Source organism: Anopheles stephensi, unplaced genomic scaffold (genome assembly GCF_013141755.1).
Source record: "Anopheles stephensi strain Indian unplaced genomic scaffold, UCI_ANSTEP_V1.0 ucontig40, whole genome shotgun sequence".
Taxonomy (NCBI): Eukaryota; Metazoa; Arthropoda; class Insecta; order Diptera; family Culicidae; genus Anopheles; species Anopheles stephensi.
The window spans coordinates 1-52,559 of record NW_023405347.1 but is presented as its reverse complement, the minus strand read 5'-3'; the positions used below and the strand labels follow the sequence as shown (position 1 = coordinate 52,559).

Genomic DNA, 52,559 nt, shown 5'->3' with positions numbered 1-52,559 from the left:
CGAAGACGTCTTAGAAGATCCCCCCGCACGAGAGGAAGAAGATCGATTCACGATCGTGGATATCGTTGGGGGTGGACTGTTGAATTTCTTCCTGCTGCTACGGACTTTTGAATGTCGTGCTGTCCGTTGCTAAAACGTTCGGATGATGAGCTAGAGGTTTTTGGACAATGATGGCGGTTCATCCATTTTTAGTCATCGTCGCAGCGTGTGTCTAGGTGTTTGGTAATTTGCAATGTTTTTGCTGTTGTTGTTGTTGCAGAGACACGATCTTTCCATCGTGCTCTTTAGTTCAGTTCCCAGGAAAGCAAAATTGGGTTGTCGCTGATTCATCGTCGCACAGAAGCGATCGCAGCTACATCCGGTGCGATGTTTGACGTCATTTTTTTTGTACGTGCGAAGCATGTTTTGTCTATCGGGATGCGCATCTTTCATCTGCTCAGCTGGGTAAGACTAAGGCTCGGTGGAAATATGACCAACTTTGCACCCTTTTGGCCAGTGTGGTCTCATGGTGTTTTGTAGTGCTATGTTGCATTGGTCAGTTTTTTTTTTACTGTGATGGCGGCGATCCTCGGTAAAAGTCTTATTACTGTCTGTTTTGGTCGTTTGCCTAAACTACGTATAATTTATACAGTAATGAACGATAGAATAAGACCACTTCATATCAGATTTTCTAACTACAGCTTCTGATACTTCTGCTCTTTACAACCATATGAAAAATTGGAAGAAGTTGCACATACAATTTTTTATATAAATATTTTTGCGTTTTAAAATTAACAAATCATCGGGCAAGTATACAGAATATGAATAAAATTTAAAACAATTGTATAAAAAATCCTAAATTTTAATATCAAAGCTAGACTGTTTGAAAGGTGAAAAGTACAGATAATGTTTTTCCAAATTATGGAAAAATAAATAAATTCTGATTAAAATTTGTTATAACTCATTTAAGTTAAGTTATGTTTTGTCCATGCTTTCATGGACAAATGGCAGAATGAATGGCAAAAAAGATACTAAGAATCGATTTTTTTTATCGATCCAATGATAGGATCGTGTTGCCCAAAATCTTCATCTATATTTTTTACAATATAAACTAAGTCTTCTTCTTCTTCTTCTTTCTGGCTTTCTGTGACTTCATTTACCCTTAGCAAAGTAGTCAGCCTTACGTACGGGGAGGCGGTCTGAATGGGATACGAACCCCGGCCCTGCCGTGTGAAGACCGGCGCCGCTGTCGCCTCGGCCACCGGACCGCCCCCTCTAGGTCTATTCGTCCTAAGTAACTAGATCTATTCGTTGAAAATCCGTCATCATAAACTAATTTTGACCATTTTACCAAATTAATAGGCTTATACTATTGTCCATCACTGTAGCTCCATCGGGGGCTTCTTAGCTATTTCTTATTTTTTTATTCTTTTAATTTAATCATAATATTTTCCCCCTTCAACACTTGTTCATTTACTACAAAACTTACACGTAAACGTTTCCCTTTTGTTTTACTGTTAGTTTTTATCAACATGTACACAATTGTACAATTTTGCTACTAAAAAAACGTCTCTGTACCCGCGTTCAACTGACACAGCACTCAAGTGGCAATTGTGACAACAACGCGATTGGCAAAAACAAAAACATGGGTGTTCGAAAACACCGAAACCACAAACCCAGATACTCCTGCTCGAACTCAACCATCGTGTCCGTCGGTACAGACAATCGCTACAAATCGCAAACACTTGAACTCCGTGACGTGTGACGACGGGTGTGCTGCGCGCCTCGCAGACACGATCACGTGTGAGACCTGCACCAGAGAGCAGCAACCGTGTGCCTGCTTGAGTGTGTGTGTGCAGTTTTTTATTTCTGTTTGTACTGCCATTATTGCTGTTTTATTTTTTGTTTGTTTCTTTCTTTTGTTCCCGCGGTCTGGGTGTGTGTGTGTATGCTTTCGTTGTTTGCTTATACCATTTCTTACCACGCTGTCTCTGTGTTTTTTTTAATTGCCATCCAACGACGACGAACGCATAGATAAACGCATTAAACGCACGGGTTTTTTTGTGTCGTCGACCAGCAAGCAAGAAAATGGTGGATCCCTCCGATCTGCGGGGGGGGGGGGGTTTTGACGCCCGCCGAAAGTCGTTACATTTGATGCGTCCTCGGTGTCTGCTGACGGTTGGTGTAGCGATCGCGCGATCGGCTTCCTGGCGTAATATGAGTTTGCCGCGTCGAACTGATTTGAGTCCGTTACAGACATTTGCCCATTTTTGGGGGGGAGGGGGAGGGGAGGGGTGCGTATACCATTCTGACAATGCTGCAATGCAATTCTGTTCTGTGGCGGCTTCCCCGCCTAATGCACTCCATCCAGATCCAGCGATCGTCATCATCGTTTGCATCGTTTTCGCACATCGTTGCGGACGTCGCCATCGCCGTCGATATAGAATGCCAATCGGAGTGAAGAGGAAGAAGGCAAACGAAGCCGAAGAAGCTACATCGGGCGAGTGGTGTAGGTTTTCGCGATCGGTCGGATGTCGGGGCCCAAAACGCAAGACAAAACAATGGGCCCGACTACCAGCCCAACGGATGTTACTCGATCTTCCATCGAACGGCGTGAGTGTGATTGTGTTGGTGTGTGCACAAATTATGCTCGGCGTGGATCTTTTTTTTTTTGTTGGTTTGCATTCCTTTGCTGCACACACACTCTCCGCGCCCCCCCCCCCTCACACGCTTCCACCCGTCTGGTTTGTTCGATCAAGCGTTTGAGCGAAAGAATTTTATCCCCAAACGCGAAAACCGTTGGCACATACCGGCCCAGCCAGTTGTCGCTTGGTAGCCTCTTATCACACCTTGTGCTTGACTTGTGCTGTCTCGCTTGAGGCAGCGACTTACCGTCTGTTTGCGAGATTTTGATTTCATTTGATTTCTCGCGAACGCTTTTCGTATCGAATGCAAATCGCGCGTAACGCCAGACGAAAACGGCGGTCGCGACAGTTACCGAGATCCTAACGGAAATCGATCCGCGTGTGTGTGTCGGGATTGTCGATGAATTTCAATGCTCGTTGCATTGAAATCACAAAGGGGTACAGAACCTGTGTGGGGCGACCCTGACGAGGCGGCGAAATTGCAGAACGGGAATTAAATTTAAATTAATTTTATATTTAAGCCGTACCCATCGTCCCACTATCCTTCTCGCTTCTCGCACTTTAAAATAGCACTTTTCCTGCCAGTGTGCGTTCTTTTCGTTTGGTTTTTCCCATTTTCCGACCGGCTCATTTTCCGCGGGTTTCGCCTTTTGGTGGACGCGGCTCAGCCAATCAACCGACCGGCGACCGGGCGTGTGATGAATTGCACGCCGTTATGCGCTGAGGATGTGCGCGTGGTGGTGTCAAGCTTCCTGATTTATATACGGCATTAGCCGCCGGGGCTTCTGTTTGGAACGAAAAGATACAGGAAGAATGGCACAACGAAAATGGATCTTTGGAGCATAGCAACAGGATCTGTTGCTGCCTCTAGCTCTTGATGTTGCGATCGCTACCGCGTAACTTAGTGTAACTGCTCGTAACGTTTCAGCTGTCACATGCGCTTAGTAGTGATAGTGTCACACCGAGTAGTGTAAGTGTTACACGGCTTTAAATTTTTCTTTAGATTTTTTTTCCCCACAGCCAACGAACGTCCCATTCGAAATCATCCAACCGTAAAACGATCTCGATCTAGCCAGAATACTGTCACCGTATAATTTCGTATTCCATCGAAATCTCTGACGTCGATGGTCTGGCGTAATATCATCTCCCGGGTGGGACGAAAGGGCAAGCCGGACGGGTGGACGACGGTGATCATGATGGGCAAAAGACTATTTTTAGCCACATGTCAACAGCGTTACCGACGACAGGTGATCGTGAAAAAACAACTGGCTGTCTTTTGGGGGGGCCGTTGCTTTCGATTAGTATGCATGGAAAAACACAAACCCGGAACGGGTGGGTTCCCTTGCGCAATAATGCGGTGAGTGATCAAAATAATTTCGAGCTAAACGATCCTGCAACAACCAGGTACGGCACGGTTCAAAAAATAGTTTTAATACCATCCCAAGAGGATCGTATTTTCGAGCAGTTTCTACCTGAATTCGAACAAACAAACAGCTTTCCGTTGTGGCACATATATTTGCCACTAAAATCTGAATTCCCATCCCGTCACCCAAAGGAAAAGGATCCCATTTCGAGAGGTTTTTTTTTCCGTTTCATTCCGCGTCGCAAATAAAAACGTTCCCAATTAACTGCTCGATATCAAGTTTACTAGCTTGTGCCGCTTAAGTCACCGTTTATCACCATTAATTCATTACTGTAACGAGTGCGCAACGAGCTCTCACCGAACTTGAATCATAATTTCACAGCGCACCCCAGCACTTATGATTATGCAGTTTTAACAACCTCACTGGGGGGGAGGACAATATCATGTATCCCGTATCCTGTGCGTGCGCGGATTTTGATGGATTCTTGAAAACATTCCAAATCATGCAAGGTGAATGTGAAAAAATGCCGGCACACTGGGGCCCTCGGTGGCCGCCCTTGCGCGCTCTGTCTGTTTGTCACCAGTAGAGGGTGGTACCGAGATGAGCGGGTGATTAAATTGAGCGTTCTGTTTTTGTTTTTGTGTGTGTGTTTTTTCGTATTCACGATTTTTGTTTTCGGGGAAATGAATTTTTCACGCGAATCATGAAATAGAGCCCCGACCGACCGGTTCTAGGAAGCGCTGGTAGCATTCGGCACTCACTCACGGTGCTCCATAACATTCACTTTTCCTGTTTCGAGGCGGTATAGGCGGCAACAACAACAACCCCCAACATATAATAAAACCACACCTTGTACGACACAGTCCGGATTGTGTGTGTGAATGTGGAGTCGCCAATCTTCTAGAGCAAAATTTGCCAATAAAACCTGAACCTGGGCGCAGTTTTGGCATTTTGCAAGGTATGGAAAACAAAACTCAACGTTGCTCGTTCTGGCCAACCACCACCCTTCTTCATCCCCCTCTCCTTTCCACAACAATAAGGGCGTGCGTGGGTGCCATCGTAGTGTAAAAATGCGCCGAGTAGCGCAATAAAACGAGGGGTTTTGCTGTTGCTGTTCGTGTTGCATTCCGGATGGAAAATGGCTATGAGCAGGAGAGATAACAATTTTCCCAGCAACAGCAACCAACGACAACAACAACAAAAGGCCATTCTTCCCACCGGTTGACACGGCCCAGTGTCGAGTTGTAAATTGCTCGAATTCCGGACATTTTTCTCCACATCCCACACGGCGATGGAATTAAAAGTGTTGGACGGTTTTCCTTTTTTTTTCGCCCCCTATTTTTCCTGTTCCTGAATTTTATTTGCGTTTTTGGCAAGAAAACTTTGGCTTTGAAGACGATCCATCACGCGTCATATCGTCGGTTGGAGGAACACACACACACACACACACGCACATGATTTACACCAACCGCTTCTTGGTGCGGTTTGACCATTTCCTTTCAGCCGGAAGCTGTTGGCCAAAATAAAACGCGGCGCAACAGTTTTATTCTCACCCAAAGACTTCAATGCGGCGGACCGTAAGTGGAATTGAATCGGAACGAATTTATGGAATAATTGAGTGTTGTTTTACTTCGGTGGTTTGACGTGTCCTTAGCACCGTGTTCTGGCGATTATTTACGATCGGTTCGTGGGAATTGCGCGGTGAACTCGACCGGGCGAAAACTGATTAGGGCAAGGGGCGATTAAACAATGGTAGTGACTCTGTTCCGTGAGTGCTTCTGGGAGGAAGAATTACTAAGAACAAAATGAAATCCACAATAGCCTCCAAACCACGACAGATGGTTGCAGTTGCTTCACCAAGATCGGCGATTAGTCGCTGGTAACGTAAACTCACCAGGATTGGGAAAACTGGGGAAAAAACACGGAACATAATTCACTTTTCGCGTGGATGACGCACTTGTGTCAGGTGGTTTGGCCACAAATTACCACGCCACAGCGTTCCTTCAGCTCCGCCAGACAAAAAACCCCCCCGACAAACGATCAATCGATCAATAAGATAACAGCGATGTACAACGATTCTGCCGAACACGGTCGGCCCCAGCGCGATATTTGGGCAAACGTTCGGCAAAAGGTCTTTGGACTGGCAAGTATACCCGTTACGGTGGCCCTGTCCTGTACGGGTTGAACGTTTGAGTGCGATTCGAGAGGTAGCAGCAGCGTGAAGTTGCGCCTGGCCACATCTCATCCCAATCTCAGCAGTGGAAGCTTACCGTGAGTTTTATTTCCCATAGACTCATTTCACGGTACATTCTTGCCATATCCGGTTACACATGTGCTGCCCGGGGGAAGTGCCGAAGGTACGCTAAGCGAGCAGCGCAGAGGGCAGTAATAATCGTTTTGCTGATTCATTGCGCTCCAAAGAACCTTACGCGCTCGTTCTGTGGTTGAAGCAATTTCTTCTTGCTCCTGTCTCGATTTCTTGCTCCTTCACATACACACATCAGGAACTTCACATTCCAACTGAACGTGGCTAAGAAGCAATACTTGAGACACACAGCTTCAACTTGCGGAGCTGTGGTCCACGGTTGGTAAACAGTTGGGAACAGAACTCTCTTTGGCCCTTTTTTTGCTCTATGAGGTACTTCACGATCAACTGCAGCAAACCAAGTTCCACCAGCAATGAGCCTGTAAGTGGTGTTAATTATTCGTGGCTCTGCGAGAAGGCTCTTAGGTAGCCTAAGAAAACAGAGGGACACAAGAACCTTCCCGCAGGTCCTGATGCAGGTCGCCAAAGGGAGGAGAGTAAAGTGGACAAATGTTTGCAGATAGAATGAGTCAAAATGTTGCACACATTGTGCGCTGCATTGCTAACCTAGCAGATGGTGGGGTCCAATGTTTGTCCAGTACTCTGGAATAATCCCATCCCATCCGAAGTCCACTCCACCATCCGGAGACGTCCGACATTGACCACGGGGGTTAATGAGCCGCCTTTAGCAGGCCTTTTAATGAAGGCTTTAATTAAAAATAATTGGCAATGCGCTTCGGAAAATCTTCCCAAACCCAAACTTCAAAGGTGATCCGATTTCGGTGTAACCTCTCCATATTCCCCCGTTCCATGGGGGGATATCGATTCGACCCTTGCATCAACTTGCGCTGCTGATTGATAGCGTTCCAGTGTTCCTCGGTTTGTGGACAGCCAAAAAATGTCCCACATGGTGTAGGTTATGTTTTTCGGGGCAATTGTTGGACGCGAACCAGCTTGGGGAGAACGCTATCAAAGCCGCGTTACCTTGAGAGTGTGGCAAGCCCCGACAAGAAACCCCCCCCCCCCCCTCTCCCATCAAATGCAAGTAAAGTTTATCTTATCAAGGTTGGTGGACAGTACGGGGTTTTTTTCTGTTGTTGTTCTTGTTGATGTGGCGACATTTCTCTTGCGTCCCATACACGGCCATATGATGTTAGGGTTTGCGTGAGGTGCTCTATCAGTGACCGGGAGGGACCGGGATGTTTCCAGTAGGGCGAAACAACATAATAGGGAACGAACGAACAGCGGAAGAAGTAGCACGGTATTACAGCATCTTCTATTTCCGTCAACATGAGGTCACTGCCACGATCACGATACTCGCACACTCGAGCACCCTTTTTCCGCTCTTCCGACAGATACACACACAGACGCACAGACATGGTCTAGGAGATGGGGTGGCGGTTGCCGAGCGTGATAAAACAGACAACCGGAGAGATAGGAAGGAAGTTCCGCCGGAGATCGTCTCTGCAACTTGCCGCCTGCATGCATGTCTTGTCCAAATAGGCGCTTGTGTCAAACGTTCACAGGGAACGCCTCATCCACGCCATCGGTTGGGTGTCGTACTCCACCGGACAGGCAGAGTCCGTTTGTTGGTGCAATGGAGTTAATATTTTTCAATTATGATTATTAGCAGAACCGGGTTGTACCGTTAGCGAGGTTCGGAGCTGGGGTGTAGTGTAGTAGCTTCCAGCCATGCCGCTGCGAAAGCGATGGTCCGCGGGAACGGGCCCGGGATAATAACGCGAACGCGAACAAGGGAGCGAACATGTGCACAAACACATGGTTAAATTGCTTAGAACTTCCTACATGCACGATCGGCCGATCGGTCGCACTGGGCGAGATAGTAATAGCCAACAATCTGTTTTGCATACAGCGCGAGGTGTTCCTACGCCAATTAAGCTTTATTAGAGCGAATGCGTTTTCGCGTCCTTCCTCACCGACCGTAGAATGGTTCTGCTCAGAAGTACTGCTCAGAGTGCCCCACGGTGCTTGGGCTAAATATTTTTAAAGCTGTTTCCTCCCATCTTAACGCTATCCATCAGCGTACAGCAATGCATTAATATTTATAAACACAGCGCTAACTTTGAGGGTGTGTGGCGTTCGACGCCAGCAGACAGAGCGGACCCTCACGAAGCGTAGCGTTATTTAAATGCTAATTAAACTACGCCTCAGCTCGGGTGAGGTTTGACCCTTGACCAACCCATCAATCGAACCCCACATATCGGAGAGTTATCGGAGACCCGGCAATCAAAAGCGGAGCGAGACGGTCCTCGAGAAAACCCCCCGATAAGAGACGGTCAATGGCATCAGTTTTTTTTACGATCTGATTCTGCAACCGAGTGGACCAGCTGCACGTGCCACTTGCTGTGAAGAGTTCTCATGACAACCGCAGAACTCCAGAACGTTGCCATGCACGTGAGCCACCTGCAGGGCACTGTTTAGTCATCAGAACGCTTCCACACTCGCTGCGGAACACGTGAGTGATCGGTGAAGGTCGACGCTAGCAGATTGCATCGAGCTTAGCAAGCAAACATGGAGCTTGTGACATCGGTGGACAAGAAGGTGCTCGCTATATAGTCAAAGCAAGATGGCCAGCGCTACTATCGTTTCACAATGGGTAACCTTCACCAAAAGTTTGGGCCCAAGCCAGCATGCAGACGATCCATACGCTGTTCTGCTTGGCGAATGCTTTTAATTATGTTTCTGCGCACCAACTTTACAAAAAACACAACGATGGTGACGAATGGAGTCTCTAGCATGTCCAACACAGCAGAAGGGTTGCATCGGTTGCCGTTCGATTCGATTTGTGCGCACGCGGTTTCGCTGGAACGATCACACTCGATCGACCGGCACATGGACGTGTGAAAACACTTGCCGACTTGCACCGGTGCGTTTCATGCCTGGGCCATCCGAAATTATGGGCTTTCGTCCTCGCGGCGACTTTGCGCCTTTTCCTTTGAGGAGTTGCGTTCCTTCCTTTTTTTGCGTGACATGGCGCGATTGGAAGAATTGATGATTGCGAAGCGTGTTGTTGGCAACAAAGAATGGATTGAGTTGTCCAGCGTGGTGGAAGTTTGGGAAAGTGTCCGGCAGGTACTTCCCATATGCCCTTCAACCGTTCAGACTGCAGGCTGTGTGTGTCTATAAAAAGTGTGTCCACACTTGACAGTTTGGAGTGCATGGACTGTTGGAAACAAGCGCGGTCCCTTGCCAACTTCCACGTGAGACAAAGCTCAAAACGTTTACAGCACGATTAACGTTTATGTTACCCAATCAAGAGCGTTCTCGAGCTGTCCGTTGGCAGATTACACCGCCGGCTAGCGACGTCAGGTGTCTCTTTATTGCTTTAGAGCACCCCAAAAACCCTCTTGAGGCGTGAGTGTCAAGCTGTTTGTTCCTGTCAATGATCCCTCGAAATTGATCCCTCGATTAAAGGGTGTGTTCAAAGGTCTTGCGGTAACTGCGTATTGCGACTCGGGCAGTGAAGGCACTCTCGGCCAAGACCATTGAGTGCGACCTTCAAGGAAGCCTCCCAACTACGCTACGGTTCGCTACTGTGCGCTTCTACCAGCTGCCGCACTTCTCAGATATTCTTGACCCCGGACAACTGCTCCTCAGGAAGCCGAAGAGAAGAAGCCTTCCAAGTGCCCTATTGCTGCAATCCCCGTCTCGAGCCCCGAGCGGTACTTACTTGATGTAGTAGATGCGTCCGTCCTGTGTTTTGGCCTGCTCCCAGCCGGGCGGCAGTTCGCCAAAGTTGGCGTGCAGGTTCGACACGTCGTACGATCGACCCCGGCTGTGTAGATGCTGTATGGCCGCCTTCGACAGGGCCGCCTGCTGCAGTACGGCCGCCCCCAGGCTGCTGGCATCGTTCTGGGCTGCGGCTACTGCGGCAGCCTGTGCTGCCGCCGCCGCCGACTTACTGCCACCGGCACCGCCAGCGCTGCCAGCACCAGCTCCACCAGTACCACCGCCGCCGCCGCCACCACCACCACCTCCACCACCGCCGGCCCCATTGCCACTGGCAGCGGCAGCTGCAGCTGCTGCGGCCGCGGCCGCCGCCACCACACCACCACCCAGCCCACCCAACCCGACCGGGATTTTCCCGAGCGAGGCAGGGCTGCTGTGTGCCCGGCTATGGTGTATCGGCAAACCGTTCGGACCGGTCGCGACGCCCGTCACACCGCCGAGTATGGTCGTGCCGGAGCCAAACGCCGAGTCGGCCGAGTTTTCGCGCGAGTGGGACACGGACGGCGATTTGGAGCCGGACGACGGTGGCATAAAGAACGATTCCGGCAGCTTGCGCATGCGGTACGGGATCTGTAGCGGGAGCTTATTGCTGAGCGTCTTGTCGAACAGCTCGTTCAGCTTATCGTTCGAATCTTTGTCGACCAGTATGATCAGGTTCTTCTTCTTGTTCGCACCGGTCGGCTCGTTCTCGTCGGTCGCGTTGTTTGCTGCACCGGCGGCCACTGCAGCCGCCGCCGCCGCACTCCCATTCCCCCCAGCTGCACCACCGTTGAACGCCATCTTTTTTCGCGCACACGCACCTACACGATGGGGATGGATGGGGTTCTTTCTAACACACACACACACACACACACACGCGATTTTCTATCTCTCTTGTGTGGCGCGCACACACACACAGATACTTAAACACTTCCACACATTCACTCGCAGCAGCAGCAGTCAAAGCCCAACCCTTTGGCCAGCTTGATCTGAAAGCTTCCAGCGATTCAGGTTTTCACTGGCCCGAGAAGCAGCGGGAACGAATCGAGCGAGAGCGAACGAACGATCGCGCGCGCAGAGATCTTGGCCTGCGCTAGAATCTTGCTTCTCTGGAGCTGCCACACACGGCTGCACCTTTTCTGGGGGTGGAAGGGGGACGCTGAAGTGTGAGTTGTGACTGGCTGGCGTTCACTTCCAGAGGGGATGCAGTTTTCTCAGCACCCTGTTTTCGGTATGTTTTATTCACCTTTTTTTCTAACACCGTTTTCGTTTGATTTTCCGTGCACGATCACTGCGCTTGTTTTCAAATTTCGCACACAAATACAATACACTTGGGGTGGATAAAAAATCCCACCGCAGCTGCACCACTTTCTTTGTATCCGTGGGTTTTGGGATTCACTTCCCGATCGATCGCACAATTCACTTTATGCCTCGGTACAGAGCAGCCCTGTATCGAAGAGCCCCGGTATGCACCTTGAGATATAACTACACTCTAAACCGCTCTTGTGACGCTTCTGGATCGCTATTCGGAGGGATTAGAAGAAAATATAATCTCAGGAATTGATAACTAACTTTGTTCAAGATTCAAGACTGTTTTGCAGAGGACCCGCTACGATTCGGCGGGCTCGGTGACGAGCGACTGTTCCGCTTCCTGTTGTGGAGGTTGATATTTTGCACCCGCTTGTTTACTACCCACAGCTTCGCACACACGGTTCGTAGTGACACGTTGCACTAACCAGTCGCTATTGTTGCGTTTCGAAGCAGGAAGTTTCACACAACACGAAAAATAGACACCGTAGCACGACAGCACCACAGAAGAGCTTACAGCAAAAGAACTGAAACTCGTTTCGCGAACGCCTTTCGAGGGGGGGAGAAATTGTCGGAACTAATGACAAACAGCTCCCAGCTACACACACCGAACGTGCAACCCGCAAGAACCCTACGCGATCCAGCCAGGCAATGGATGAGGAGTGATCTCGAGATCGGAACACTCACGGGCTGCGTACCGCGAACGAATAAAATCGCGCTCCCCCCATTTTGGCTCTCTTGTTCGATCCAATCCATGTTGCTCTCCGGTCTCTCTCGCTCTCTTGCGTGCGCGAACTCTCTCTCTCCCACTCTCTCACTCTCTTTTGCTAAGATTGCTGCGAATGCGTCCGCTACTTTGAACGAACGGGAATCAATCGCTACTACCACTACCACCAGCAGGGAGGCGCCAGTAGAAGCAAACCACTACTACTACTGGTCACGCCGTAGTCAGCCAACCAGCCAGCCACGACGATACAGTCAATCTGTGCCTTGCGTGTGTGCGGTATGCTACGTAAACGCATTACGCCGTCAGTACGCTCCCATCTCCGTTGCTTTTTTTTTTGGTCGCTCGATAAGAGAGCGAGAGCGAGTGTGAGAGCCCGACGCCATCACACGCGAAATGCGTGCACTTGCAACGAAAAGGGGTGGGTGGGCCGAATTCGGCAACCCGCACTCCCCCCCTCCATTCCGCCCCACCCTCCCCTTCTAGTGTACAGGTTTTACTAACCCCCGGCGAACACACCACCACAAGCACACAGAAGGGTGGTTTTTGAGCGGCGTCGTGTTGGTGCACGATCGATCAACCAGCAACAACCCTTTTTCGAGAGCGGCAACAACCACTACCACACAACACAGCCAGCACACATTGGAGCATTTGGGGAGTTAGAATTGCGTCTCAAAACGTCAATCGTAGAATCGTTCGCTCTCGCTCGCTCACACAACAGCACACGCAGCCCATTCACAACACTGGATTTGCACGCATCACCAATGTATTTCGACAAAGCTACACGAAACACATAGAAGGCTGGGATGTGTGATGTTGTTTTTTTTTATTGTTTTGGTTTTTGTTTGCATTTGCCCGTATTTACCCCCATCGCGGTGCACTTCGATGTGTGCAAACGTCATTCGCAAAAGCGATGTGACGTTGATCGTACTGGAAGATCATACAAACAATACCAATAGGGGAGGCATGAGCGAAAGAGAGAGAGAGAGAGAGAGAGAGAGAGAAAGAGAGAGAAGGGTGGGAGGTGCACATGATTAATGGCGAATCAACCCGATTTTCGATTCGTTTCTGATCTTTCCTTCTTCTTTCCTTCTTCTTTCCTTCCCACCCCCTCCCCCACCTCTCTCTCTCGCTCTCTTTCTTGTTTATCGATCGTCACTTTTGCTGGGCATTTTATCCTTCTATCAGCATTCGTTTTTTTCTGGTTTCCACTCGTTTAATCACACACTCGTCTTTGATTATGATCACACACACATAGATGAGTACTTTACTGTTCAACACACACTTGTTCTGTCGTGCTGGCTGCCTTCCTCTTGTACATCGCCAGCATGAGATTTGTCTGATGTGCTTTTTTGCTCGAGGTGTTGTTGCCTAGTTTTATCTTGAAGATGTGGTTTCTTTTCTGACATTAGCTGTGTGCTGTGTTCGCTTCTTTCCACTTGTTCACACACACACACGCACACGCACAACCGTTCGCTCAGCAGGTCACGAAGTCGCATTTGATCGCCGCGTATTAAAAAAAAAAAACGACGAGAGGACCGAGTGATGCTTGGTTGCTTGCTTGGGAACCTTTTGGGCCGACGATGACGGCGAGTTGAACAACTTCTCCGACTCTTGCGTATTGACCACCACACACACTCACACACACACACACTTGGAATCAGATCTTGTTGATCCGCACGCAGATCAATAATTTGTTTGTTTTGTTTCGCAGTCTTAACACACTCGTTGTCTCTCAGCTTGTGGACACCATGTTTAGGATGTTAAGAACTGCTGAACTTTGTTTTGGGGTTCCGGCCACCGACCGACGATCAACCGACCCTCAACGTTCCCCGAGATATGCAACTTGAATGTTAGACCCTTTAAGAAATTCTACAGGGTGTACACACTACAGCGCTTCTTTTCGGGGTGGATTTTTCCTTCCTTCGCGTCCCTTTCTGGCCGGGGCTAGTTTTTTTTTTTTGCCTCTTGGGACTTACGCACCTTTCGCAGATCAAAGCTCTTCACAACACACATACACACTCTGTCCATCTCTCTCTCTCTCTCTATCTAGCCCTCTCTTGCTCTCTCTCTCTTTTTTGCCCACTGCTCTGTGCCGTGAACAACACCACACGCTGATCACGATCGTTCTCTCCATCTTTCTCGGCCACCTTTTCTACCGCTGGCGCGTTCTCTTTCGAGTGTCGTGTTCTTCTTTAGCGTGATTTGCTGCTGTCACTCCTACAATATACACGGTTTCAACTTTTCTAGCTGACTGACTTGTTGACGTGGTGTGTGTTTGTTTTTGATTTTATTGATTTCGTCAGATGCGTTGCTTGCAACAGACCCTAGCACCCTCGCACGCAAGGCTATGCTACCCTGGGGCCGAACACCTTAAAAAGCTAAAGCTCAAAATCACTGCTTTCTGAACGAGTTCTGGCTTATCACGTTCCGTATTCCGTACAGCTTTTTTTTAAATCCCTCAGCAAAACAGCACATCAAGTATGGTTTCGGGCCTGCTGAAGCACACATCCGACCACTTCACTCACCACCACCGACCGAGCACACAAACACGAATGAACACCACCGCTCAAAGGTCTGGCGCTGGCGAGTTGGAAAAGATCAAACCAGCATCCCCCTATTCACCCATCCCCTCCCACACCTTAGTGGCAGTGTGCGTGTCACCCCTCGGCAGCCAGATTCTTGCTGCAGCACTATAGCACACTCCTCTGTCGAATTACTGTATGACGATGACTGGGAGGTGATGGTGTTGGAAAAAAAGACTCACTAACCCTTTGCACAGCTGTACCCAGCACCGTAACTCCCCAAAAACCCAACTTCCAGAACCTGCTGGAAGAGTTTTACGATACCGCTGGATGGTTGATCGCCAGCGCTCTTGAACACTTGATCAACAAGTTTGGACGTTCGGCGACACTAGCAGCAGCAGAGCGTTCGAACTTCCCGTGCACGGTTGTGACGGTTGCTACGGGCGGTTTGTGGGCCATTAACTGCTTCTCACAGCAGTGTGCCACAGCCGTACTACGGCCGAGAAGCCCCTAGCTCGATGCCACAGAACATTTTCGGTGTGTGTTTGGCAAACCTGTTGCATGGGGCGTTGCGCATGTGGAATAAGGATTGGCCGGGAATGGGTTTATGTTGACGAGACGCTTTAACGTTTACCGCCCCCCCCCCCCGTACATGTACGTGTCTCTGTGCATGTGTGTGTGTGTTTGGTTGTAAATGACCCTGTGAGTCAATTGCGAGGAAGGTTACAAGAAGGAAGAAATCCCAAGAAAAGTAAGCTTTCTTCCATTATTTCTATGCGCGCCGTTCTATCCGCCACACAGGTGCGACAGTGATTAAGAGGGTTTTCCCTCTTTCTGTTCTTGTGTAGCTCTCTCTCTCTCTCACTATCCTTCTCGCTCTCACGCTCTCCTGTTCAGTGTAGTTTTAGATTCTCTCTTTCACAACATGCTGAGCACATTTGCTATGCTAGTCTCGTTCATGTCACCGTTTGTATGTGTATGCTGTGCCTTGCTTCGGGACAGCATCTTAAAATGTTTGTAATGTAGTTGCACTTTAGAAACATCAGCAAGCACTAGTACTGACTTGCTTAACAGATGAGTTATGGAAACAAAATAGCTACTCATCCTCTAAAAGTATCTTGTTTTACTGTAATTATACTTCAAGCCCAACTTTGCATAGAAAACGTTATGATACAATTTAAAAATCACTACCCAAACCTTATCATTCACCGATTCAAAGAAAGTACACACATGTATTTGTGTGTGCCCATGTAAGCACACGAACCAGACAGGTAGAGAAACAGGTTATTTATTCCCTGGCTTCTATTGCTTTTTTCTCTCTTACAGCAACAAACCAATAAAAAAAAAACAACCCTTGGACATTTTATCTGGCTTCAGATGGAACCTTTGTGTACGTGTGTTTCTGTTGTCCTGTGTTTCATTTTCCTCCTTCTTCTTCTGTCTGTCTGATGCTTTGCGTACCCTGTTGTTTCGATTCTTCTTGATTCTTTCCTTTCAATCAATTCACGAGCTGGCTCTTGTGGCTACAGATGATCGTACCATCTAACTGGTCAGCACGCGGGCGATCGTGTCTTCTTCTGCTGGGTCGGGAGTACTTCATCATCAGCGTGATTATCATCTTCAGTTCACATCTCGTATACGCCCTTCAACAAATGCCCCGGTTTGTGGTGTGTCTCCAGCGAGATCCGTCAAAATTATTGAAAGCTTTTTTATTGGAAATTTTACATGACAATGAAAACATTTGCCTTTTTTGCCTTATATGGTCATTGCAGTTTTTGCAACCTTTAGCTAATCCTTTCGATCGCAATAGTTTGCACATTACGCGATCACACCGAATTCGCGACTAATTTCTCAAGCAAACGTAATGCAAGCGATGGCGTCACGTACGGCCATCTTTTTTTCTCTCTCTCGATCATCGCAACTACCTGTGTGACATAGATGCAACCAATGGGAATCCGTAAAGCGCCATCAGATAATCGGGCATTTGCAAATCCAGAACATCAAGCCACACAGCTCACCCCACCCATCCAGCAAATTCATTCTCATCAGGAAGTCGTTCCAAGGGGACGTTGGCCGAATCGATGCGACAAGTGTTTTTCTTCGCTCTTGTGCAGAAGAACAATCTTTGCTCGGTAATCATTTACCGCGCTCATTTTTCTGTTCTGTTTTGCGGATCATGTGAAACGTGATTAGGTTAAGCAACATGTAGTCTTGCAGTATGGTTATTTATGGAAAACCGAAAATGCAAAACCAGTGCCTTGTGCGTTAGCCTAAGAACGTACGAAAGAACGTCGTACGTCGAAGATGGGATGCGAAAGACACTCGATGATGACGGTCACAAGCACAAGGCATTGACCTACAACGTGACCTATTTCGTAGATTCTTTCTTTTTTGTTGTTGTTGCTGTTGCTGCTTCTCGGCTCGCGATTTGGAGATCGAGATGGAGATCGGCGTGGTAATGTTGTTAAGCTCACGTGCGTTTATTACTAGTGTTGTGCAAATGTGATGTTGAAATAAATATAAAAACACGATACAACAATATCTGATCTGATTCTGATCTTTTGCTTGGACCTTTGTTGTAAACCTTTTTTAAATAAAATGTTCTAAATTTTATGTTGAAAAAGTCATATTATTATTTTCACTTCATCTTCTACAGAATAAAAATCTCAGAATGAATCAGAAATAAATGTTCAGCCAAAACAGCAAAACAAATTTGAAGTAAATTTTGAACTGCCGTTATGAGCCGGAACTGCAGTACCAATATGGAGCGAAAGAACTCCCTATCCGATCCGGAACAAAGGTACCGCTGGCCCATCACTAGACGTTGCCATCACTAGCATTGTTTACATCGGCGAAAGCGGTGTTTGGTTTCGGTCGCTCTGGAACGGAACGTGAAAATTGACTATTTTTGTATGAAAAAGTATGTTTGCTGTGTAAAATTGTGCAAAAATGTCTGCCGAACTGAGAATTGTGAAGCTTTTCGAAGAAGTGTTGGTGAGAAAAGCATGATTTGCTACCTTTTCATGTCGCTTGTCTTGCACGCGTACGCGCCCGGGCGACTGGGAAGCCACCCCACTAACAATGAGTGCCCATTTCAGGAGGACAAAAACATCGTTCCAAGCTTCGATGAGGAAGAGCAGCGTAAAAAGACCGAAGAGGGGTATAAGAAAATCGGTACCCTGTTCGGTGCGATGACGCCGGAAGTGAAGGAAGCGTCCATCCGCAGCTACCTCGGCTACGTGGCCACCGTGAACCACCAGAACCGGGTGCACAACTATCTGCAGGTGATGAACCGCATGGTGGCGTTGAACATCATCCCCGCGAAGCTGCTGTGCGATCAGCTGATGTGCTCGGAAAAGCTGGTGTACAAGAATCCGTGCTTTTGGATCGAAGCATTCCGCCTGATCCGAAAGGTGATCGGTGGGGTGGATTACAAAGGGGTGCGGGAAATCATGAAATGCTGCAAGGAGAAGGCACTTTCCTTCCCTGCCAACGTGAGCGTCAACATTTTACCGCAGCTGCTCGAGCTGATCGAGCTGATCGAGCATATCTTCAACCGGAACGCTTGCCTGCTGCCGGCGTACTTTATCATCAACGAAATCAAGAAAACCGACTACCAGAACATGCACTGGCGGGTGTCCAACCTGACGGCGAACTTTATCGAAGAGTTTGTGTCGGTCGCACAGATGCTGTCGATCATTGGCCACTCGTCGATGCTGCCGATCGTGGAGCATTCGTCGTACGCCGACAATCTTATCATACCGTGGAAGCTGGATCCGGACACGCTGAAGCTTTCGCTGCGGGGCAATCTCCCGTACGACGAGGAGCTACTGCAACCGCAGGCCCGTTTGCTGCGGTTCGTGCTGCAGCAGCCCTATTCGCGCGACATGGTATGCTCGATGCTGAACTTCCAAAAGCAGCAGAAACAAAAGTGTGCCGCGCTCGAGGAGCAGCTGGTGTGGTTGGTGCTGAACGCGATGGAGTATTCGGAAAAGGAGGGAGCGCAGGGCCAGGGTGCGGCCGGTGCCGCGATGGGCAACGAGCACGACAACGATCAAAGCCACACGCAGTGGGTTTGGTTGCATCTCAGCTCGCAGTTGATCTACTTCGTGCTGTTTCAGTTCGCCACGTTCCAGAACATTGTGAACGCGCTGCACGAAAAGCTGGCGGTGCGAAATTTGCGCCGCGGTCGGGACCATTTGATGTGGGTGTTTTTGCAGTATATATCGGGCAGCATACAGAAGCACTCGATACTGAACTTTTTGCCGATACTGAAGCTGTACGACATACTGTACCCCGAGAAGGAGCCGCTACCGGTGCCGGATAATAACAATCCGAACTGCACGCATCAGATGGCACCGACCTGCATCTGGATCCATCTGATGAAGCGTGCCCAGACGGAGAACTACAACATCAATCGACCGATACCGATCGCGCTACGGTTGCACTTCGAGTATCTGCAGCATCTCGCCATGCCGAGCAACAATCCGACACTGTTCATGGGGTCGGAGTATCGGTTCGCGCTGCTGTGCAACGCGTACTCCACCCAGACGGATTACTTTTCCCGCCCGATGCAGGCGCTGATCGATACGATACTGGGCAACAGCAAGAACCCGCAGGCCAACATGGTCGGCGGTGGTGGCGTACAGCCGCTTCCGACCGCTCCACTCTCGATGCGGGTGCTGGACAGCCTGACCATCCACAGCAAGATGTCGCTGATACACAGCATCGTGATGCACATGATTAAACAGGCGCAGAACAAAAGCTCCATCCCGAACGGGAACAACATGGCACCGGCGCTGGTGGAAACGTATTCGCGGCTGCTCGTGTACACCGAGATCGAGTCGCTCGGCATCAAGGGCTTCCTGGGACAGTTGCTGCCGCAGGTGTTCAAATCGCAGGCCTGGGGCATACTGTACACGCTGCTGGAGATGTTCTCCTACCGCATGCATCACATCCACTCGCACTACCGGGTGCAGCTGTTGACGCACCTGCATTCGCTGGCTTCGGTACCGCACACGAATCAAATGCAGCTTCACTCCTGGTAGGCACCGCGCTGGCGGCAATTCCTCTACAACTTCCTCTAATGCTATCTTTCAACTCCAATTTCAGCGTTGAATCGACCGCCCTTCGCCTCATCATCGGGCTCGGTTCCGTGGAAGTGCAGGCCCAGCTGTCCCGCTATCTGAGCGAACCGAAACCACCGGGCAATATTGTATCGGCCGAAAGCGAAGAGCTGAACCGGGCGCTCATACTAACGCTCGCCCGCTCGATGCACATCACCGGCACCGGGAGCGATCCGCAATCGAGTGCCTGGTGCAAGGATTTGCTGCAGAACATTATGCTCAACACGCCACACGCCTGGCCCCAGCACACGCTGTACTGCTTTCCGCCGGTGCTGAACGAATTCTTCATGCAGCACAACATACCGAAGGAAAGCAAACAGCTGCTGAAGAAGACGGTGGACGAGGAGTACCGCAACTGGGCGTCGATGACGAACGAGAACGACATCATCGCCCATTTCGGCATGACCGTAAATCCGCCGCTCTTTCTCTGTCTGGTGTTTAAGATGATTATCGAAACGGACGGCATCAGTCCGGTGGCGTACAAGTGAGTACCATGCGAAACCGGGCGTGTATTTCCCTTCTCATCGCTTCATTCTTTTGATGCAGAATTCTGGAACGCATCGGTGCCCGCGCGCTGTCCACCCATCTGCGCAAAATGTGCGACTATCTGCTGTTCGAGGTGGCCAACTCGGGCGGTGGAGCACACGTAAACAAGTGCGTCGACACGATCAACGATATGATCTGGAAGTATAACATCGTGACGATCGATCGGCTCGTGCTGTGCCTGATACTGCGCACGCTCGACGGTAACGAGGCGCAGGTTAGCTTCTACATCATTCAGCTGCTGCTGCTGAAAACGTCCGAGTTCCGCAACCGGGTGCAGGAGTTCATCACGATCAACTCGCCGGAACACTGGAAGCAGAACAACTGGCACGAACGGCACCTGGCCTTTCACCAGAAGTTCCCGGAAAAGTTTGCACCGGACGAGTCCGTGTCCCATCCGACGCTGCCGGTCTACTTCGGGAACGTGTGTCTCCGGTTTCTGCCCGTGCTGGACATTATCGTGCACCGGTTTCTGGAGGTGCCGACGCAGCTGAGCAAAACGCTCGACGTGATACTGGACCATTTGGGATCGCTGTACAAATTTCACGACCGTCCCATTACGTACCTTTACAACACGCTGCACTATTACGAGCGCAAGCTGCGGGACAGGCCACAGCTGAAAAAGCGTTTGGTAGGTGCCGGTGTACGGTGGACAGCTCAGGTGCTAGCCGCTCGATTCTGATGCGTGCGTTTGGATTGCTTCGGTTTCAGGTCGGTACGGTGGTGGGATCGCTGAAGGATGTGCGGCCGGAAAATTGGGCCCTTACCGAAGCCTATCAGGCGTACGTGCTGACGAAGGAGACGGACAACGTTAACTGGGTGCCGGAGTTGACCTACTACATCAATCTTGTGCGACGCATGCAAGACAGTATCCTTTTTTGCTGAACCAAAAAATTACGCGTTTTTCCACCGCAACTGTACATTCGCCTCTTTTTCCTTAGCTTAGCTTAACCTCGCAGCTATGGATGGGAAAAATGTCTTTTCAGGCACGGATTGGCGGTTCAACGAGTTCCCGAACCCACCGGCCCATGCACTGTACGTGACGTGTGTCGAGCTGCTGGGATTGCCGGTCGGGCCCAACGTGGTCGCAAACAGCATCATCGATGTGCTGGTGAAGGGGTACACCGTGGTACCGAACGCCGTCATACACAACTGGGCGAACACGATCGGGTTGATAATGTCCGCGCTGCCGGAAGCTTACTGGAGCGTCATTTACGAGCGCATGCAGGGTGCGCTGGGTTCGAAGTCGATGAAGGACTGGGCCTACCGGCAGAGCCCGTTCGAGATGTTTAACTTTAAGATCGTGAAGGAGTCGATGCTCGACCGGAGCTACGTAACGGTGCTGGCGATTGTGCACAGCATTTTCCACCATTTCGGCATCGGGCAGCTAGCTACCATTACGGAGTGCGTGGGCAAACAACCCGGATGCTCCGGAAGGGCAGGTTCGATCTAACACACATCTGTTGCTCGTTTGCAGGTCAATTAAGGAGAAGCTGAAACCGCTGGTCCACACCGAGTATCAGCTCATCTACGTCTGTCACGTGGTAGGGCCGTTCCTGCATCGGTTGAGCATTGAGCGAGCGCGCGCCGTCTCGGACATCACGCTCATGCTGTACGAGCTGCTGGAACAGGTGGACAAGGCGCAGCCAACGCAACCGTTACGCTACATGGATCCGATCTGCGATTTGCTGTACCACATCAAGTACATGTTCGTCGGCGATACGATGAAGACGGAGCTGGAAGCTATCATTCGCCGTCTGCGGCCCGCTCTTCAGATGCGACTGCGCTTCATAACGCGCCTGAATGTGGAGGAAATTGGTGTTGATCAGACAGCCGCTGGTGGGCAAGGAAATGCTGCTGCTGCTACTGCTGCCGGGTCTGCAACGGGCGCCTCACTGGCACCGGGTGCAGCTTCCGGTACGGCGTCCGGAACACCGCAAGGGTTGGCAGTTGCTGCTGGACAGGGTGCGGCCGGCTCGGGCACCGGTGGATCACAGCAGACACAACAGGTAGGCGCTGTGGGCAATCAAAATGTTGCGTTACAGCAGCAACTGCAACAGCAGTTGGGTCAGCAGGGCATTCAGTCACATCATTAAAGGATGCTACAGGGGACTGACAGTTTTACTATATCACTAGAACTAGAAGCGTGTTAGTGTGCGCACTAAATGCTAGACGATCGTATAAGTATAAAAAAAAACACTACATTCGATCTTTATCGTACAAACGCGTCTATTACTCACTTTAAACGCCGTGTCCGAAATTGGGGATGATTTTTCAACGTCAACGTCAGCTCAAGCTCTGGGAGTGAGCAACGTCGCCTCGCCCTATCCATGTGCACGGCTCAAAAAGGTTTAATGAACTGTAGACTGTTCGGTGTCACACTCATGACATGGCTCGGCTACATCTATATTAAGCGAAAGGAAGCTTCGAGGTGCTCTGAGCTGCACGTAATTCTGAAATCTCTATTTCCCATACTCGTGAAGGAATGTCCTATCTGACTTCCATCCTACCGATGGCGTCGCTCAAACTTTACCATGATGGGATCTTTCGTGCGCAATATTATATCCGCAACAAATACCAGCTCTGCGCGCTCGGTAACCGGCAACACACGAAAGTTCGTCAATATCGCACCGAGCACCGTTTTCAGCTCCAGGATAGCGAACCGTTGGCCGATACAATTTCTTGGCCCGGCACTGAACGGAACGTACGCGTACGGGCTCCGTTCCGCCACGTTTTCCGGCAGAAAGCGGTCCGGGTCGAAACGTTCCGGGTCGGGAAATACGGTGGGATCGCGGTGCAGATCGAAGATGTGCACGTTGAACAGTGTATCCTTCGGCACGGGCCGATCGCCAAACAGCGTATCCTCGGAGATGTTGCGCGAAATGAAGGGAACCGGTGGATACAGGCGCAGTGACTCCTTCAGCACCATATCCATGTACCGCAGTTCGCTGTAGTCGCGCTGCGTGAACTCTGCCCCGTCCGCATCCGAGCGTGACTGCGCCACCAGCTGCAGCTCATCGTACAGCCGCTGCTGCACCTCGGGACTGTGGGCGAGCAGCAGCAGGGTGAAGATGATGGCCGCGGACGTGGTGTCGTGCCCTTCGAACATGAACGTGTCCACCTCCTCCCGGATGCCTTCCTCGTCGATCTGCTCCTTCGCCTCGGCCGCCAGCAACGTGTCCAGCATCGCGTACCGCTGCTTCAGGTTTGTGTAGCTGTAAATACGAGCGGACAGGGCTAGCTAGCCAGCAGAACTGCAAGCCCACGGTTGCTTACAAATTGCTTACATATTTTCCTCCGAAAAATCGCCAATATTTCGCACGTTCTGGTGAAACAGTTCCCGCCGCTGCTGTATGATGGAGCGGGTGAACGCGTGCACCGGCTGTAGTAGCTTGCCAAGCTTGGCCTGCAGTCCGGTCAGCTTGTAGTTGAAGTCCTCGAACAGCCAGGGATTCATCAGCCGCTGCAGCAGCATGGTACCGATCGCCTCTATCTTACCCCGATACTCGTTCGCCAGCGTCATCGAGTCGAGCTTGATGCCCATGGCCGTTTCTAGCGATTCGCAACGCAAACGAGGTGAAACGTTACGGAGCATCAGGCTGCAGCTTCCCCTCACTTACCGCAAATTGTATTGAGCGTAAACTTCGTGGCGACCGGCTGCAGGGCCACCGGCGTACCCTTGTCTGCGTATTGGCCCAGCTGGTCCACCAACCGGCGGCACTCCTCCTGAAAGGTGAGCAAGAAGCTGGGCAGGATGTTGAAGTGAAAGGCGGGCGTTAGAATACGGCGCCGATGTTGCCATTTCGTGCCGGTACTGTTCAGCAGCCCGATGCCGAGAAAGCTGTGCGTCAGGCTGTATATCAAACCCTTGTCGATGAGCTTCGGGCTGGACAGCAGCGGTTCGACGTCCTTCGCCCGGATCGCGTTCAGGTTGAGCAGTCCGCGCACCAGTATGCGGTACGTGTCGCCATACGTGGCGGCCCACCGACGTGGCAGCTGGAAGGTGCGTTGCTGATCGTTGAACAGCAGATTGTGCGCGTTGCCAAGGATGGGCAATGCTTTCGGGCCGGGAAACTTTTTCCCAGCACGGTACGCGGCCGACAGCTGGACGCGCAGCTCGAAGGCGACGAGCAGCAACACGGCGAACAGTAAAACCACGGTCAGGATGTCCATCTCTAGCGGGCTGTGCTAGTAAACTGAACCTCCGGTGTTGCCGATTGCAGCTCGATCGTACATTGCCGGTGATCCTGAACTTTGGTGGCTTTGCGGCATGACGATCGAGCTCGGTGCGATACGCGCGACGATGGCGGGGGCTAAATTGACCTCAGGGTTGGGTTGGTGATGGCGATTACAGGCGGAGCGTTTTTTGGCGATCTTCGTGCCTGACGTGCTTCGGCTGTCGATAAGGAATCCCTAGAAGCTGGCATCGTGATTGCGTTCTCCGACAGCCTTTGACACCTGTGCAAATTGGGCGGGGTCCTGTGGTAGAGACAACAATGGCGGCGATCTTCATACGGCAGAGGACCGGGGTTCAAATCCCATCCGGACCATTGCCCCGGAGTGAGGACTGTGACTGTCCAACTACGTGATATGATTATGTCTAGTGAGCCAGAAATGGCAGACATGACCTTTAAGGGTTCGATAGGCTAAGAAGAGCAAGAGAAGTCCTGTCTGTGTGCATTGTTGAATTTATGAGTAAGTTTGGGCTATATTTGTTTCCCGCATACTACCCAACAGTGGACTAAAGCGATGTGCCCCAAGTGCAGAAGTAAATTGCGACTGTTTGTCAACAGCAGCTGATAATCAACCCTCCTCTCCCCACGCTCTGCACCCTGCAGTTTCGTCCTACGTGTTTGCCGGCCGACCAGCCGCTGTCATTATCAGCGGGCCGCTGACCGCGTTCTCTCGCGCCGTACCGCAAACAACAAACCTGCATGATAACACACTCCCCCCACACCCCCACACACGACTCTTATCACGCACTCCTTCGCTCGAAGCGAACCTTCAGCGGGCTGGACGCACGCAGCACCAGATCCGCGATGAAGCGAATCTCTTCCCGTCGCGTTACGGGCAGGATGCGATAGCGCAGCACCAGATAGGCGACCACGGTTTTCACCTCCAGCAGCGCATACTTCTGCCCGATGCAGTTCCGCTGGCCCGCGCTAAACGGTACGTAAGCGAACGGGTTGCGTGCCGCGACCCGGTCCGGCAGAAAGCGATCCGGATCGAACCGTTCCGGGTCGGGGAATTGGGCCGGATCGCGGTGCAGATCGAAGATGTGCAGGTTGGCGATGCAACCCTGCGGTATGGTACGGCCGTCCGGCAGCACAATCTTCTCCGTAACGGTGCGCGAAATGAATGTGACCGGTGGCCACAGTCGCAGACACTCCTTGATCACCCGGTCGAAGTACTTCAGCGAGGCTAGATCGTTTGGCGCCAGATGCTCGTCGGGCGCCGCCGTGCCCTTGTCGGTGTGCAGTTGCCGCACCTCCTGATAGAGCCGGTCCTGAACTGCGGGCTCCCAGGATAGGGTTAGCAAGATGAAGGTGAGCGCAGATGCGGTTGTATCGTGGCCTTCGAAGGTGAACGTTTCCACCTCCTCCCGAATGCCGTCGGCATCGATCAGACCGCCAGCAGTGTGTCCAGCATGGCGTACCGCTTCCGGCTTCCACCCGGGCCGGGCCCGTACAGTACGTCATGCGCGCCATCCGTCCGTGTGCTGAGATCGTTCAGCTTCCCTGCCTCGAACAGTTCACGGCGCTGGGCGATGATGCGGTTGGTGAAGTGGTGCAGTGGCTTTAGCAAGCGCTGCAGCTGACGCGCGTATCCCAGCAGCCAGTAGATGCAGTCCACGTACAGCCACGGACGGATGGCACGGTTAAGCATCATGGTGCCGACCCGGTAGATACCTTCCCGGTACTCCCGAGCACCGTCCAGCGAGTCCAACTTCACGCCCATCGAAGTTTCTGGTGGAACGGAAAAAAAGGAGAGCTGCTATGAAAGGGGGAACCGATTTCTCATCCACGACCTCCGGATACGCACCGCAGATAGTGTTCAGCGTTAGCTGGGACATTGCCGACTGCAGGTCAATCTCCACCGCCGGCTCCAGCAACCGCTGGGAGTCGATTTTGACCGCCAGCTTTTCACTCTCCTCACAGAACGTCCGATGGAACCCGGTCAGGATGTGGAAGTGAAAGGTCGGCGTCAGGATGCGTCGCCGCTGGAGCCACTTGGCACCGGCACTGTTCAGCAGACCGATCCCGATGAACGGATGCAGAAAGTTGTACAGCACGCTCTTGTCCGTGTTGCGCCCCCCGCTCAGGAACGGTTCCGCCTCCCGGCATCGCGTGATGTTCAGCGAGAACAGGTAGCTGTTGAGCCAGAGCCGGTACGACCCACCGTACTGTTGGGTCCAGCGACGGAACGCATCGAACGTGGTGGCCGCATCCAGTCCGTGCGTGTTGTAACTCGTGCCGATCAGTGGCCATGCGGCAGGGCCTGGAAACTGCCGGAAGGAGACATACGTCGCACCACGCCTATCGATCACATCCCACACGATCCAGGCGATGAAAAGCGAGAGCAGCAACAGACCGGGCAGCAGCAGGAGCGTGGACGGTGGCACTTGCGAACTGACGATTGCTGCTACACTCCACCCGGATGCCATGTCGATTACTGAATGCATCAGGTCGAACCAAAAGCACCGGCTGTTGCGTGCTAGACGAAGGCGTTGCCGATAAGACTCATGCGCCGCACCGTTGAAGTTGATGAGATGCCTTATTTGTAAACAGCCCGGTACTACCGTAGGTCAGGGCGGCCCGGCGTGGGAACGGAAATAGGGCAACAACGATAGCGATCGGTTCCGCCGGGAGTCATTGATTGTCAGCTGACTACAACAAACTATTGGACAAAAAACCGGGGCCCATCGTTTCATTAGTACCGAATGTGAGTGGTGTGAGCCACCACTTCTCCACAACCATTTTATTGCTACTCTGAGGGCCGGTCTTCACACGGCAGAACCGGGGTTCAAAACCTCATCCGGATCGTTCCTCAGTAGTGAGCACTGACTATCCAACTAAGAGGTATCATTAAGTCTAGTAAGCCAGAGGTTGCTAGGGCAACGAGAGAGAGAGAGAAAGAGAGAAAGAGAGAGAGTGCTCCTGAAGGACCCAGGAACATTGAAGGGAGTTTAAGAAAGCAACCCCACAACACCACGCCCTATTGCCGCCGGGCCAGCTGCACCTTCAGCGGAGTTTTAGCGCGCAGTACCAGATCGGCCATAAACACAATCTCCTCACGGCGCGTCACCGGCAGCAGGCGGAAGCGGTGCAGCAGCGCGACCAGCACCGTTTTGATTTCGAGCAGAGCAAACTTCTGCCCGATACAGTTCCGTGGCCCAGCGCTGAACGGTACGTACGCGTACGGGTTGCGCTTTTCCGCCACCTCCGGCAGAAAGCGGTCCGGGTCGAAACGTTCCGGGTCGGGGAACTGTGCCGGATCCCGATGCAGATCGTAAATGTGGACGTGCGTGATGGTGTTGTGCGGGAAGCTTGTACCGTCTGCAACAACAACAGCAAAAGCAAAAGAGATGTGAGCGATCCGTAGCGAAACACCGATGGGAAGCTCATGTCCCGTTCCCCGAACCGGATCCTTACCCACGACCAGCTCTCCGGTGGTAGTGCGTGAGATGAACGCCACCGGTGGATACAACCGTAACGATTCCTTAATCACACGGTCCAGATACGGCAGCTGTTGATAATCCTGCACCGAAAGGCGCACGGAGCCGGCGGCAGTCGTGGGCGCCTCCTTGGAATGGTTCAGCAAGTCCGCCAGCTCCGCATAGCAGCGGTCCTGTACGTCCTGCTCGATCGCTAGCAGCACGAGGGTAAACATAATGGCGGCGGCCGTTGTGTCGTGCCCTTCGAACATGAACGTGTCCACCTCCTCCCGGATGCCTTCCTCGTCGATCTGTTGCTTTGCTTCGGCCGCCAGCAACGTGTCCAGCATGGCGTACCGCTGCTTGCTGCCAAAGTACCTAGAACGAGCCGACACACAACATATCAATCGCGCCCAAGGCCCAACGCACTTTCCAAGGAAGGTAACGCACATGTTGTCTTCGCTGTCGGGATCGAGTGTGGGCTGTGCCTGGAAGTTTTGTCGCCGCTGGTGTATGATGCTACGCGTGAAGCGATGTATGGGTTTCAATGAGTTGGTCAGCGGTCCATCGTACCCCAGCAGCCGGTACACCCGGTCGCTGTACAGCCAGGGCGACATGGTGCGGTGGACCAGCATTTCACCCACCTCGTACACCTTCGCCTTGTACTGGTCCGCCTCGTCGTACGCGTCCAACTTCACACCCATGGCCGTTTCTGGTTGGTGGCAAAAGCAAAACGAAACCGATGTGGCAAAGGGTTAAAACCGCCCCCCCCCCCCACCCCGGCTTCACCACTTACCGCAGATGGTGTGCAGCGCGAAGCTGGTCACGACGGACTGTAGCACGATGTGCTGCGTGCCATCAGCAAACCGTTCCAGCTGCTGCACAAGCTTGTCGCTTTCCTCCTGGAAGATGGTCAGAAACTTGGGCAGTATGTGGAAGTGGAATGCCGGCGTGAGTATGCGGCGCCGTTGCTGCCACTTGGCACCCCTGCTGCACAGCAACCCGTCGCCCATGAGCGGATGGAGAAACTTGTACAGGATGCTTTTGCGCGTGTGCTGCGTGCTGGCGAGTATCTTCTCCGCCTCCTTGATGCGCGTCACGTTCAGTATCACCCTGCCGTCGATCCACTGCCGGTACGACCCACCGTAGCGGGCCGCATTTGCACGGGCGTAGGCAAACGTTTGCACTGCGAACGATAAAGATGGAGGTTCTGGTCAACGCGCATTCGCGAGCTGGCGTATTACGCTGCTGAGATTGCAACAGTGCCGAGTGGCTGACCGGGATTTTTGAACAGCAGCTCCAGTACGTTCCCCAGCACCGGTACGATCCGGCCGCCGGGATAGCGCTTGGCAGCCCGGAAACCATCCGTCTGCTTCGACTGATAATCGCGCACCAGCAGCACGGCAAGGCAGCTGCCGAGGATGAATGCCAGAACCGGGAGCAGCATCTTTGGTCGAGTGCGCTCGTTTAGAACGGTGGCACGCTACTAACGCCGTGGCTGGGGTCGCACCGAACCCAATACCTGTTGTCGTGATACGTGCAATAACGATCACGCTCAGATCCTAGAACGATTGAACGATGTCGATCGGCGCGAACAGGTCACAGCAATTGAGGAAGTGTATAATGAAGTGTGCCATGTGCTGAGTGTACCCCCACGCGCCTCGTGGGGCGAACCGTAGTCCGGCACCTAATAATCACCATATAATCGGGGGGAGGTGCGCTTTGCTTTGCCGGGTCGAAAGTTGCACCGATAGATCAAACGATGCACGGAGGTTAGATGTGTTGGGATGGATTTGAGTGCTTGCTAATAAGAGCGAGCAGTTTGTAACGTGCCCTTTTTTTATCGCTCTCTCCACGTTTGCTCCAGGTGAAAGGGCCCTGCCGCTGAGAGGCGGGTTTTTGCTTCTTCCTAGTCGCGGATCGGTAAGAATTATCTCGCTACATTCTAACCGCGCTGCCCTTAATTGCAACTGTCAGCACCAGGGAGGGCATTAAGAGTACCGGCTAGAAGCCGGCATCTTTGAGATGGACAAAGCACGGAGCAATTAACCGGAGACACGGATGTTCCAAAAAAAGAAATAATGTAAAATAATGTAATAATGCAGACTGGGTTTTCATCGAACGCAGAGACGCCGTTCAGCTCGTTCCAGGTGCGTGGGCAATTTGGCAATAATTCTTCCAAACCATCTTTCGCCAACATCGACGCATTTGCGGTAAGCATATCAGTTTGGTCAATTAACAAGCATAGTTTCAGACCGATTTTGAATGTTTAGAAAAAGGGAGGTTACCTACGCGGGACATTCCGGTAGCGAGAAAACCATCGGTTACGATTGTGATATACGATAAGGATCCCGATGAGATTACTTACTTACTTATCAGGCGCTACAACCGATTTGCGATCTTGGCCTGCTGCAACACTCCTCGATACCGCCCACAGTTTAGCGCCGTCGTCTGCCAATCGTTATCCCGGCCGTTCTGGCGGACGCATCAATGCTATCACTCCATCTCAATTTGGGCTACCACGCCTCCTCTGTCCGTGTGGACGGCCTGAAAGGACTTTACGGACTGGGTCGTCCGGTGTCATTCGCATGACGTGACCAGTCCACCGGGGCCTGGTGAGTCTAATGCGCTGCACGATGGTGAGATCATCGTACAGCTCGTAGAGCTCGTCGTTGTAGAGGCTCCTCCATCGTCCTTCCACACATACGGGGCCAAAATCCTTCTGAGCATCTTCCTTCCGAACGCGGCTAAGAGGGCTTCGTCAGTTTTGATACAGAGTCCATGTCTCAGAGGCGTACGTGAGTACTGGGACTATAAATGTTCTGTACAGTCCCAGCTTCGTCCGTCGCGACAGGTATTTAGAGTGGAAAAGTTTCCTCAGGCTGTAGAATGACCGGTTGGCAGCCAGCACTCTTGGGCGTAACTCAACATCAACGTTGCTGTCGGTGCTGACTTTTGACCCCAGATAGGTGAAGTTTTGGACGACTTCGAAGGTGCGGTCACCTATCTGTACATCACCCCTGCCCGATGCGATTGCATCCGCCATAAGGTAAGACCACCCGTCGATGTGAACACTGTTAACTACAACTCTCCCGGAGGGATCCGGGAGCTCAGATCTGTAAAATAGACGGTATTGCCGGTTCGAGGAGAGAGAAAGAGAGGGAGATACATACTTCAGTCAATTAACTTTATTACATACTAAGCCAGCTGTACAAAGCATCCCTCAAGCGGCAATCAATGTGTCAATGGATCGCAATAGATTGCGAGCGTCCTATACGTCAATATTAATATTCATCAGATGCGAGGTGTCCGGCGAACGTCCGATTCTCGTCAGCAGTCGGAGGTAGCTGCCTACGATCCAATAGTGGAACGATTGTCGCCTGTTAAGAGCGGTTAATGGGCAAGCAGTGCAATCGATGGATTAAATTAAATTCAGCGAAAACTGAAACTCCTCCACAATCGCTTACCACAGCAGCAGCTCGAAGCGCAACTTGCGAAAAGTGATCCACAAAAAGTTGCGCACATCGCGCCGAGATGGGCAGAGGGCAGCCAATGCACAGCGAGCCAGTATGGTGGGTCGATCGACGGGATCACCGTGGTCCCGTGCGATCGAGCGTATCGTGTTTAAATTGCTGTAAGAATGGGGAAGCAGGTTCATTATGAGCCACCATTTGCAACCACACCGCGCTCGTCAGCAACCCCCCCGCCGCTTACCGTAAAACCAGAATCAAATTCCTTGGCATAGACTTTAGCGTGCCCATGATGCGGTCAAAGTGTTCCTTCGCCTGCTTTGCCATGTATGCCAGATCTTGTTCGGTGAGCCGGGTCGAGAACTTGCCACCCATGGCGCTCAGTTCGAGCGGCCGCTGCAACAGTATCTCCGCAAACGTACGATAATCGGCTACGTTTAGCGCGCTCGCAGAGTACTTCATGGCCGCGTGATCCCGCAGCACGATTGCTTCCCAAAAGCGGCAAAGATTTTGTCGCACCGCCGGGTCTAGCTGTTCGTACAGTCCGTGGTCCAGTAGTACCAGCTGCATTCGCTTCGGGTTGCCCGGATTCTGGCGAACGAACACGTTCCCCGGATGTGGGTCGGCGTGCACGAAGCCGGTCGCGAAGATTTGCTGCCCGAAGGCGGTAAACAGGTGCTGGTCGACCGTGGACAGATCGAGCCGCATTGCTGCAATCGAATGACGGTCGCTTATTTTGCACCCGTCGATAAATTCCGTCGTCAGAATGCGTTCGGTCGTGAGGTGCCAAAGCACTTTCGGCACGTGCACGAACTCCAACCGTGCCAAATCCTTCGCGCAGCGTTCGGCGTTTTTGGCCTCGTGCACAAAGTCCAGCTCTTGCCGCAGCGTTCCCTGCAGGTCGTCTATAATCCAGCCGAAGTTGTAATTGCTGTGCAGCAACGCTACCAGCTTCTGCAGGAAGATGATCGTGCGCAGATCGCCATCGAACCGTTTGCGCAGATCGGCGTACTGCACCTTGACCGCAACCTGTTCACCCGACTTCGTGACGGCCCGGAACACCTGGGCCAGGCTGGCAGCCGCTATCGCTTCGTACTGAAAGCTGGCAAACAAGTCTTCCGGCGGTGAGCCGAAATCTTCCACGAACAACGACCGCACCTCGCCCGGTTCCCGGGTAAGACAGCGGTCCTCCAGCTGGCGCAGCGTATCGACGTACTCCTTCGGTATGATGTGATTAACCGCCGCCACGCCTTGTCCGATCTTAATGTACAGCCCACCGTTGGCGAGGCACCCGTCGAGCAGCTTTTTCGCCGAGCGTAGGTGAATCTCGGGCAGTACGGTTTCGTACCGGCCGTCGCCTTCCTGCAAACCACGCAAGCTCCAGGCGTAATCGAGCGATATGCTGAGTCCGATGGCAAACGATCGTGCGAAACGTTGCGCGCCTTGCACATTTTCAAACCCGTTCGCCCAACCGTCGTACGCGGCGGCCCCGACGATGCTACCGGCCAGTCCGTATGCAATTCCGTGCCTTACCGACCGTTTGCGTGGCACATTGCGTGACGAGTGGTAACATGTTCGTCGCGAGATTGTGCCAAAAACGGACCAAACCCGTTTGGCCATTTGTTGCGTGTCGGACCAAAGCGTGCACGAAATTCACAGAACCAGCAGCCGAACCATCATCACTCCCATCGCCGCACTTGAACCGTTTTCTGTTTATGTAATTTTACAACGCACCCGGCGCGCTTTGTTTACAATTCATGACAGCCAGTGCAGTGAATTCCCAAGCGCGGGGAAAATGTATGGGTAATTATTACAGAACATTTTTTGTTACAACAAGATGCATCCGAATGAGGGATTAATATACCAATGCAACGATTCTACCACCCAGTCCCGCTTAGAATGGGATGCATCGTTAAAAACTGAAACTGAGCGAATCCAGCGCGAACGTGGGATGGGGACGTGTAGTGGGGCCTTAAGCTTACTGACAGCTGTCAAATCAGGAGCCGGCAAGCGCCGTTTCCAAAACGTCATTAGTTGGTAAACAAAAACACATTGCGCTCTTACCGCACCGACCGTTTCGGTTACCTTTGTGGAAAAAGAAAATGGATTAAAAGTGTTGCTGTAGCTGTACGCACAATGTCCAGCATTGTATTCAATACCCTCCGGACGTACTGTCTGTCCGGATTCCGCACACGGCTACTGCAGCGGCAACTGTTTATCACGCGCGCACTACGCGTATCACCAGCCGCCGGGTTTGCACATCGGAAAGCGAAAGATGAATTTCCGCAGCTCGAGGCGGCTCACAGTGCAGACTACTTTGGCACGCTATCACCACAGGTGGATGGGCCGGAAACGCCCGACGAAGGTGATCTGAGGGAGGAGGACTATTTGCAAAACATACCAAGCCCGGGGCAAAAGCTTTCAGTGCGCCAGTACGCCGATATGATAAAGGATCACCTCAAAAACAATCGCATACGGGAAGCGCTGGATGTGGTCGAGGTGCGCATGAAGCGGGACCGGGTGAAGCCCGTCAACTACCACTTTAACCTGTTGATCGGCGGATGTGCCCGGGTCGGCTACAGCAAGAAAGCGTTCCAGCTGTACAACAAGATGAAGCAGCACGGTCTGAAGGTGACGGGCGGAACGTACACGTCGTTGTTCAATGCCTGCGCCACCAGCCCGTTTCTCGGCGATGGACTCGGGCGGGCGAACGGGCTGCGGGAGCTTATGCTGGAGAAGGGATACGAACCGAACGAGTCGAACTATAATGCCATGATCAAGGCGTACGGTCGGTGCGGCGATCTGAAGACCGCATTCCAGCTGGCCGACGAAATGGTGGCCCGCCGACTGAATGTCGCGACGGATACGTTCAACTTTTTGCTGCAGGCCTGCATTAGCGATCGTGAGTACGGGTTCCGGCATGCGCTGCTGGTGTGGCACCGGATGCACCGGATGCGGATCAGCCCGGATCGGTACTCGTTCAATCTGCTGCTCCGGTCCGTGCGCGACTGTCACCTAGGTGATCTGGAAACGACGGAGCAGGTGATCGGACAGATCCTTAGCCAAAGCATCGCAGCTGGACAGCAACAGCAACAGCTGACTGGAGGGGCCGCAGAAGGCACGCTTGCTGCAGTGGCGGGAGACGGGGACAGCCGCGAGCTGACCGAGCGGCTCAATCACGAAGGTGTTCCGGATCTGCTATCGGCCAGCCCGCACTTGGGCAGCCTGGTAAAGCTGGGCGAGGTGCGCAAGGCGGAGGATCGTTTGCTGTTGCTCGGCGGCACAACGAACGTTTTGGCCGAGATGAAGCGATACAACGTTGAACCGGACATACGCACCATGACCGAGCTGCTGGACGTGATTCCACCCACGTACGCAGCGGAAAAGCTGCTGCTGACCACGATCAAGCAGCTGAAGCTGGCGTGCGATATCGATTTTTTCAACGTGCTCATCAAGAAACGTTCGATGCGGTTTGATTACGAAGGTGCCAAGGTAAGGGTAGATTTATCGCGATGCGGTTTTGCTTTTACTCCCATCTCACCACTTGGTTTCCTTGCTTCGTTTCACATCGACAGGATGTGCTGTACATGATTGAGGCAGCGAACCTGGAACCGGACATCGTCACGTACGGCGTGCTGGCACTTGGCTGCACCACCCAGGACGAAGCCCGCGCGTTGCTGCGTACGATGGAACAGGCGGGCGTACGCATGAACATACAGATACTCGGCGCAATGCTACGGCAAGGTTGCGCAAAGCACAACTTTCGCTACGTCACGGAAGTGCTGAGTATCGCGAAGCGCGAACGGCTGAAACCGAACGAACCGTTCCTGCGCCATCTGGACGAGTTTGGCAAGGTGTGCGAAAAGCGCGACCGCGAGTTTGATGCGAAACCGCGCAAAAAGGGACGAGACGAGTTTAAGGCAGAGTACAACCGCTTCCGGATGCAGCTGGACGCATGGCGCGAACACATGGGCCTCCACGGGCTGGCACTGGAGCAGGCGGCCGGGATCGTGCGCGAGCATCCGTGGGAACAGTTCCAGCAGCCGCAGCCCGACGGGTTTGAGCCGGTGAAAAATCCAAAGCTGCGGCACGCACGCAAAAAGCAGCACTCGATACGCCGAGTCGATGTGGAAGCGATCGATTCGGACGGGGAGCGCGAGCCGCCGGGCGGCGTAAGATTGGTACGCGACGGAACGCAATGAGACAAATAAAGCGAACAAGCCGCCAGTAGAAGCGAGTGTAGCGTAGCTAAACGAAACAAAAAATGGACTTGATACTTCAATAATTGCTCACTTTATTCAACTTCTTCTAAACTGAGTGTGTGAGTGTGTGTTTGTCTGTGTATGTCATGTACATCCGTGCGCACCCGTTTGCCATCCCGTTTTCCCGCCCCTCCTCCGATCGGCGGATGTGCACCAGCATAACAACAGTCAGCATAATTCATTACATCGCTATTCCTACCATTACTAAACTTTGGGATTTGCATGTTACATTCTAACGCTGGAGATGCCCGTGATCGGCTACAGTGATCTGCTTTACCATCATACATAAGACACAGTGTTTATTATAGCGTTTGTCCTCTTGTTCTTTTCCGATCGCGCCTTCAAACCTTGCGCTCGTGGGGCGCGTGCGCTCGTGGGGCATCCTTTCTCGATTGCCCCCTTTTCTTACTTCACTGTTCACTTTTCCTTCCAACAGACGGTTCGAGTTCGTTATTTACACCTAGCTTTCCTATAAAACAAATAACACTCAAATTAACGGTACATGTTACATGGTGTGTGTATTTTAAAATAAACTTTCGCAAACATAACATTCTCATGCTCCTCTCATGCACTAATCTCATCTTCCCAGCGTCCCCCCGGTTTTCCATTTCAATAAACGCTATGCAGAGTCTCTACCACAGGCGGTTCGGAGGATTAGTCTACTAAAGCTTTCAACAGGACACTACCGTATTATTCTTCTTAGCCTGTACTCCTCACTCGTCACACTAGTTCGCCTTTTTTGGGATGGGAAGATTTTTTGCCAATTTTCGTTCAAATTCAATACTTTACCTCGTTTCGAGTGGCTTCACGTTCGTAACGTTTGAAGCAGTGAGGGGCGGGTCGACCCGAACCTGAGTGTGAGGGGCGGAGCCATCCGTAAGCGACCCAGAATCGTTTGGATCGTACACCAAGGTTCCAACCCGTTTCGGGACGACCCGGTGGTGCCCGTGAGTTCGTCGAGTTCGGTCTACTCCAAGGGGTCGTCCCGAAATCGTTACGGCTCGACTCGGACTCGTTGTCAAATTTCAAATTCAAATTTCAATTCGAATTACAAAAACAACAACAACAACCAACAAAAAAAACCCACTTCCTTTCCTTTAATACTACACACTCGAACCAAACGGGCGATGATGTTGCTTTAGTAGAAATTGCTACACCAGGCCGGTTCCGAGGTGGGTAGCAGCAGGGAGGCAATGGTGGAGCTGCCCGGTGCCCCGGCCAGTGGCGCACGACTCAGCGAGCTCATCGGTGTCGGTTGCGTGATCGGCAGACACTGGAAGACGTAGTTCGTGTCGTAATTGTTATCCCAGAACTGTTCGCCCCTGCAGTGAAACCGGATGGCCATCTCGATGCGCTGACCGACCTGCACCGAGTTGCCGTGCAGCGTGAAGCTAAACTTGTCCGAAAACCCGTCGCACGAGTTCTCCGCGTACACGGCCTGCAGGTCGGCATAGCTGCGCCAGTTGTCGAGCGTGTACCGCACGTACACCGACTTGTGGAAGTCGAGGTTCCGCACGCGCACCGTGCCGGTGATGGTGAGCGTGATCGGATCGGTGACGGCCGCATTCTCCAGGTTCACCTGCTTTTCGCGCACCCGGTCGAGGAAGCAGGGCAGGGCGCCCGGTTGCTGGAACAGCGGCACCAGCACCCGGTCCGCCTTCGGTCCGAGGCTTATGATTTCCGGCATCGGTTGCTCGGCGGCCGGCGCGATCGTCAGATCCTCGAATGCGGACTGGGGCACCTTCGGCACCTCGTCCATAAACGTCCGCACGTCGGTCAGATCGAGCCCGAGCACATCGGCAAATCGGACGATCTTCTTCCGGCCCGGCGTACCCGGCGGCGTTTTGCCCGTCTTCAGCGACGAGCATCGCCGTATGCGCTGGGGTTTGCTCTCCTCCTCGTCCTCATCGCCCGACGACATCGTGGCCCGTCGCCCAGCATGCTTCCTGTCCCCGTCTTCCTCCTCCAGCTCCTCCTCGTGGTTCTGGGTGCAATCGTGCAGTATCTTCTCGACCGCCGCTATCTGGATTGTCGCTCCGTGGGCGGTGCACTGTTCGCCGCCGGCCAATGCGGCAGCAACGGTGTCTCCTGCTCCCCCGGCGTGCAACAGTTCGGCGTCCTCTTCATACTTTAACCCGTGGCTCATTAGGCCGAGCTCCGTGTCGGCATTGATGACGGTACCGCGCGGCATGATCGCATGCCCGTTGCCCATCCGATGGGATGCCGCCGAGCTGTGGGTGGCACTGTCCGGCATATCGCACCCCGTCTGATCGTCCAGCGGTTCCATCGTCACGTCCTGCAGCGTGCTGTTGCTGTTCGAGCTCATCCCGGTGAAGGTAGAATGGTTCGACTCGGTCGACTGGGACGGTGGCAGGGACTCGGAACAGCTGTCACTGTCGACGAGCGTGCTGGCCGCGGTGTACCCCGGCACGTGTCCGTTCGCCGTCTGACTAGATAGGCTGGGCGCGTTAAAAGGATTGCTATTCGCTGAGGTAGCTGCTACTACTGGGGGTATGTGTGCGATCGGTGCGTCCTCGCTTACCGTGGCGTTCGGACCACGCTGCCCACTGCCGCTCGTCAATGTCGAGTACGGTCCCGCGCCCGTTGATCGCCCTCCAGCCCCGCCCGGTACAATCGGGCAATCGTAGTACTCACAGCCGCTGGCCGACCGTTGCTCTGGATCGGAACTGTCCGGGTCGTAGAACTGACAGTCGGAGGAACTGCTGTGACTGCTGCTTGCCGCCGAACCCTGAGGCGTGGAGCAGGGCGATGAGCAGACGTAGCCCGATTCGGGTGCTTGCACTATCGCCGGATCGTTAAGCGGTGGTGGAGTAGCGGTGGCCAACGGTAAACCGGTCGGTGTGGCGGTTGCCGTTTCGATCAGTCGGGTGTATTCGCATTCTTCCACCGGCGAGCTGGGACTTTCCGCTTCCAGGCCAAAGTCAAAGCAGGAGTCGGCCTCGTTCGCTACTATCATGCGCAGAGGCTGCAGGCTCGTTACGCCTGTCGGGTCGTTGGCGGTCGCCGATAGCCAGGTGTTTTCCGTGTGCTGTTGCTGTTGCTCCTCCGCCGTAAGCCGACCTTCGTCCTCATCGTCATCACCGGTGCTGCCCTGCAAGTAGAAGCCGATCAATACCGAATCATCAATCGTGGCAGACGGGGACATCTGGGGACAGGTATGGACACTCAAGACATTAAGCGCTAGAAAGTGAACATCGCGCGGTGCTTCGTTCGAAGGAAACGATCGTGAGCTGATCATATGAAAGCGCGTCTCTCAATAATCTGCTGTCCAAAAGAGGAAAGCGCCCCAAAAGAAGAAAACGTCATCCTTTAGGACTCCAGAGAACTACAAGTTCATAGTTCTCTCGACCTCTTAGGTCATGCCTGCCATTTCTGGCTTCTGGACACTTGATGATACCACGCAGTTGGATAGTCAGTCCACACTACGGGGGAACGGTCCGGCCGGGACGCATGTCCATTTTGAAGTTCATAGTTATAATGTCTAAAGAAAACCACGCACTAATGGTGGGCTAGGGACTTGTGTGAGGCAGCGAAACGTTAGTACGATCAACAGCGATCAACAAGCAGTAATGGGATGCAGCACAGGATGATAGGGGATGAGGAAAAGTCTAAAAGGACCCCCCCTATTACCTGGGAGCCAAGATTCCGCAAACGGGACTGCAAGCTTCGGGCGAAGGCTTCGGCACGGCTCCGGCAAGACATACCGATCGGCAGCAGTGCGGTGATCCCGCACGGTCTGTCAGGTCCAGTCGCTGACGGATCGCCCGATGTGGTCATGGAAGCAAGGCAGTTTCTGTCGAAGAGAGAGAGAGAGAGAGTACGGAAAGAAAAGCTATCAGAAACAGACATGATCCGATTGAAGCTGGTCCGGAAATAGCGTCTAAGGGACAGAAGCCGCCGGTACTCTACACAGCGCATTAATGGCTACGGAGAAGCGGGGTTAGCATCGGAAAAGGGAATGCCAGATGGTTAATTAAAACGATCCATTTGCAAACTGCGACTATCAGTGCGACTGATAGGTATTAGCAATTATAGGTATGGCATGGGCAAAATGGGGAGGCACTTTAAGCACTCGAAGCGACATATAAGCTAAAAGTATGGGAGTTCTGACTTGCAAAATCGAAAACGGAATTGGAAAATGTTTGCCAAATGGTCGCTCAAGATATCTTCGAAACCCCCCAGACTCTTGTGCTGTTTTTGACTTCTGTAGCACCGTATTCAAACGATACGGGCACAAACACACACACACACACACACACACACACACCGAATGGATCGTTCTTCGATGAGAGGGGGGCCATTTTTTTGTTGTTCCTTCGTCTATATTTTCAATTAAATTTATTTATGGCACAAACGGTCTCACAGGAACGCGACCACTTCTGACGCACGTTTTTTTGCTTTCCAAAGGGTCTGTTGTGTGTCTGCGGCTGTTTGGATGTGTGTGTGTGTGTTGATGTGAGGTTGATGAATTAAATTGCGCGCCCCGATCAAGGGATGGGTGGGAGGGAGGTGGGTGTTGGAAGGGGGTGGTTCCTCCCCATCAGAGTTCATCGTTACAGGTTGCTGGCCTTGCGCAGCGGTATTGCACTTTCGATCGAACTGTCTCTCTCTCTCTCTCTCTCTTTTTGAGAGACTCACACATGATCTGCGTTCTGCGTGGTTAAGGCAAATCTGTGACAAAAATTGTTTTTTTTTTCACGCCGCTTTAGGGAGATCTTCTACAAGAATTTGACGTTTTTTTTGTACACGCTCTAAAGCAATTCGATTCGAAAAGCCACGGTTCGAACGTCAAACTTGAGTCTCGTATCATCGTGGTGCGCCCCCCCATCATGATCAGCATCTTAAACGAACTTTCTATAAATACTGTGGCGCCTTTTTTTTGGTTATTGCATTCGCGTATCGTACGATCCTTTTTCATCTACACCCGAACGCCACCACCAACAAACAAACAAACAAACAAACAATCATCATCTCCTTTTTTCCTTTAAGGAGCGAGCGCGTGTTTTTGCAGAAGATAGGCAGAGGCCGTACAGATACTGGTTTAGCTGCTTGTTTTGGTTGTGAATTGCAATGAAAAGCAGTCCAATAAGCAGAGCGGAAGGTGTTGTGAATCGTACACAGTACAAGAAGAACGTGTTTGAAAATGGAGCGAAAAAAAAAGCAATAAAATGTGTTGTAGTGAGTGAAATGAAAAAAAATAATAAAGAAATCTAGAAAACAAAATAAATCGTAAAAAATATATGAAAACAAAAAAAGGACAAATGAACAAAGAAATAAATAAACGAACAAAAAAATAAAATAAAGGCACATAAAAGAGAACCAAATAAGAATGACCAACCAAGTGATAAAAAATTGGAACAGCTTTAAAGTTGTGTTCTTTAAAACAAGTAACATTTTACAGAAGAATCAAATTTAAGCTAACTTCAATAAAACATAAAAGAGACAAACAAAAGAACAACAATAAAAACAACGAATCTTAGAAAAGCAGAACAAAAAAAAAAGGACCAAGCATTTAAGAAAAAGGAGAAGCAGGTTTAAGAAAAAGAGAAAAAGTGCTTAAATATATGAAACAACTTTCCACAAGCGAACCAAAACAAAACGAAAAGAACAACTAACGAAACGAAGTACAACAAAAAGAGAACAGACGAAACAGTAAACAAGAAGAAGAAAAACAAAAACGAAGAATATAAACAAAATCAAAAAGAAGGCAATAAGAACCTGATCAAAATGATCCACCACCAGACGTACAGTGTCCAAGCTTCATGTAATCTGGAAGAGATAGTTCAAAGGGGAAGAATTAAAATTCAATTATCACACACACACACGCATACACTCGTACAAAATGGCGCAATTGCGTAAACTTTAAACAGAAACATCAGCTGATTGCTGCCACCCTCGGACACGCGCAACCGAAAGAGAGAAAGTAACACTTGAAGGTGAAGAAAATGCGTGCGCGTGTAACCATCGAACTGAGCCGCCGAAGGGAGAGGGAGTGGGGGGTGGACGATATGGGAGTGTCGCAGAAAATCCGGTTGAGACCGACCGACCGATTTGCTTCGAAAGGTCCTATTCTTAGCGCGAAACAATAATCAACGAGTCGGAGAAGGGATGTTGCCGAAGAACAAAACACCATAAGGAGAATCGAAATCCAAGGAACCCCAAGCAACAACCAAACCAATGATTCTGATGGCGTTTGGTGGTGTCTTCCAATCAATGTCCCCCTGTCACGCGGCTCGGGCAAGAGATCCACAACCTGAGCGCAACAAACAAAACTTGGCTAGGCCTGTGCCATTGATTCAACCCGCGTTCGGTCGGTCGGTCAGCGATCAATGGGAAGGCAGCAGTGTTGCTTCGCCGATCCGTTGGCCCGGAGGAGGAGGAGGAGCAGGAGGGGGACTTGTTCTCGCTTACCCTGTTTTTTGTTTGATATGTTTGTTGTATCCTAAAAAAAGACTAATGTCAATGTCGCACGCGTGTAGACCGATCCTGAACATCACCAACCAAAAGCCAACGACAGCGTTGTGTGCGGTACGATTAGACGGATTTCGACACGAGCTCGAGACGTCGGTTCAGTGTCGTCAGAAGACACGGGGCGATAATAGTAATTAACGCGATAGTCTGAAGGAACTGTCTAGTAAGGATGATGTGCGTGATACAATTTAATTATAGATGATGGTTCAATGATGCATTATGCTTTTGGGGCATGCAGGATCATGAAGGATGTTTGGTGGCGTTATTGAATGAGAAGTGTGCTATGCCGCGAGATGAAACATGATAAAGGCTGGTCTTAGTTTAGTTACGGAGTTATGGGTTCCCTTCACCGACCGATAGTTAGCGATTTACCATCGACAGACACAAACGCGACGGAGAAAAAGGTGTTTAAGAAATGTCATTAAACTGACACCGTACAATCAGGCCCAAGGTAGTCCTTTTTCGGTGGTCGTTGTGACCACACACACCGGCGGTTATGTACGCATGTAAGCAATTAATAATTAATTGGCACTTGGTTCTCGGGACTACAAAGTCTTATATCATGGCGTACGCTATTATACACGGAAGATCACGGTTTGTTATTGAATAAATCACTTCTTTTTCCATTGGAGCAACAACCCTCGGCAGCACTTCTTATGGGCGTTTTAGCCCAGCAAATGATTCGTACCTGTGGGTCATTTCGGTGGGAAAAGATGGCGGATTTTTATACTGGGCTTCATCTTCCTTCGCTCTACAATCTCGAGAGCTCTTGCCCTGCCATTACTGAGCTCCATGACTAGCCTTACCCTTTGGCGGATAATCAGTTCTGGGTATGGACAGAAATCCTGATGGGATTCAATATCCAGCCTTGCAATGTAAAGACCGTATCGACCTACCGGCATCGCTACCGTACCGACGATCGGGCCACCCCGGTTAGTTCACCATCGTTCTGGCAAATAATGGGCCTCCTATTGGCAAAAAATCAAGTGGCATTCGAATTTCCTCATCGTTTAGAATGCTGATAATCTGTTGAACTACTGGTGGCAGGTCTGAGGAGTAGATGGCTGATGTGGATTTTGATTTTGGATACTGTAGAACATTCTCTAGTAATATCTTGGTTCAATGAGGATGATCCAAGGATAAGAATCAAACTATCGGATAAACCAAGCATTAGCAGCGCAGCTCAAACAGTGTCAGTTTACACTACACGATTTCTTTAACTTGTTAAATGTGAACACACTCCCCAGCATTGGCTGACTGAACTCGCGAACTAATTCACACCAGCCACTATCTGCCACGTGCCGTCATGATGCAACGGATCGCATTATGATGCTGAGTGGTGGGCTCACATCTTCTTCGGTAGCGTGTTGTTTATGAAATCCGGAGATTGTTTCCTGGCTCCAGTGCTTCAACAAATACTACAGCTTAGCGGTAAAACGCCATCGATCGTTTTAGCATTATTAGCAAAAATCAACTTTTCCAATTTACTTTCAAATGGCGCGTAAGTAATGAGCCAATTCAAATTCATAATTAAGGAGTGTGCATAATCCACAAATCACTTGCCGGGTTCATGCAACACCCACGTGGGAGTACAACGTAGGGTAAGAGTAGGTTCATCAAATGCAAAAGAACGACTAGGGGTTCGATTCGATCGGATCAATTAACGAACGGGGGAGAGAAGCCTACGAGCTAGTGCTTCGTTGCACTTCCTAATCGAGGTGTAAACATGAACCGTTGCATCGTTCTGGTGGACCGGTGTAATCCATCCACCGTATCAGCGCGTACACCGTAAACAATAAACACAGCCGCGTTATCTGACGACGGTCCCCGCCCGTACAGGTTATGCTCGGGCAACACTCACATTGCTCCGGCGTCTCGCGAGCGTCGGTTGTGAATTCGTTGGCAGTATGTTTACCAACACACAGAGCGATCGGCGATAACAACAGCTGAGAGCAGGGCGAGGCATAACACAACGCACAACGCAGTAAGGTACGAAATTAACTCTGCAGCTCCAGAATAGGAACGCCGCACGAAGTTGGTGCGATGATTTCGTTCACCCCAGACACGTTAGGGGGGGGGGGGGGGGGGGGGTTTGGGCCGTAAAAATTTAAAATATTCCCAACTGCTTCCGACATTTTTTTTTGTACCGCCGTGTTAATTTTGCCAAAGGGTAAGGGACCAGATTTGTTTAGCGCCAATCAAATGAATCACTCAGGCAGCTTGTGCTTCTCAGATGCTTATCACTGATAGGACACGATCTTTCCGTGGGGCTTTACGGGGTCGCTTCTTTGTTGTCTGTAGGCTGTCCGGCGTGATTAAGTCGCAGCGAGTGGCTGTAACGATTCTTATTAAGTAATGGTTTCGTATGTCGAAAGCAAAATGGAGTCCAAAAAAAAAAATGGCAACAGTATGACACACCGACTATTTTTAGTAATTTTTTCTACAAATTTTTATTTCCAGGTGACTGTAGTAACAACTGGCACCTTTATTTACGCAACAATGAGAAACAGAAGTTTATTCTGTGTATCGCCGCGATCGCGCGTTAATTTGCATCGATAGAAAGTGGCATGGAGACGCCTGGTGGTCGGTACAACACGGTCGCACGGGTAACACATTCGCCCAGTCCCGGCTGCCGCCTTACGCACACCAGAAGCAATCAATTTAAGCACGAATTTCTCAATTTATGAATTTAAGCAACCGGACACCCACGGTCAAGGACATAGATGTGAAGCACGTGCGCGTGTCCGTTTGAGGCGATCCAAAGGAAATGCTCGAGAAAAGTGAACAAGAAAGGAAAAGTAATAATTAGTAAATGATGCAACTCGATTGTATTGAGCACGGCTTGGAACGAGTTTTGAACGGTGCTCACTACCGTTAGTAGTAGTGCCATTAGAACTAGAAAATGATGAAAAAGCGCGTAGAAACGCATGGCGCCATAATGATACCCAGCCAGTTTCGTAATCCCCACGCCACGGCGTCTCGTAAATTCGGGCCAGACCCTTTTTGCTGGCGCTGAAAACGAGCGAAAGCGAAATATCGTACGTATTCCGGAGCGTGTGGTCACCTTCAAATGACATTCCTCCCCAAAAAGTCGGTGGGCGATGGGTGCACATATCTATACACACATGCGGAGTGCTGCGCGTCGAAAGATATATTGTGCTGCGTTTTCTCTGATGCACTTCGGCGTCTGTGGTTGGGTTTGACCGGTGGATCTCTGGCTGGATGGTATGACGGTGCAGTTTGCTTTTATGGGTGTGTTGTTTTCCCAATTAACCGGCCCCTTGGGGAGTGCCAACTGCATTCGATGCGCGCTATGATAGACGACCGCCGAAGCGATCCACCGTTTGGACGATCGATAACGGTGATAGCGGCTCTAGGTCGTAAAGTAATTAGGTACCTTATCAACCAGTCCAAGCAGAACACGTACGAGTTTTCGTATTAAGAATGCATACTAATTACAGCACATGATTCGTGGGTGTAGGATGTTGGTCCTAGCTGCTCATCTCGATCATCTGACCCTCTTCTACCAGGCGGGGGCGCCATGTTTCCAAGCCGACGGCGTAATTGATTGCCACCCGAACGTCAGACTGTCTGGCTACCCGCTTTCGGTCAGTTGATGAAGCTGTCCGTCTAAATTGAGCAAACGTTGCACGAGGTGCACCATATCGACGGTGTGGGATGATCAGCTGGTTCACCATTGGCCGGCTACCGCCATCGCCAAAGGGCTCGGCCATTGGCCCCCAAATGTTGCATCCAATCGAATAGCGTCAATCATCACCTGATCGTGACATTTCACCATGATCTACCTGTGCATCCTTGGACGGAGTGTAGAGCGAGCGAGCGAGAGAGAGAGATAACGCCCACAACACAACATTCCTTTACACCCCCCGCCCGTGGCACATTACCGGTGTATCGGGTTCGCTAGCGGACAATGTTTGCCCGCTGATCCGTTGTAGCAGCATTATCACACAACCAGGTTGAAGCAGGTCGGTAGCTTTTCGCTTTGGCAATGGCCAACAACAAAACCAATAGATCCAATATTACCGTGTGATCACGTTGTGTTGCGGGCAAGCGTGACACCACAAAATACGATACGATTCGAAGGTTTATTTTTAAGCCGCCTCCACCACACAGGCCTGCTCAAAACACAGGATATTAGAGAGCAGCAGAGGAGGGCGCACATGGGGCATGAAAATAGATTTTTCCTACCGTAAGGAAAGAGAAAGCGCGCGACTGCTCGCAGGACGCAAACAGGAACACGCCAATGCTGTGCGGGCGGATGCGCGAGGTGTAGGTGTAGTGGAAGATGATTTCGCCGAGGTCCTGTTATTCAAAACAGAGCGTTGTAAAATACCATGTCCAGTTTGTTTTTAAATGTTTCAGCGTAAAGAAAAGCAACTGAAAAATCTCCTTTTTTTGTACACTTGATTGCATCATGTGTACGCTCAGTTGGTAGGAACAGTGAGAGAATATGTGATCGAGTTTGGTCAAAAATATTTTTTCCAACAGAAGGATTTACTAATGGAGTTATTATCCTCTTGGGGGCCTACTGCACATGTTCATGGTTCTGGAACTAGGAAAGATTTCTAACACCATACGAAAACAAACGAAAAAGAAGCAGTACAAGAGGTGTTCACGAGCTCCTCATCAATTGGCATGTGCGTCGACCAAAACACAAACAAAACCTCCCTCAGAACACACACACACAAGGAGGAAGTGTGGGGAAAGTGAAAAATTGGTTCCCAACCCATCAACGTGTGCGCGACGCACGATGGTGCTATATACACACGCTGCTTGCTCTGTTATGGACAGCAAACCAACCCCGGCTGGAAGAGTTCAAATGGAGGTCATAATGATTTTCGTAAAGTCCGAAAACGGGAGATCCCGACCACGGTTCGCGATCATCGCGCGCATGCGTGACAAAAACACTCTTCCTTTAACCGCAGCAATTTAACCGCTTCAGCTCAACTGCTGACTTACCGTAGCTCTATGAGAAGTCCAATAACAATCGCTGTCCTGTGACGATGATTGGTTGGCTGATCGGCGCCGAACAGATGCCGGATCAGCTGCTGACTGCAAAACAACCGGCTAGGGGTGATGAGTTCGGTCGTAGTTTTCGCGTGGTAGCGTACCAGTCCTCCGTGGGTCGTCGTTGCCAGCCGCAGTTGCCCGCAGTGCGGTCGCCAAAATGAGCACTCCTTGCACTGTGGTGGCTGGATGCTATCGACACGATCGACGATCGCGTGCACTGATGCTCGGTGAGCACCAAATTTCGTTGCACTTGTTCGGTAGGCACAACACACGCACCACACGAAGGACAATCGCGTCAACACACACACGGAGATGATAATATCACTAAAAAGCTATTGCATATACAACAATATAAGGAACCAGGCACACCACCGTCAACACTGTTGCAACACTAGAGACAACGTAGCACCCGGTGCGCTACCGAGGAAGCTGATGTATGCACCGACAGAGGACTGTAAGAAGCAGATGAGCACTGGTCTGTGTCTGCGTGTGTGTAAGATATCGATGATGATACGAGCTGCGCGCGTGTTTGTGTGTTTAAGGATGTTTTTGCTTTTGTTTGTTTGTTTTTTTTTCGGCCAACAAACAACCGACAATTTGCCCTTAGTGCACTTTCGAAGGGTTCTGCGTGAAGAACAGGGGGTTGCTTAGATGATCATCATTGCAGTAAATTCTCACTTTTTGCTTCTGTTGTGCACCAGCGTGCCACTTTCTTTCGCTCTTTTCGTAATTTATCTTCCGAGCACCTCCGCGTGCCCACCACCACTCGACGCACACTCGTTTCAAGCACTTTTTGAATTCCGTTTCACCACCGTTCCGTTTCCGCGCAGATTTTCACCACCACTTACACGCGCGGACGATCTAACGCTGGGTTCTGGTCGGAATCGCGGGGGGGAGCAGAACTTGTGATACCGTCACTCGTTTCGCACCAGCACGATCGTTAGCCACAAGGATCGCACCGGAGAGACGTGATTCACGGCGGCGGAAGTAATCACTCACGTAGCCTCTTTTTTTGTCAGAGACGCCGAACGACGAGGATTCTTGCCGGAGAGAATTTCCTTTTTCTGCGAGGAGAATAGCCACGAGGATGCTATTCTTCCAGAAAGGTGGTTGCGGTTGCGGTGGTTACGCTTCCTGGCGGTTCTTCTGCCCGGCTTGTGGTAGAAACGTCGTTCCGTGCGTAAGAACCTGAGAAGCATCCGCCAGAAAAAGGGAACTGATGAATGGTAGAGCTGAAACATCGAAACAGACGTTCGATTTGTCCTTTCAATCTTAAGGACGACCAATGGAAGGGAAGATAAGGTGTAATGCAACTGCTGAACAGAAGGTTTCTCTGGAGGAAAATAAAGGTCAACTCGAAAAAGGTCCTCAGAACGGCTAATCGATAGTAATTGGTATTGGTTACACAAACACTGTGCAGGACGTACACACACACACTCACACCCAGATATACAAAGCACTTCATATTGTTCGTTTGCGCGCCAACGTTGTCACCCGCCATGGGGTAAATTAGTTTAAATGCAAGGATACACATTCTGTAAGGACATCACTTGAACACGTGGTGCGCTAAGGTTGCTTTGGGTGGATGGGTCTACTAGCACATTCCAATCGCTACTGTGGAGGAGAAAGCTATTGCTACTGCTTCCGTCTGGACTGAAAAGGGTGGATTTGAGTCCTTCTGATAAGATTAGTGCTTACCGGTACGGTACAGTCTCGTCGGTGTAAACCGATCGGGCTGCAGTGACCCGAGGTTGATCGGTTTAGGCGGTGGTTGACACTTGGCGTCGTCCGTGCTAGAGACTTGGTACCCGACACAGTACCAGAAGCACACTAGAGGCTAACACACACCTGGCCCAACCAGTTTGGAGGATGGGCGCTGGAACTCTAATCGCGGCCACACTTTGCTTCGTTGTGCTATTCCTCCTTGGCACGGGAGGCTGACTGCGTGTGTGCGAGGGTTTGTGTGTTTGGTTGCGCGCGTGTGTGTGTGTGGTGTGTGCTGTGTCAGCAGCGTGGCACCTGAAACGGAGGCACTCGAAAGATGTTCCGTAGCAGACGTCGCTTTGGCAAAGACTCCCCGGGTCAATCCACCGTGAAAGCGCCAGCGGGTTCGGTCCCTGTCCGTGTTTCGCCGTTGTCGTTAGCCAAGCCAAAGTGTCAAGAGAAGGACGTTGCAAGGTCGCGCTCGCTCATTCACTACACTCGCGCTGCTCACCAGCTGATGTATGTATGCTCGCGAGCGCGTGCTCTCAATCTCTCTCTCTCTCTTTCTCCCTTGCTCAGCTGTCAAAATGCGATGGAATCTCTGAACATAGGGTACACGCGCGCATTCTACTCAGTGTGCATTGCAAAACAATGATGCGTTTCTTGTGCGCTCTTCTGCTTCTCTCGCTCCTTCTCTCTTGACGTTTCCCTCTCGCTTCTGCACTGATTTTGTGTCTCGCTTTTATGTGTACACAGCGCGGTTTACCGTGTGGGAGCATAGAAAGCGCATGCGTACGTCGGATTATGCCGGTGAGGAGATGTTTGAAGTTTGGGGCCACTCTTGAGGCTGTCCGTTAGAGCTGCCAATTGTGGAGGGATTTGTAACATTGTGTTAATATTTGGTCGTGAAATTCTTCTCGCCAGCACCCAGTTTCAAGAGTGATCTACCTGAGCTATCTCTCTACGTAGGATGTGGAACGGCACAGCATAAAACTCGAGTCGCGTAACAATTCTTGAGGTTAGAATGATTCCAAATACCGATTGTATGCAAAAATGTAAACACTTGCATCACTCGCACCTACTCCCAGCGGAACCTATGCGATGGTCCCTTCCCTTGCATGCTTCCTGCAGCATGCTTTTTATGATACTTTCACTCTCGTTTGATGTTCTGCGAGAAAGAGAAGCAACGAGAAACGAGAAGAGAGTAGTTTTTGGTTTGGCTCTCTCCATCTCTCCTGGGTGCTGATTTCGTGTACTTAACACCTCTCTCTCTCTCTCTCTCTCTCTCTCTCTCTCTCTCTCTCTCTCTCTAGGGTAAATGCACTTACGAAATTCAATTTGACAAACTTTGTATTTTGAAAATTGATAAACCTCTTCAGCTTCTTCGAATTTTTGCTTAAAATCAACATAAAAGTTTAATACTGCGAAAGCTGATAAAAATTTTGATTTTTCCCACTGATAATCACATTCCTTACAGACGCTTCATTTACAAAAAGGTTTATCGCCTTCAATCGAACAGATAACGAACTAATCAGCTGATCGGTTCAGCATTTGCGATTTGCTGAATTGCAGCAGTTCGATTAACTGCCAAAGTCGGGAATTTTCGTCACACAGTTCTTAGGGAACTGGGTCATTCCAGACGGAATCGATAAACCGGTGCAATGACCTCGTTACATTTGGCTGCGTGTGCAATGACCTTACGACGAGGAAAACCATGCTTATCGGGCAGGAAGTGCCTTGCGTTATCGAACAAATGCAACGGCCCGAAAGTGCAATAGCACGGACGGATGGTGATTGTGCTGAAAGAAAAAACAAATGCGAATTTGGCCGAGCCAATGACACGATGACACAACCCCCCCCCCCCCCACCCCCTCCCCCCCCTCCCCTCGAACGATGCATATTATGCCACTGTGTGCCAACAGTGCAAATGCATATAAACATGCAGCCACGCTCGAGCGTGCGTGATACTAGCTGCATAGACGCTACAGCCACCGCGACTTCGGGTTGAATGAATCTTACGGACGGGGAATCCACTGCAACTGTGGATGTTACGGATGTTACAAATAACACAAACAAAAAGCGCTAGATACGCCTGCCCGACGAGGGACACACACACATGCGCAATGGCGGTCCGCTGGAGTCCTGCGGTTTCGGCACGATATGACGTCACTCATGAAAACAAATCCGGAACCGCGGACTGGCGCGCACGCACGCAAATTTTGCGCCTCGGCACGGGACGGTGACATTTTCGGGCGGACATTTGTTTTTATGTAACAATCAATCGCGCAAACCCGAACCATCATATAGCATACCGGCGGCCATTGAGTTTGTGGTTTGTTGGAGGGAGTTAGTAGGTAACCGGAAGCTCAAATCCTGACGCTGGGGAGTAGCATTCTTTTGGAAGGGTAAGACTGCCAGATCCAGATTCTTTGAGTTATTAACGTCAAACATGGTTCTGATTCTGTTACGAAGGTAAACCCAACCCAACACCAGCGCAACATGACAATCAGCAGCAACAGTGCCTGGTATTGCACGGCCGGTTTAAGAACATGACCCGCAGGTTTCGCTTCTCCCCGAGACGACGCCAGTACTGTGTGCTTACTTCGGCCGTGGTCCTGCTAATGGTGGTGCTGGGCGTAATGGGCTATCTTCTGAGCGGTATGCACTACTGCTTTGACGTGCTGGTTGAGTGGAAGATATCGAAAATAGTAAGTTGCCGACCAAACCTGGCCATTGATGGACGGGGGGCCTATATCTAATTCCACCACACATTCCAGTGCAATCAGTATTACACGAACGAAATCACGGGCTACATGTGTCCGGAGCTGTGTGCCGGTGATACCATATCGGAGTTCCACTGTCCACCGGCCCCACAAACCTTCAATCCGAACCGCTTTCTGGCACGCAAAGCCCAACAGTTTGGGTGGTTAAGGTAATGGCGTCCGGCCAACTAGGGACACACTCTAATCGCACTTACCTTTATCTTTTTTCCCCTCCACACACAAGCAGCACGCCGTTCCGGACGCAAGCTACGAGAAGCTGTCCTGGATCGATAGCCACCGTCAGGAGGAACACTTTCCAACGGAAGCGGAGTACGTGGGCATTGTGCGACGGTACGTCGAGCTGCGGTACAATCTTCAGCTACCGTTCGACAAGCTAGCTAGCTTGCTGAAGTTGAAGAACAAAAACAATCACATTCTGTTTCGGGCCAGCATGCGCAACAGCTGGAACCTGATCCAGAACAACGAGTACCTGTTGAGCCGGCTGTACGAGGAGAAGGAGATCTTCCCGCAGGTGTACGGTACGTGCGGCGATCTGTTCATTACCGAGCTGCTCGACACGGTGGAGTTCGACGAGCGTCGGTACCACTTTACCAACCACATCGATCTGTCCAAGTGGCGCTACCATCTGAAGGTGGCGGTGCTGATACTGGACTACCTGGACGAGATGGCCCAGAACCGGTTCCAGATGTGTGCGGTACTGTTGGCCGGATTCGGTATCAGTGACAGCCGGATGAAGTATCACGATTTGCGGTACATCAGTACGGAAGCGTCCATCGATCGGGCAGCTGTCGGATGGGCGTTGGTGTGCGGCCGATGCCGATTGTAGCTACCACGATTGTCGCAGTCGGTGCAACACCACCAGCCGCCAGTGTACGGCCGGTTTGCTGAACAACAATCTTCAGATTGTCTGCGAAA

At 51.2% G+C, this 52,559-nt stretch overlaps 9 protein-coding genes across 27 annotated transcripts; 3 read left to right on the top strand and 6 right to left on the bottom strand.

Moving 5' to 3' along the window:
* Positions 1-8,643: 8,643 nt before the first annotated feature.
* On the bottom strand, positions 8,644-15,041 carry LOC118516856 (transcriptional coactivator yorkie-like). Of its 17 annotated transcripts, none has more exons than XM_036062727.1 (2): positions 14,904-15,041; positions 8,644-11,544 (listed from the first exon to the last, which is right to left on the bottom strand). In XM_036062727.1, the coding sequence occupies exon 2, from the start codon at positions 10,821-10,823 to the stop codon at positions 9,981-9,983; it is 843 nt and encodes a 280-aa protein (XP_035918620.1). In that variant the 5' UTR covers positions 10,824-11,544; positions 14,904-15,041; the 3' UTR covers positions 8,644-9,980. The 17 variants fall into 17 exon arrangements, with proteins under 17 accessions (XP_035918620.1, XP_035918615.1, XP_035918617.1 ...); XM_036062722.1 differs by having other exon boundaries at positions 14,826-15,037; XM_036062724.1 differs by lacking the exon at positions 14,904-15,041 and adding an exon at positions 14,498-14,625.
* A 2,365-nt stretch (positions 15,042-17,406) lies between these two features.
* On the top strand, positions 17,407-22,468 carry LOC118516852 (mediator of RNA polymerase II transcription subunit 23-like). Its single transcript, XM_036062713.1, has 7 exons — positions 17,407-17,573; positions 17,678-19,623; positions 19,692-20,189; positions 20,252-20,879; positions 20,960-21,116; positions 21,208-21,652; positions 21,726-22,468. The coding sequence occupies exons 1-7, from the start codon at positions 17,529-17,531 to the stop codon at positions 22,342-22,344; spliced, it is 4,338 nt and encodes a 1,445-aa protein (XP_035918606.1). The 5' UTR covers positions 17,407-17,528; the 3' UTR covers positions 22,345-22,468.
* LOC118516854 (probable cytochrome P450 4ac1) lies at positions 22,460-24,824 on the bottom strand. Its single transcript, XM_036062715.1, has 3 exons — positions 23,869-24,824; positions 23,536-23,800; positions 22,460-23,463 (listed from the first exon to the last, which is right to left on the bottom strand). The coding sequence occupies exons 1-3, from the start codon at positions 24,419-24,421 to the stop codon at positions 22,755-22,757; spliced, it is 1,527 nt and encodes a 508-aa protein (XP_035918608.1). The 5' UTR covers positions 24,422-24,824; the 3' UTR covers positions 22,460-22,754.
* Positions 24,825-24,931: 107 nt separating this feature from the next.
* Positions 24,932-26,912, bottom strand: LOC118516848 (cytochrome P450 4C1-like). Its single transcript, XM_036062705.1, has 3 exons — positions 26,291-26,912; positions 25,998-26,214; positions 24,932-25,935 (listed from the first exon to the last, which is right to left on the bottom strand). Exons 1-3 carry the CDS (start codon positions 26,910-26,912, stop codon positions 25,224-25,226), a joined length of 1,551 nt encoding a protein of 516 aa, XP_035918598.1. The 3' UTR covers positions 24,932-25,223.
* Positions 24,932-29,725, bottom strand: LOC118516853 (probable cytochrome P450 4ac1). The gene is made up of 6 exons (XM_036062714.1): positions 29,181-29,725; positions 28,699-29,088; positions 28,353-28,614; positions 27,901-28,280; positions 26,291-27,804; positions 24,932-26,214 (listed from the first exon to the last, which is right to left on the bottom strand). Exons 1-5 carry the CDS (start codon positions 29,347-29,349, stop codon positions 27,464-27,466), a joined length of 1,542 nt encoding a protein of 513 aa, XP_035918607.1. The 5' UTR covers positions 29,350-29,725; the 3' UTR covers positions 24,932-26,214; positions 26,291-27,463.
* Positions 29,726-31,068: 1,343 nt separating this feature from the next.
* LOC118516851 (uncharacterized aarF domain-containing protein kinase 5-like) lies at positions 31,069-33,324 on the bottom strand. Its single transcript, XM_036062710.1, has 3 exons — positions 31,617-33,324; positions 31,370-31,534; positions 31,069-31,282 (listed from the first exon to the last, which is right to left on the bottom strand). Exons 1-3 carry the CDS (start codon positions 32,990-32,992, stop codon positions 31,174-31,176), a joined length of 1,650 nt encoding a protein of 549 aa, XP_035918603.1. The 5' UTR covers positions 32,993-33,324; the 3' UTR covers positions 31,069-31,173.
* A 72-nt stretch (positions 33,325-33,396) lies between these two features.
* Positions 33,397-35,637, top strand: LOC118516850 (pentatricopeptide repeat-containing protein 1, mitochondrial-like). Its single transcript, XM_036062709.1, has 2 exons — positions 33,397-34,864; positions 34,948-35,637. The coding sequence occupies exons 1-2, from the start codon at positions 33,509-33,511 to the stop codon at positions 35,572-35,574; spliced, it is 1,983 nt and encodes a 660-aa protein (XP_035918602.1). The 5' UTR covers positions 33,397-33,508; the 3' UTR covers positions 35,575-35,637.
* A 9-nt stretch (positions 35,638-35,646) lies between these two features.
* LOC118516849 (glycogen-binding subunit 76A-like) lies at positions 35,647-48,180 on the bottom strand. Of its 3 annotated transcripts, none has more exons than XM_036062706.1 (4): positions 47,107-48,180; positions 41,374-41,424; positions 39,286-39,448; positions 35,647-38,746 (listed from the first exon to the last, which is right to left on the bottom strand). In XM_036062706.1, exons 3-4 carry the CDS (start codon positions 39,430-39,432, stop codon positions 36,773-36,775), a joined length of 2,121 nt encoding a protein of 706 aa, XP_035918599.1. In that variant the 5' UTR covers positions 39,433-39,448; positions 41,374-41,424; positions 47,107-48,180; the 3' UTR covers positions 35,647-36,772. The 3 variants fall into 3 exon arrangements, with proteins under 3 accessions (XP_035918599.1, XP_035918601.1, XP_035918600.1); XM_036062708.1 differs by having other exon boundaries at positions 41,404-41,424; XM_036062707.1 differs by lacking the exon at positions 41,374-41,424.
* A 3,208-nt stretch (positions 48,181-51,388) lies between these two features.
* LOC118516855 (divergent protein kinase domain 1B-like) lies at positions 51,389-52,446 on the top strand (the record flags this gene model as incomplete). The annotated part of the gene is made up of 3 exons (XM_036062716.1): positions 51,389-51,569; positions 51,639-51,793; positions 51,871-52,446. A coding segment is annotated over exon 3 (372 nt), but the record flags the coding sequence as incomplete, so codon positions are not given.
* Positions 52,447-52,559: the final 113 nt, after the last annotated feature.

Excerpts from the sequence above, each read along its gene's own strand:
- LOC118516856 (XM_036062727.1), bottom strand. The coding sequence starts at position 10,823 with ATGGCGTTCAACGGTGGTGCAGCTGGGGGGAATGGGAGTGCGGCGGCG.
- LOC118516852 (XM_036062713.1), top strand. The coding sequence starts at position 17,529 with ATGTCTGCCGAACTGAGAATTGTGAAGCTTTTCGAAGAAGTGTTG. Across the intron at positions 20,190-20,251 it reads ATCAGTCCGGTGGCGTACAA|AATTCTGGAACGCATCGGTG; the intron begins GTGAGTACCATG and ends CTTTTGATGCAG. Across the intron at positions 20,880-20,959 it reads CACAGCTGAAAAAGCGTTTG|GTCGGTACGGTGGTGGGATC; the intron begins GTAGGTGCCGGT and ends CTTCGGTTTCAG.
- LOC118516854 (XM_036062715.1), bottom strand. The coding sequence starts at position 24,421 with ATGGACATCCTGACCGTGGTTTTACTGTTCGCCGTGTTGCTGCTCGTC. Across the intron at positions 23,801-23,868 it reads TACGCTCAATACAATTTGCG|AAACGGCCATGGGCATCAAG; the intron begins GTAAGTGAGGGG and ends GCGAATCGCTAG. Across the intron at positions 23,464-23,535 it reads GATTTTTCGGAGGAAAATAT|CTACACAAACCTGAAGCAGC; the intron begins GTAAGCAATTTG and ends TCGTATTTACAG.
- LOC118516848 (XM_036062705.1), bottom strand. The coding sequence starts at position 26,912 with ATGGCATCCGGGTGGAGTGTAGCAGCAATCGTCAGTTCGCAAGTGCCA. Across the intron at positions 26,215-26,290 it reads AACGCTGAACACTATCTGCG|AAACTTCGATGGGCGTGAAG; the intron begins GTGCGTATCCGG and ends CCGTTCCACCAG. Across the intron at positions 25,936-25,997 it reads ATCGCCCAGCGCCGTGAACT|ACGGGCCCGGCCCGGGTGGA; the intron begins GTTCGAGGCAGG and ends ATGACGTACTGT.
- LOC118516853 (XM_036062714.1), bottom strand. The coding sequence starts at position 29,349 with ATGCTGCTCCCGGTTCTGGCATTCATCCTCGGCAGCTGCCTTGCCGTG. Across the intron at positions 28,281-28,352 it reads CCCGACAGCGAAGACAACAT|GTACTTTGGCAGCAAGCAGC; the intron begins GTGCGTTACCTT and ends GGCTCGTTCTAG. Across the intron at positions 27,805-27,900 it reads CACCGGAGAGCTGGTCGTGG|ACGGTACAAGCTTCCCGCAC; the intron begins GTAAGGATCCGG and ends TTGTTGTTGCAG.
- LOC118516851 (XM_036062710.1), bottom strand. The coding sequence starts at position 32,992 with ATGGCCAAACGGGTTTGGTCCGTTTTTGGCACAATCTCGCGACGAACA. Across the intron at positions 31,535-31,616 it reads AATTTGATTCTGGTTTTACG|CAATTTAAACACGATACGCT; the intron begins GTAAGCGGCGGG and ends CCATTCTTACAG. Across the intron at positions 31,283-31,369 it reads CGCTTCGAGCTGCTGCTGTG|GCGACAATCGTTCCACTATT; the intron begins GTAAGCGATTGT and ends CGCTCTTAACAG.
- LOC118516850 (XM_036062709.1), top strand. The coding sequence starts at position 33,509 with ATGTCCAGCATTGTATTCAATACCCTCCGGACGTACTGTCTGTCCGGA. Across the intron at positions 34,865-34,947 it reads TTGATTACGAAGGTGCCAAG|GATGTGCTGTACATGATTGA; the intron begins GTAAGGGTAGAT and ends TCACATCGACAG.
- LOC118516849 (XM_036062706.1), bottom strand. The coding sequence starts at position 39,432 with ATGACCACATCGGGCGATCCGTCAGCGACTGGACCTGACAGACCGTGC. Across the intron at positions 38,747-39,285 it reads TGCGGAATCTTGGCTCCCAG|GGCAGCACCGGTGATGACGA; the intron begins GTAATAGGGGGG and ends TTCTACTTGCAG.